Genomic DNA, 72089 nt, shown 5'->3' with positions numbered 1-72089 from the left:
ACTTCTCTTGGTCAAGGAGGCTTAGGATAGATATCACCTAGGCAAGAAAGACATACACAAATCCATGGGCTCTGATGGGATGCATCCACTAGTGATGGCAGAGCTGTCAGACAGAGCTGTCAGACACCACATCTAGGTGGCTCACTATCGTCTTTGAAAGGCTGTGGAGATCAGGAGAGGTGTCTGAGTGCTGGGAGAAAGCAAATGTCACAATGGTCTTCAAAAAGGGCCAGAAGGAGGACCCAGAAAATCTCAACTTCAGCAAGGATTTCTCAACCCCCTACAAGCAAACTCAGGAAGTGTGGACTGGATGAGTGAACAGTGGGGTAGATTTAGAACTGGCTGAATGGCAGATCAAAGAGGGTTGTAACCAGTGACTCAGGGTCTTGTTGGAGGCCTGTCATTTGCCTTGTCACCCATGCTTCCATACTGGGCCCAGTATTGTTGGACTTGTTCATCAGTGACTTGGATAAAGTGACGGATGCCTCCTTAGCAAATTTACTGACAACACTGGCTGATACACCAGAAGTCTGTGCAGCCCTTCATAAGGCTGGGGAGATGGGCAGAGAAGAACTGTCTGAAATTCAGCAAAAGAAAATGCACCTGGGTCCTGCACCTGGGTAGGAATAACACCTGGCACCAGGACAGGCTGGGGGCCAACCTGCTGGAAAACAGCTCTGTGCAGAAAGACCTGGGGGTCCTGGTGGACAGCAAGCTGTCCATGAGCTGGCAGTGAGCTCCTGTGGCAGACAAGGCCAATGGCATCCTCAGCTGCATTGGGAAAAGCACTGACAGCAGGTCGAGGCTGGTGGTCCTGCCCCTCTACTCAGCCCTGGTGAGGCCACATCTGGAATGCAGTGCCCGCTTCTGGGTTCCCCCAGTACATGAAAGAAAGGAGCTCCTGGAGCAGAGGGTAACAAAGATGATATGGGGATGGGGATGGAGCATCTCTTTTATGGGTAAAGGCTGAGGAAGCTGGGGCTGTTCAGCCCAGGTGAAGAAACATCTAAGAGGGGACCTCATCAATATCTTTAAGTACGTGAAAACAGGACATCAGCAGGATGGAACCAGGTTCTGCTCAGTGTGCCAAGCAATGGGATGAGAGGAATGGGCAGAGACTGATGCACAGAAAGTTTCACCTGAATACAAGGAAGAGCTTTACTGCACAGGTGACCATAAAATGGAGCAGATTGCCCATAGAAGTTACGGAATCCCCCTCACTGGAGATGTTCAAGAACCATCTGGATACAATTCTGTGTTAGGTGCTCTAGGATGACCCTGCTTGAGCAGGGAGGTTGGACCAGATGACCCTCTGTGATCCCTTCCAACCTGACATATTCGGTGATTCTGTGATTCTATGGGGATAACTGGTGGATACCTCCCTGTCCTTCTCTTTCAATCCATGAGCCTTTCATTATATTTTCTATTCCCTGTCCAGCTGAGGAGGCGAAATGATGGAACAGTTTGGTGGGCACCTGCCATGTAGCCAGGGTCAATCCATCACGAATTTTTATAGAGGAAGATTGGGTAAAAATCAGGAAAATTTCTCCATAATGTTGAGTCTGTCTCAGTTTAGTAGAAGCCTATAGAAATAGAATGGAATTGTTTCATGGAATAAGAAATAGATTAGGATTTTTATGCTTCCCAGCTGGAAACTAGAGATCAGTTAAGAAGAGCCTGATGGCCTTTCTGTATTTCCTTCGGGGAATGCACACAGTAATTAGTTGTTTGAGTAATTGCATAGCTGTCTGAGAGAAATGGAACATGTGGAATTCAGGCGAAATTTAAAAGCAAATGAAGGCTAAAACTAGATTTACAAAGCCCTTGATGATAAAGGTTGAACAGATTTCTCTTTTTTATATAAAGGATATAAAGGAAGGAGAATGTAGAGGGCCACACTAGGGCCATGCCACCATAGTTGGGGGCAGGCCTATAGAGACCCTGCTGCCACATTGAGGGTAGCTCAGAAAAACTACAAGTAAGCTCTTGCAGGAATAAATCACTTTTCCTGTTACCAGTAGGGATTTTTTTTAAAAAAAGAACCGCAGGTTTTGAAGCTTTGGCAAATGAGAAACATGACTTGCTGGAGAGACCAGAAGAGAAGATGGATGTTTACATAGCTTTTCTATCAGTGAGAAAGGGAACTGCTCCTGGGATCTGTGAAGATTGTTGAAGAATATTATGAGATTCATTTATTCACTTTCTGCAGTGTTTTCAAGGTCTTTCAAAGATATGTTGAGCAAAAGAGCATTAAGATCTTTACCATATAAAGACCTTTGCATTTCTTTCTTTCTTTGGTAAAAATTAAAATTTAGAGCATGCTAGGGACCTGAGTTTTATTGTCTATTTGAAATAGATTATAAAATTTTGATTCCGTTTTTACAAAGAGATTGGGAAATAAAGTAGGAAGCCAATTATTACATCTCAGCTACTCTAATACCTTTAAAATACAATGAAATGTACATTCTGCCTGTCAAACTGCCACTACAAGACTCTTGACTTTCTCAATATTTACTACAGATCTAAGTTGGCATTCAACAGTTGTTCCTGCCTAGAAGGACACAGAGTTTTTCCAAAAATTAACTTCAGTAACAATATCTGACACTGCTGCATTCATTGTCAATATCCTGATGGAATAAGGTCACCTGTGCTGTAAGAAAAACAGGAGAAGGAAAGTGTAGTATCGTGCTGCATTTCTGCAGTTCAAAATTAAGCAGTGTCACGTCCTTGGCTGCTGATCCATAAACCTGTAGGTCTCTAGTGGATGAGGAGTGCAGGTGCACTGTCAATCACAACCTACCAGGCCTACCTTACTATTGTCTGGCTTTACATGCAAACACTATCTTTTAATGAGATCTCAGCTATTAGAAATCCTTCCAAACTGTGCTAGGATTCCGGTTCTTCAGGCATTCAACTTTTTTTGATTACTCTAGCCTCTATCAGCATATTGGATTTGTAGAGAGAGCACATGAGAGAGCAGGGGAAAGGTGTGGCCAGAGCACTGCAGTCAGCCCCATGTCTCATCCACTTCTTCCTCACTATGTGAACTGACAACAGAAAGCTTTCTACTGCTTTCAGGCAGTCTGAATACTACAACATTAAATTTATTGCATGCCAAAATATTACTTGACTTTTGCTATAATATAAAGCTGTAGCACCAGGAAGTCCTCAGTGATGCCCTGGTATTCGAGTACCATACCTGCAGGTAATAGAAGACAGCCTCTTTGTACAGACAGCTTGGTATTAAATAGACAAGACAGTGGCCTCATGCCTCACTTAAGTGATTTTCTTGTTCTTCTTCTCTTGGTTTGTCTAGGGTCAGTCCAGACTTCTGTGAGAAAATCTAAATATTTAACCCAAATTTTTTGAGACCTCATTTGGTCTCATAACCACAGTGACCTTTTTTTCTTTCACAGACAGTATATTTGCTTGCCTTTTTTTACAGACTGCTTTAAAGACAGGTTCAATTATAAAATGGAGCCACTAGAATTTAGAAAGCAAAAAGCTCAAGGACACACATATAGTAGCTCTCAACCTGCAGTGGTGTGGGGGATATTTTTCGACTGATACTCTAAGTGCAGAATTAGCATAATCAGCAATCATTCCTCCAGAGTCTGGACTCTGTGGTGCTCTTGCTGTGAGTAGAATGTGCTCCAGCATGCTGTGCTCCACTCACTGACAAAATGAGAGCTTCATAGAGACCATGGATTAATGATCTCCTGTTGGCCAGCTTCATTTGTGTAGGTAGCAGCAGGTAAGTTGAAGCAGAGGAAAAGTTCCAATTCATGTATTTGAATTTTAAAGGCAATGTCTGTCCTTCGAGTGTATGTTAGCACGATTCCCTCTGCAGTGTGGCTGAGTACTATTAATGAAATCACTGCTGGCTTTTTATGTTTTACTGCTGTTGACATTTTTGCAGCTGTTGGAGAAATGACTAAAGGCCTATAAGTTCTAGGTAATTTTTCATTTATGAGACATTTTCTCCTCTGCATACTCACTTCTGACTTTTATTTTTATTAATTTCTTATTGTACCTGAGGATCACTGTAATATTAAATAGGAATTTTATAACTTGCACAGAGATAGGGTTATTATCTGAAACTGCCTTTACCAACTTGACGCCTATTTAGACACGGCCAAATTCTCCCACTCTGTAGCATGTAAACCCTCTTTTGTGCAAGTTGCTTGTGGCTTTTTTCATGATTTTGCTTCTAAAGATTTAAATTTTTGGTTGCTTGAATTTGTACTATAAATCTAAAGCTTACAGTGTATTGGTTTACTAGCAGTCGTAGAAGTAGGACACACCATCATCTGTAAATAGTGGCATTTTGGATTTGTCTTTTTGGGTTTTGACCTTCAGAGTGTTAACTGATCATTAAATAAACAGTTTGCACTTCAAAATCTTCTTGAGCTATTTGAGAAACATCTGTTCTTGAATCGTGTTGATGAGATTAGGGTGATGCTTAAATATACACAGAAGAATATATTTAATAACCTTTAAATAACCTCAATATCTCTGTGTTTGAAAAATGGAATACCGTGATTTAATCCTAATCAATCAAAAACTCATTTTTGTTGATTCAGCTTCCTCAGTGACTTGGCAAGATTGCTAAAATTGGCAGTGTTAAGGGATTACAGTCCAGTTTGAAATGAACTGCCTGACCATTCCTGCCCTATCCATATGGTATGTTCTACCTTTCAATAGTAATTATGATATAATTCCATACATGTCAGGTTAGAATAGTTAATAGAACTAAATGGCTCATTTCCCTCTTTCCTTCATTTAATCTCCAAGGTTTATTATCCCCAGTAGAGAGATGGAGAGGGATGTCCGTTGCAAGAAATTGTCCATAGTGTTTTCAAATGAGATTGCATGGAGGTGTATAGATTTTTGTGTAATTACTCATCTACATTTTTCCTGCTAAACTTTATTACTCATGCTGCCTTTGATCTCACTAACAGAATTGTTTCAAAAAAATGAGAGACACTTTAAAATGCTTGCTTTCTGAATCAATGCACATAAGTCTGATCAAATAAAAAATGAGCATTCTTGCCATTCGTGCATTCTCTAAATCAATCAGGTTTGGTTCTGGCTCTGCCAATGCTACTAAAGTCCCTGCTCAGAGATTGATTTTGTTGAGTCCCAAGGTGTGTGGTGCAAGGTGTACCTCCCAGTGCAACCTCCTCTTCAAAGTGCTGGACATATTAATGTTATACCTATCTGCTGGTCCCTGTCTCCTCTGTGGCCCTGTGACCCAACAGGCCTTTAATGACTAGATTATTTTGGTTTGAAATGCATAAAGATGGAGATATCACAGTCTGGTTATAAGGTTTTTATGTAGAATAAGGGGAAGCACATCCCTCAGTGTCTCAAAATGTAAGAATGGCACATAACTGTGTTTGAGCCTAGAAAGGTGCTTGGAATAATCCTAGGGGTTGTGGGACAATGCAAATCTTTAATTACTTTATCACAACAACTGCAGTCCTGCAGACTAGAGCAAACTATCCCTCAACCATACCTGGCTTTGTCTCAGAGGATGTATTGTGTGCAAACAGCACAGTGAGTGGTGGTCTATCTGAACTATCAAACTGAGAGCACATTAATTACTATACATGCTAAATGCTAGCATCTTAAAAAAAAGAATGGCACCATAGTGGCTATTCAGATCCTAAGATGCTTCCTATGTGGAGCTGGGAGAGAAGAAATAACACCTATTATTATGAGTAAAGTTTGGTGTATAATATTTTTTATTATAAGCCTATTATAACTTCTCCAAACACTAAGAATTTTGGCATAGGTTTTATCATATTTTATTTTAATGCTTCAGTAAAAATGTGTCTGTCATTTAAAATGAAAATTACTTTAGGAGAAGAAAAACATTTTTCTTTTAAAAATAATATTGCAATTTGCTTCTTTGAAGTGTTCTAGTGCCTTTGGGCTTAGGAGCAGAACTACTTTGTCAGGGTGCTTTTCTTCTATGCTTATGAAAATACAGTTAACTTGGAAAAAATTATTAGACTCTGAAAAGCTACAGGTTCACATACAATGAAGCATGCCATCCAGAAGCCGGCTGTTGAATTTTCTGTGTGCTCAGGTGCAGAGAAAGCTCACAAGTCTCACAGACCTTGATCCTGGATGAAGTATAACAGCTGAAACCACAACTTTGGTACGGGTGCAGCAGGGTTTGGTAGGGAGCATAGGGGTTTCAGATCTTTCTGGTGGTTTGGTAATTCGGGGTTCAACACGTTCAGATGGGGATGGTTGAGCAGTGTGGTATCTTCATAGATACATGGTCTGTCCTTTCCTTCCCCTCCCATTCTCTGGTAGTTTTTCCACACAAATAATCATTTATTTTTATCAGCTATGCTTTATATCAGGAGCTCTTTTTTCAGATTGCCACTTTAAAAGACCTGAAATGACATCTTTTCATCTCCAAAGTCATCCCAAAGTAATGAATTATTTGTTTATTTAGAGATAGATTTTCTTTTTAAAGCATCCTTTTCCTTTTTCTTTTATTTTAAAATATATTTTACGCACACAAATAAGATTAAATATATCCTTTTGTTTCAGCCTTTGTGTCATGCTGAAAATATATTACTTGTTGTCATTATATTTTTAAATCCTTTGTTCATTGCACAGCCTGGATGCCAAATGAAAATCAAAACAGTAGTAAAAACAAATATGGCTTGTCATTGAGATGAAAGCTAACTAGCCTTTCTGGATTTGCCACAACTGTCTACATTGTTTTATTTAAGAACTTATGTAAGTGCAAAGATGTACTGAATCTGCAAACAGCTTGATTCTGTAATTTTCCATTTTCTATGTGTATGCCATTTTGGTACACCATTATTTAATTACTTTTAAAAGAAAGTTAAATTTATGAGGTTGCACACTGCGACACACACATAAATGCATTGAATAGTCAAAATAGCTGAATACCCCAGGAAAGAACTATAATACTGCAGTTTTCACACTTCAACAACAATTATTTAAGAAGCAGACTCTGAACCCAAATGTTACTTCATTTTCAGTGTTTGGATGAGCTTTTAGCTAATAACTTTGTTATCACTGACACTTTCATTTTTCAATGTGATGCCCTACTGCCAGTGTGAGAAAGTGGACTTCTGGATAGGACACTTGACAAATGCAAGGATCTCTCAGTGGAAATCCATTTGTTGATGTGGCCTTCTTATGTGTTCTCAGATACAACATGGTTTTAAAATATTATGATCTTTCTGTATTTGGAAGTGAAGACAATATTTTAAATCGTTAATAATACCTATTATAAGCTGCTAAACAGCATATTCTCATAATGTGACAAGTAAGTATACTGCTAGCTTACATGAGCAGTGTAATCTCATTGTGGGAGATAAATGATTAGGTGAACTGGTCCATGAATTGGAAATGTGGGTTACAGTTCCTTAGGTATAGACTATGCTGTTAATGAAGCAATTTGTTCTGTGTCCACTTGCATTTCATTTGCTGCCATCAACAATTAAGAGATGTTGTAGTAAGGTCATTCCAGATTAAGACCTTGTCTTTGTAGAGATCTCATTAAAATAGATAGAAATTCTAATTTCTAGCCAAGATAATGTTAATTCAGTGGGAGAATAAATATTGTGGAAGCAATTTGTGCAAGAGAAATTAACGTTAAAGGCATTGCTCTCTTTTTACTAGAAGAAGTAATTCTTACACAGAAAGACATTGTATTGGAAATACCAGCAGGGGCTGTTACTGTAGGAATTGGCTGGGTACCTTGGCCTGGTTAAGGAAGCATGTCTTGTCTGAGCATTGCAGAGATGTGGAGACCCTTAAACAAATTGAACAGAAAATAAGATTTCTCTCTTTGCTGGCTGCCAGTATTACAGCTAAACTACAAAGAAAGTAATTTCTCCAACCATCATGCATTTATTTCCCAGTCATCCTCAGAAACTTGTAACACTGAAGAGCGTTGTAATTGACATTTCATTCTAATATATTGGCTGCCTTGCCTGAATTCTGACTGGCTGATAAAGCCCAGGGAAATCCAGAGTCTCATCATGTCCTGAACAATTTCAGTCCAGCCCCATGGCAATCTAAGTGCTTAACCAGCAAAATAGGAAAGATAATATTTGGGGATTCTTTTCAAAATGCACAAGAGCACAGAAACTGAAATAATCAAGTATAAGGCAATTATTTTTCAACTTGCAAAGCAGAATGAAGGAATGACTTAAAAGAACATACAACAATTTAAATAAGTAAGTGCACAGGCATGAGTTTATCCCAGCAATAACTTCATTGATGTTATATTTCAGAAAAATTTCTTCCTAATATCTCATTTTTTTAAAGCAGAAAAAAAAATCAATGATCTTGTCAACAGATTTTACGTTACATCCCAGTTGCTTGAAAGAAAATATGGTGCACATAAACTCATTCTTCAGGTCATATTTTCTGAAGAGATGTGAATAATTTTACACAGACTTAGTTATCGATCTCCCAGGTCCTCCAGAAATGAAGTGTCATGTCATGCAGCTTGTTATTTTTTTTCTATATCATCATGTTTTCATTCATATGGCATTCTTTTATTGAGAACGCATTACTTATGTAATGAGCCTTACTTCTTCCTAGGTCTCTGAAAAATTGTTCTTTTTTTTTTTAGCATGCTTTTTTTCTTTGTATGTGCATGACCTTTGCATCAGAAGTTCAAACAGAAGTTAGGTAATTATGAAATTATGCAGATGTTAATATTTATGATGCATTTGTTTGTATTTTATTTGTATAAATGCTGTGGGGTTTGGATTAATTTCCTTCTTCTTCTTCTTCTTTTTTTTTTTTTTTTTTTGGGTGTTGCAAAATATTAAAATCCATGCCAACCTTGTCAATAACGGCATGAGCACTGGCAATACTGGCATACAGCTGTTTCCCAGTCTAAAAAATGCCTTGTTTATATTGGGTTCCTAACTGCAGAATTTTCACATATTTGGGTTTTTATTGTTGAGCAAATAAAGAGAGATCATAAAGTCATTTTGTTCCTGAAAGACTAAACTCTTTGATCCAGAGTACCTCCCCAGATCTTACATTTGCATGTCAGGCTGCAAAGTATCCTGAATATCTAGCTGTCAGGCAGATTGGGTCCAGGGCTTCTCATGGGCTCTGGGGAGTTTGCTACAGACCCAAGAATCCCAAAATTCCAGTCCCAGGTCTTCCTGTTCACAGGCACAGCTCAAGGAAGTGGGGTGAACAGAGAGGTGGCTTTGCCTTGTCATTCTTCTAATAGGCCTCTGAGAATAAATGCCTGCTAATAAAAATAAAGGTGCTCCATGCTGTTCTCCAGCAGAGAGGGCAAAACAGGCATAAACCTGCCTGTAAATATAACATTCAGCTTCTGCTCTGTCAGCAGGTTTGTTAGAGGTCTCTTACCCACCCTAACCCCTGAACTGCACCCAGGAACTGTATGAAAGCATGCTAATTCATCAAGACCACAGCAAGGGCGAGTTGTTCCAAGAGGCTGATAGCAGAGAAAGCCAAATTATCCAACCTGGGGAAAGTGTCCTTCGGATCTGTATAATCTGAGAGCATATGCTTAGCCCTGAAGCTTTAGGACTTTGATTCCCATATGAAGTCACACTCAGAAATTTGTGCAGCAGAATGATTTTGATTATTCTGAAATGATATTTCTATTATTTTCCCTCTGTGCATAATTTAAAAACTAAAAGGGTATTTCATCCTAAAAAAGCAAGATCTGCCATAGCCACTTTTAATTGCTTGTGAGAGCATCACTCTGTTTCTCAGTCCTGTAATTTATGTGTCACCTTGAGCTCTCATTTCCTTAAGAGACATATTATATCTATATTTTTTTTAAAGCTTAATGCGTGACAAACAATTTCATGGGAGTACGCTGTTGCTCTGCTACATTTGAGCTGCCCAGAAGTAACTGTCCATGCCTCACCTTGTGGAAACCTGCTGGGAATAAGAACACTTCAGCAAGGCCAGCAGCACCAGGGCAGTGATCCTTCTTCAGGAAAGAGTTGCCAATACTGGAAGAATTTGCAAAGGGAAAGCAGCTGAGGTAACATACCTGGAGATATTTAAAAGACATTTAGGTGAAGCATGAGACGTGGTTTAGCAGTTAATTTGGATGCCTTGACTCAATGATCTTAAAGATCTTTCCCAATGTAAGAGATTCCCTGATTCTATGACTCTCATTCTCTATCTGTTATGGTGTGATCTTTCACAACTCTACTACAGGCTGCTGAATTAAAATGTGGAGAATATAACAGTTTTGCAAAAACTATCTGGTCTAGCAAATATTGATCAGTTTCAAATCAACTGTATTCCCTCCCAAGGGAAAAAAGCTAACAAAATTTAGCATAAAAATCAGATGTCTTTCTTTTAAAATTGTCCTATTCTAGATATCACTACTTATGGTCAGATTTAGTTTTTTTCACATTCACAAAGTTTGATTCTAGAAGTTTCTTTCCATATAATGCAATAATAAGGGTTACTAATGAATAATAATATTAGTAATATTGCATCAGATTGAAAGATATGTAAGCCTTTATATATAGTCCTGAAATTGAAGCAGGATCAAAGAAAATAATTTACTGCTACAGTAGGAAACTGTCAACTTTCACGCAAAAAGTCATTAACTTTTTTTCTTTTGAATTATAATTTTGTCACTTTCGTATAACACTAAAGGAATAGATTTTCATTATATCCAGAGTGCAAAAAATGTTGGCTGTGGAAAAAGCAACAGGGCTCAGATTAATAGGAGCTGACAAGCTGACCAAAGAGGAAGTGGCAGCATGGCTGGCACCATGGCTCAGTGGTTGTGACAGGCAATTAGTGAACAGAACAGAACAGATGTAACAGGAGGCAGCAACAATTTACTGAAATATTAGCTTTCTCACTCTGTAGTGCAGAGAACTGATACTGTTTGCTGATACAAATAAATACTAATATGGTCTTGGGCGGGGAGGAGAGACTGTGAACAGTCATCTTACGAGACTGGAAAAAACCACTACAAAACAAGAACAACAACAACTCAACAACACAAGCTCTGCTAGACTTAAGGGAAAACAAAACCAAAATGTCTTTTGGGATTTTGAAGATGAGATTAAGAATCTTGACTCGTTACTGGACTGCAACGAGCTTTGAAAAAATAGCATACTAAAGAGAACTTGTAGTAGCGTGTTCATATTTCACAGCTCTCAGAGAGGATGTACAATGTTCTTTTTATTTCTCCCCTGTTTCTCTGAAACAGACTTGCATTTCTACAACTCCTGGTAGTTGCTGCTGGTCTCTGTGCGGATATGGAGAGAGGAGATTGCTATGCCCTTACCTAGATGGTCAGAGGACAGAATAACAATCATGTGCAAGGTTTTTGTAGTTACAGGTGTTGCACTGAATTTTTAAAACCCAAGCACAAAATCTGTACCTTGCTTTTAAGATTGCTTCTAAAAAGCCCAGATCTCACAGTGTGCTAAATTTAATTATTTTACCTCAGGAAACTTAGGAGTTCTGGTTCTGGAAGGATCTGGATGGATGTCTTCAGTCTCAGAGGACAAAGTTATCAATATACACAGGGATATGGAAACAGGAGCAGTTACCATTTTCTAGTAGTTTAAGAATGGTTATAATTTTTCAAAAAGTAGAAATGAAATGAATGTTGTTGTTGACAGTAGAGAGTACAATATCTTCATTCTGAAAATTGAGATAAATTCTGTGTGCAATGGGATCATACATTTTATTTAGTACTGGAAAAGAAAATGGTCAGTCTTTTCTGTACAATCCACAGAATCACTATTTACATTTTCTATTGACAACATCAACAACACAGTAATTTTCTCCATTCCCAAAAAATTAGAGCATTTACCTGCAAAGTATAAAAAATTAGGCCATTTAAAACTAGAAGTTTTACCTTCTGTGCTGACTAAGGATTGGACCTTAAGGGAGTTTCCTACCAGCAGGTGGACCTTGAAGATAATTTCATGGTACCAGATCAAAAGTGTTTTGGCTGTCCTTCTTCCCTCACTGAGGAAGTGTATTTTAAAACAATGGAGATGTGATATGGTGCCATTCACCATGGTTATGACACTTTTGTACTGAGAGGACTCGTGGAGGGGAAAGCTGCCACCACAGCCAAGACATCTCCTCTGTCTGCCTGTGGCTCCAGCTGGCTACAGTGTAGGTAAGGATGATTTCTGGAGACTACTCACTGTTTCTGGATTGATGTTCATGGAGGACAGCCTTTTTTAGCCTCTTTTTAGCTCTTGCTTTTAAATACTGGAGCTTGGGTGTAAATAATGCAAAATATGCTTCTCAGGTATCCTGCCTATTACACTTGTTTCTCTTAAATGTGCTGTATCTTATAAGGGAAAAAGGTTAGGTTAAAACCAGATAACACTGTTTAACTCGGTTGGAAATACCCACATGTGAATACTTGAGAAATATATGATTTTAATGTTGTTTTGCTAAAGTAAAGAAGATAAAATTCATTCATATAAACAAACCAGAAAATATTCAGCTAGACTGGAGTAAGATTAAACCCCAGAGGATTCCCTAAAAATTGGAAGAATCACAGGGTTTACTTTTTTGTTTTGATTTCCTTACAAAAATGTGTATATATATATATATATATATATATACATACCTACATGTGTACACACACACACATATATATATATATATAAAAATATATAAAGAACACAAAAAGAAAGATGGGATTTGAGAGAATGACATCTTCTCTACTTAGTGAATAGCTAATTCATTTCATATTTGCAAGCTGAGAAAAGAATACAGAAGCGTGGGATATTCTAGCAAATGGTTTAATGAAAAACCGACAATGTCACCATCAAAACAATTCAAGGAAATGGGGGAAAGAATATAATACAGAGACAGTTTTTTAAAAGGAGGCAAGATGTCTAGCTAGTTGTAGGCCTTAGATTTAAGTTGCACAAAAGTCTGCATTGCAAAGGATTTGCATACCTAATATTTTGAGAAGCTGAGGTTTCTTCAATGTATGCAGTGGGCCTTTTGATTTTTATCAAAGAGAACTTCAGCTAAGTGGCATTTCTTTGTCCCTCAAAATTTGGTTAAGCCTTTGCCTCAGGACTAATCTAAAGGATGGTCATTTTTGGTGCAGAAGATAACTGGAAAAGAAAGCAGAATTATGGCTGGAAAAACAAGTGTAAGGGAAGGCTTGAGCTTTTCAGACATTGTAAATTTTTAGCTGTAGGTAGAAGCTACTCAAATCTGTTACTCTACCAAACTGTATGGTTTTGCATAGTTGATTTAATTCTTTTAGCTGTTACTGAGTGGTGGTTACCTGTTAGGTCAGGCAGCATAAGTAGCAATGTTCTCTCTTCAATTCAAAGTTCAAGTTGTTATTGAAAGTTGAAGTGGCTTAGAAGCCAGAGACAGATCAGGATATTGTTTTTCTCTTTCGTGTAAGATTCTTTGCAAGGAGTGGTCATAGCCCTATTTTCCCTGACTAATTGCAGTTCTCATGTTCACTGGTTTCAAATCTGTTCCTCCAATCTGTTTTGTTCTCTAAGCTTTGTTTCATTTCATTGCTAGGGCCACATTTCTCTGTCTTCTGAATTTTCTGCCTTGCTACATGCCCAGTGCTTTGAGGCCTACCATCATGAGTGTTTCCTTCTTTCTATTTTCAGCTATTGTCTTAAAGAGCCCCATTTGCCTCCTAATAAAAAGTCTTGCTCTTGTGACAGCTTTCTGCCCGTGGCTGACTACAGAAGTCACAAATGACTTATGGCATAACAGCACTTGATGACTTGAATTGCACTGTAAAAGTGAGAGCAGCAGCAAGGAACAGCAGCCTGGCACTTGAAATAGTGAGAATGGCAAATAAGGGACATGGGGAGGATTCACAGAAGTGAATGATGGAACAAGGGGACTGGGTAGAAAAATTAGTTTGTGGTGGATTATCATTACCTAAAATGAAGACAGAATAGGATGCTTGACTTCTTGAGTCTGTAGGACAGAATGGTAAGCAGCATGATCAATTCTGGAATTTATGTTGCTGTACAAAGTAGCTGACTAACTTACCTTGACAAAATTCTTATGCCAAAAAACTCAAGAGAATTTGGTTCAGAAGACTGGACCTTTACTCCCCTCTTTTCTCTTCATCCTCTCTTTTTCACCTTAAAGCATTAGATAATTTTTTGCCTCACTCTTCTATTTAATCAATGCAGGGGCTAGCCAATAATCCAATCTCCCTTGGATACACACCCTTCATGAACTGGTACCCAGCTGTGGTACATGTGTTGCTACAAGCAAGTCTCATGACAATTGGTAGATAGATTAAACTGTTTTTCGTGCTCTACTTTCTTCTTAGCTACATGTTCAGGACCAGTTTCAGTTTTTGGAGTTTCTAATTCATTCTGGTCCCCTGAGTTACAGTTTATTTTTCTAGAGACCAAACATATCTATGAAAATGGCATCTGTATTTTTGGAAATAACCTGGTTTTATTTTAATGTATCAGAAGTATTACAAAAATCAGTGCTTGTGACCTATGGTATTTCTCCAAGGTTAGACCAGAAGTCCTTTTTCCTTTTTTTTTTTTGCTGTGCTAGAAACAAGTATTTTCAGAGGTCACAGGCATCATAGACTCATGTAGAATTGCTGAGCTGGAAGACTTTTTGTTGTCTGTGAAAGACATTGAATTTATCATCTAGGATGCAGCTTGTTAACACAGGGGGAATATGATTTGTATTTATGAAAGGACTCTCAGAGTTGCCACCTGGTAAATTTTTCTTTTCCCTGAATGATTTTATAGCTTGTGATCATGGAAAGATCACTTGACACTAATTAAAAATCCCATTGAATAAATTAAAGTACTGTGAGACAAAACAGAAAAAGGAATATGCTAAGATTTTCTAAAATTATTTATATATATTTCAAGTCAAACCAGTCATAGACTGCACTATGAGGTGTGTCTACAGCATTTATAATACAACCAAGAGGTACTAAAGAATTGCAGTGCAGTAGCCCAGAAAAGAAGTGCTGATTTTCTTGGCTTAATTAAGAAAAAAGTAGTTTGGAAAGAAAATCTTACATTAAAAAGAGATAATTAAGTTTTGAAAGTCAGTCTTTATGAGATTCAAGTTTAGTTTCATTTGCTTACTCTGTATATAGTTTTTAATATTAGCCTTGTGATAGCTACTAGCTAATATCAACTAGTAGCTGATTGCCTATACTTCCCTTATGATAAGAGGATAATATATAATTTCATTCTAAAGGACTGCAGTTCCATATTTTGAGTGGAGATGGCTCCTAATAATTTAGTTTTGCATTGCTTTATTTGTGGCTGTAGATGTTATTTTCAAGAAAATGTTAATTTTGTCAAATGCTCTTCTATAACACTAAATCTTTCAGTTTCTGAAGGTCAAAATGTATGTAAAGAATTTGCAGGTATTATAGACAGGGCAAAAAGGCATTGAAAAAGCAAAATCAAAACACTCATTAATTTTCTTCATTTAGATAAAGATGCTGCAGGGTTATTCCTTTAAAATGTTACACATTTTTGGTACCCTAACTCCTCTTCTTTTTTTGAACAATTAGCATAGAGGTTTCTCAGCTGCCCAGCAGTGTGTGTTGCCAAAAGAGCGAATAGTTGTGGTCTAATTTTGGTCAAGACTTCTAAGACCAGCAGTGAGAATTACAAGTGGAGCTGGGATGGAGAATTTGGGGTATATCCTCCCCCAGCTTCCTGTATACAAACACCTCCACAAAGTTTGAACCTTCATGCAAGGAAAATTAGCACAGCCCAGCCTTAGCTTCTCAGTTTTTCAGCTGTTAGACTCAAAGTCTTATTACTTGCAAAAAGGACCTCTCAATGCCTATATACATTCAATCACAGAAAATTTTATGTTGGAAAAGACTGTCATGACCATGAAGTCCAACTATTAACCCAGCACTGCCAAATCCACCATTAAAACTTGTACCCATACCTAGGTAGGAGTTGTCAGCAAACTCAGCCTTTCTCTGGGATGAGTTTTATAGGACTAATCTGTTTGGTTTGCACTGAGGCATGAACCATCATCAAAGCTGGTCTTGGGCAGCGTGTCCACTCTGTGAAGTCCTGCAACTGAATCAGGAGTGACAGCTGGGCTGTTTGTCTGCCATAGGTTAACTGTGCTCCCAGAAATGTCCTACAAATTACAGCACCACTGCCTGTTGTGCACAGGAGCTTCTTACTCATACACAAGGATATTGGTTTTATCCATTCACCCTGTTTTCCAGGTGCTGTTTTGCATGTTACTCTCCCATGCAATGTCTCCTGATGTACTCCATCAAAGTTTGCTTAGGTGGGAGGCACAGCCCGTTTTCTTTCACGGCAAAGCTGTAGTCTGCCCAGATTGCTGGGAGTTGTGTGGGGAAATTAGGCATGCCCACAGAAAAATATTATGTGTTCCTGAAATCTAAAAGTTCTTTCTTAGAGTATGTCCTTGAAAAAATGAAGCTCTGCTTTGGGGGAGGAGAGAGTACATCAGGGAAAGTCACTTCTTAGAGACCTTCACCTGTTTAAGAGCTCACTGGAGAGGTGGTGTTGGAAAGCTGCTGCCTTCCTGCAGTTTCACCTGCAGTATGCAGTTTAAATTAAGTTATATATAATTAGATCAGATATGAAATGGTCTCTAGCACAAGCCCCAGCAATTTTAAAAGTGTAGGTAGATTTCTGCCAGTATATATTGCATTTTATTGTAATAGTTTTCCTTCTCATAAATTTAAAACAAAGAATATATCATAGTGATCTTCTAAAAATACCTCCACTCATAGAATGAGACATCAAAGTTTATCTAGTAATTATAATGACATATAATTTACAGAACATATCTTAGATGTAATTTAAATGTTCCAGATGCTGAGGAAGACCCAGGGGTAGTGGCAATGGCTTAATAAAAAAAAATTGAAATACAAAATTAAAAATTTTTAAAGGTTCAGGGTGTTTCTGTGTGGATCCTGTAAAAACAAGGTGAATCCTGTAAAAAAAAACCTCAATAACTACTGTGTTGTTAAAATTGAAGGATATCTCATTTCCTTGAGCAGGCTCCAAGACAGGTAGCTGAAGGTAAGACACAGCAGTTGGAAGGGAAGGCAAGCTTAGAGCAAAGCTCTGCTTGAAACAGGACATCTGAAGACGCTTGTTCCTTCAAAGTATTGTACAAGCATGGGTGTTCAGGTTCTGTGACAAAAGAGAAAGTCACAGTTTCCTGTTATCTCTCAAGACATTAGGGTAAGTGCTTTAGTGAAATCCAGAAGCAGACATTTTTCCTGTATTTCTTGCTTGGTGGGAAGCTGCTCAGTCCAGCCCTTGAATAACTCAAGCCTTATTCTTAGATTGCTATTCCCTGTAGATCTGACATTAAGATGCAATTCACTTGCTGCAGATACAGCACACACATCCCAGTTTTTGCTTCACCTGCCACATCTACCTATCCCATTTTTCTTCTAGGGCCCTCAAGAGTATCAGGGGTCCACTGTCAGAGAGAGGGGATCACTGGAGGTCCTTTCTTAAAAGCCTGGAAGATGATATGTGCTGTCTGAAAACAGCCTGAATTCAGGTTAAAATAATTTTGCCCAGAAAACGTGGATGAGTAGAGGGAGATTTGAGAAATACTTCACACTTCAGCCAACACTTTGTGTTGGGGAGTCCATATGTTTGAGTTTGAGCTATATAAACCTATTGAATAACTTCAGCCCACTGGGTACTTGCTATTCCTGAAGTCTTCACAAGATAAAAATTCCTTCATTTGGACTCATCTTCCTCTTAGCTCAGCTCCATCTACTTACTGCTTTAAGAAACCTCTTAAAGTGTTTAATAGCTGCCAATTGTTTTGAAATTCTGCTTATATGACAAAGCCTATGTTTAATTCACAGCAATCAGTAGAGGCCTCTAAAAACTCTTTCTTAGGATCTCTTCTGCATTCTGATGGAAAGGTGTTTTATCTGATATACAGATTTTGTGGGTGTGTGTGTTTTAGGCACTTTCTGAGGGAAAGCTTATCTGACAGGCTGCAGGCACAGACTCTCATGAGCGTCTCCCAAATGGAAAAATAGTTACAAATTAAATTGTATTTTATTTGTTCTTAATTTAGCTGTCAGAAAAATTATTTTAATTTGACAATCATGTTAAATAGACATGCAGCTCTTGGACTGGTAAGAGTATTAGACCCTATTGAGTCTGAAATTTTGAAACAAAATTGTTGCACTCGAATATTCTATGTTACTTTTCAAGGGACACTATCCAGCCAGCTAGTGCTTTCACTTTGCTTTGTCAAAAATAAAAGATAGCCCACCAAACAAAAAAGCATTATCATAGAAAAACTCACAAACATGATTTTAATGCTTGCATAGGGCCTTTTACATTGAAAAAAGCATCCCAGAACAGGAATGAACATGGAGACACATGCACATGTTTTTTGGGGTTTTTTTTGTGAATTAGGTCTAATGTAGATTTGACTGAAACCAGATCATAATTCAGATAAAAAATAAGTTTGTCTAGATGGAGGACAGAGATGGAGAAAGGAACAATCCTGCAAAATTCTGGGCTGGTCTATCCTAAATATCTGTATATATATTCTTCTGAATTAATTCCCTTTTTCACTTGATTATAGAAGTCTAGGCAACCAGCTTTAAGCCAAATGCCTAATTTACAAATGACTGAACTTAGATAAGAGGAACTCCACACCCAGCATTTTTTATTTTCTTCCTAAAAGTGTACACCTCAGAAATCAGAATAGTTGTACTGGTGCCCCAACACCGGCCAGTGGGTTTGGAAGGGTTTGGAAGGGAGCATCTTAGATAACCCCACTGCAATGACCAGGGTCATCTTCAAGTACATCAGGTTTCTCAGAACCACATCCAGTCTGAATATTTCCAAGGATGAGGCATCCATCACCTCTCTGGGCAGCCTGTTCCAGGATTTTACCATCTTCATTGTAATATGCTTTCTTCTATCTAATAAAAATCTACCCTCATTCAGTTTAAAGCCATTCCCCCTTTCCTATCACTACATGCCCATGGAAAACGTCCCTCTCCAGGTTTGTTGCAGCCACCTTCAAGTACAGTGAGGCTGCTCTAAGGCATCCCCAGTGCCTTCTCTTCTTGAGTCTGAGCAACCCCAGCTCTCTCACCCTGTCTTCATAGGAGGGGTGCTTCAGCCCTCTGATCATCTTTGTTGGCCTCCTCTGGATTCACTCCGAAAAAGGATCTATGGTCAGGGAAATAACCTTGGTATTCCCTCTATATTCACACTCTTCAGTCGTCTGGCACTGAGTATAATTCCTGGCTTGGGGTCCGTGGGGTCCTGCCGCATTCTGATTTCAGATATAAAAATGTGCATGATGTAATGGCATTGTTGTTCACCAGATAAAGATCAAACATTCAGGAAACCAGTTTTCTCTATGGCTGTTGAAGATGCAAGGGCAGCTCAGATAAATGAAAAAACACTGCTTAAGACAGTGTTTACAACAAAAATAAGGGTGTTTTTAGCTCAGGGAAGCTAAATAAAGATTGCGATCTCCATGTAAAATCTGAATAGACACAAGCTAGCGTTAACCTCAGACCACAATCTGAGATAAACCTCGAGAAGGACACACAAAGCTGACCTTCATTGGTCACATCAAGGCATGGATAGAGATAGCTATCTTGTTGTTTGAGATAGTCTCTTGTTTGTTTTAGTCAAAACAATATATTTCTGTCCTTGATTTACCCTTATTTCAGTGATACAATATGGCTACTTTTCAAGTTCAGAGGTGACATATTTTCTGTGCAAAACAGGATTAGGCTATAGTTTTCTGCTGTAATCTTGATAGGAAAACAGTGTCATCTTGGAAGGTCTGCTGTTATGGAGCTGACGTGCTGTGTTTATATTAAAAATTACTGTACCTTTCCAGTTAGTCGCATCTTTTCCGCAAGCTTCATTTCATGCTAATTTGTTCACACGTTAACCAGCACATTTTAGAGCTCTCTGTTTCCTGCTGGAAAGCGATGCTGTTGTTGCCAGGTACAAAGGTGCTTTGAAAGTTATATTGCCTCATTTCAGTGATTGAATAACAGGGTCGGAGTTACCTGAGGGAATGTGTTTTGCCTTTTTTTCTAGAGGTTACATTCCCCAATTATAAGAGCTCTGTCCTTCATTTAGAGAGACAACGGTGGAATGAGATACTCTGCAGGATATTTATAACTGTCTATTCTCAGTCTGCTTCATTGTGGCTAGTTAGAAGGGTAACATATGGCACTGTAGAGAAACAAATTATTATTCTTTGATAACTTACTTAGAAGCAGTTATTCTAGATAACTTGCATGACAGACTTTTAAAAACTGTAAAAAATTATTGACATAAAAATGCAATAAAGGCATATATTTTTTTCACAGTTTTTTAATACCCTTTATTGTGTTTTTAAACTTCCAGACATTTATTTATCTTTGCAAAAATCTCAAAGATAGTCACTTTGATCGATATTCAGAGTAGTTGTTATTGATGACTAATTTACTGTGGACTAAAGTCCAAGAGAAGGCTGACTGTTTCAGATTACCATCTACCTAGGGCAATGAATTTGGAGCTCCAATACAGTGATTTAAGAGAAGTCGGCATAGAAACTAAGTTAGAGAGCATTTTTCCCCTCTGTGAAGTATCTTTATTAGAAAAAATACCCCAATCTTAGCTCAAAACAAACTCTCTTTCCAGTTTTCTTAAGAAATCTTAGAACATTTAAAATTTTTTTTTTAATTGCAATAATATACCCACTCTTAAAAGATTATGCATTTATTTTTAAAAATCGCCTTTGAACTATAGTACATATTTTACCAATCTACTTCACAGTAGCATCACTAGTAAGGAGTAAGGGAGAAGTTGACTGCCAATTTTGTAGGCTTGCAGACAAGAAAATAAAAGTGAAAACTTCTAAAGTGTCATGGAAGAGGCAGTAATAGCTCCTTGGCTTATAGATTTAAGTTGTGATAGCACAGGGGCTGTAGTGTTGCTCTGGGACTTGCTGTTGAAATAGGGGCTGAAATTCATGCTATGCTTTTTTAAGCATAATTACCTGGTCTTTAAATAACTGCAGTGAATTTTGCCCCTGAGAAGGATCATTATCCTGAATGACTCCATTTGACTTTTGATCCGTGCTCAAACTAAGAAAAAGCAAACAAGAAAAAGAAGTTAATTTCCTTGTCATCATAAATTATGTTTCTTATATTTGTGGGCAGTTTATTAGAAATACAGTGAGACAGACTGGCATACAATATTTTCCTTTCCACAAACATGAAAGACAAGAATCCACACATCACACTTCAGGAGGAAAGAACTACACATCTGCTAGTTAGCCAAAGGCAGAGATAATTCAGATTTTAAAAAGCCCCTGATTCCCTGAGTACAGGGAATCAGGTTACTTTTTATGTACCTCTCACCACAATCAATGGATCTGCAGAGCTATGCTCAAAATATTGACAGAAAGACACAGCATATTTTATTGTATGACCAGGATAGAGTTGATATTGCAGTAGCCAGGAGGGGACATGACTGGGACCTGGAGGCTACTCTGTACCACCTTATGTCATTGCTGGAGGTGGGGGGACTGGGAGTTTTTTCCAGGGAGAAGAGGTCACTTCTGGACTGGCCCAGTATGGTGGAGGGACTGATCCAGGTATTGCTTCTGTGTGAACCATTTGCCTCTTTCTTGTACCTTCAGTCATTAGTATAGTTACCTTTACTGTCCATTTTCTTATCTCAATGATGTTTCCAGTAAATTGCTTTTTATCTCAGCCTGTTATCTTTACTTTTTATGCCTCCAATTCTTTCCAGACCACTGCAGGGAAGGGAGAGGGAGAGGAACATAGTTTCAGCGGGAGCTGTAAACCATTCCTAAACCATGACACTTATATAAAAGTAACCTAATAACATAAATGAAATACTTTGTTACAGAAAGAGAAAAAGTAGTAATGGACTTAAATCTGTTGTGCACACTCTTTCCTTTTTCAGCTTTTCCTGGTGTAATGCTCATATTTCTCATGGTCCTATAGGTCTTTAAGGGAAGTGGTTTCACTGTGGTGGTGGCAATGGGAGGTGTTAGAGCAATTTGTGATCATCTAGTTCTTTGATGGGTGAAATATGATCTTCATCTTGACAATTTTCTTTGTTATCAGCTTTTGTTCCATGCAGGGGTGGATTTTTTTTATTGTTGTTGCTTTAAAATTTCCCTAACATACTTTTATATGTTTTTCTTATTCAGAGAAATACATTACACATTCTCTTATTTTCATTAGTCTTATTCATTGTTTTGGATACTTACATTTGAAAACTACATCTGAATTTGTTCTATATGGTATCTCATGCACAATAGAGAGCAGTGCCTTGATTTCTTTGTTACCTCTAAAACTAGTTTCATTTACAACCAGGTCTGCATTTCTTTAGCTGATTATCAGTGAGTGGTTTATACATGTGAGATTTCCCATGGCAAGCATCTTCCTTGTCTTTGATCAGACCATGTCTGTTCCTCCCTATACCACATTTCCTGTTTCCCCTTCCCAAGACTTCTGCTGTTGTGCCAGGCCTGCCTTTCTCCACATTAAATTGTCAGAGAATTGTAAATACCTCATTCTGCATATAATAATTCCCCACTATTTCTACATGTATAAAATTATGAGTTTTAAACCACACAGAGTCAGAGAAAAGCAAAACAAATTAGCTGTGGACACCTGATCAATTAAAGAAATTGCTGGCTACTAAAATCACAGAGAGAGTAGGCAGCTGAAGAAAGTTTCATGTATATAATACCTGGCAAGCATCAGTCCTGAGGTCTTCCAAACTCAGTAGAAAGCTTATAGTCCGTGACTGGCAGCAGCAGTTCCATAGTAGAAGGCTCATCAGTTTTGCCATTGTCAGTAAAACAGCTGTAGTGGTGTTCATGCCTATCCAAGACCTAAACATGAACCCCACCACCTCGCTGGCTTTAGTTCCTCTGCTGCCCTCCTGCAGGAGCACCACTGAGCAGACGCCAGGCTGTGCCTCAGCTGTTTCTCAGTAATTCTCTGGATAACCTCCTACGGCCTGGTTTCCCTGGGAAAAAGCTGTCCAAAGTGGTGGTCCCACAGGTCTATACTACCTCATTCACAGTGGTGTGAAGATGGGTGCTCTGCAGTATGAACAAATAAAGTGCATTTCAACGAATCCAGGTCACAAGCCACTGGAGAGAGTTAATAGCCCACCCATGAGATAGGGAGGCAAAACCTACATATGAGGTAAAAATATTAGAAGACTATTCACTCTTTTTTAACTCTAAACTATTTTACATAATTACATGCAAAACGGTGTATTTAACGAGTATTAAGTTTTCATATTTCAGCATTAAAATTCCAGGAAAGGTCACAATGAAGATTGTTCCAAAATTTTGCAAGTGTGCAAACCAAATTTCTTTATGCCACCACTTGATACGTGCTATATTCAGCACAGAGAAAGCAACTTGTATTAAATCAAAATTAGGGATATTTTTCTAGAAATGAAATAAGATGTACTTCTTTCCTCTACAAAGTGCAGATAAAGAAAAATCTTTGCAATACCTGCACAATCTTATTCAGAAAAATAGCAGAACTCTTGGTTTGAAATCCCCTTTCTCATAATATTGATAATAATAATGGCAGGGATTCTAATGATAATGATGCTTTCAACTCAAGGTTATATTTTGGCAAAGATATATGAAATGGAATGGAAAATTGGGTTTTAAAGTAGAAGTCACTAGGCAGTATTAATGCTAAAAATGCTGCAATCTCTCAATAAGTGTTGAAATGTTTTGCATTCTAACATTTAATTAAAATCTTTTCTATGTCCTTTTCACAAGGAAAGACTAACAGTATAGAAGTATAATAATTAAAAAGACATAACACACATTGAAAATAAAATGTAATCTGTACTTTAGTTCCAGAGAAAACTCCATCTGCCATAGAATATTTTAGAACTTGCTCCACTGGAGCACATTATTCTTCCCCCCCTTAGGCTGTCCAGTTGCACTTTAGAAAACTCAGCAGTTGGCATTATGATTTCTTTCAGACTTTAGGCTATGAAAAATCATTTCTGATTAAACGGACTTGAGAAAAGAATTGCAGCTGATTATATTCTGAAGGTACATCAAAAAGACATATTTTCAACTCTTGTGTGTCCATGTGCTTTCTGGATTGTTAAGGTATCCCCATATTACCAGCTCTTAAATAATTTTACATTAGTCCTGTTTTGTTTAATGTATAAGTATTTTGAGGCATTATGATATTTATCACTATTCTATTTCTTTGTCCTTTGACTCATGTCTAATTTGCATTCATAAACATAATTATTTTTAATGTGATTGGAAATATATGCCGGCAAGCATTTTTTTTTTTTAATTAATCAAAAAAGAAACAGCTGTACTTAACAATTCTCCATTTTGTATAGCATGAAGCTGTAGATGCTTGACAAAATATCACTCAATCAATGAGAAGAGAGGAAGTGGAACCTAAAGATTAATCAGTTAGCAAGGACAGAATTTCCTTGCAATGTATTAGTTTTCTCTTTTGAACAGCAGCACTGCTGACTGGCATATTATTGATATATGTATTAATACACTGTATTTCATTGCCATACATATAAGCATTCAGTTGGTCAAGTTTCTACCACAAATGCTACAACTGGTGACAGCTTTAGTACAGGTGCAATCTTGGTTATTTTTGCTCCATTATACAAGAAAGCTGCCTATCTAAATTTCCCTGAAATTTAGAACCAAGCTAGATATGTAACAAAAGAAGTATCTAAGCAATGGGTCTAAACAGTCCTAATAATAAGGCTGTCATACCTTACAACAATATTAAAAGTAATTTTTGTGTTTTTTCTCCATCATTACACTATTTCATGTCACAGCATTATGTTGTACCAGGTTTGTATATTTTTACAATTGCTTGATACTATCGGATTAAAAAAATATGGCTTTTTAAATATAATTTTTTATGTTTTGTTGAGTGCCTACAAATATTATTGTTACTCATACAGAAAACTTCTGGCAATTATGAAAGGATATGAGAGACCTGGGGTACCACAAAGACTGACTTTCAGTTATTGTAGTCTGGTACAACTTGTTTAATTTATCCGTATATAATACTTCAGAGCCCTATTTTTATTTGCTATTTTCCTACTTATTTCTAAGGTTTGGAAATTATTTCTGAAGTTTGCAAATGTCAACATCTAGTCTTTCCAGGAAAACCATACAAAAGTCAAAACACATAAAATGTGTGGGAAATTAATATTGCTCACTTCAAGATCTGAAGAAATAGAAAGAAACCAGAAAACAAAGAGGGTTGTGTTTTTAAAAGTACATAGTTTTGAATTTAACTTTTTCTCTTCATACACACCCTGCCTATGAATTCAAAATTCTTAGAAACAGTGAAGTTAATTATCAGACACAGTATTTCAAAGGCACCCATACTATCTGTGAAATTCTTAGAGTAAAACTGTTACCAAGGGATGCATACCTTACCTGAGATATTTATCAATTTACATGGTTGACAGATATATGTGTCCTTTTGGCATGGATAAAGCTACTTTTTGTGCTCATCTTTGCTCAAAAAAGAGACAAAGATGGAGTTATGAGTGTCCATTTCTTAGGTGAATGACAGGTGATGTAATAGTTCAGTTTCCCTCTCAGAGTTGTCAAACATAATTAATAGTATGTCATCCACAAGTACTAGGGATAAGGAGGGTAAAATGATCCTTTTGGCAGATCTGCATATGTTTTTCTAGGGACTATCATTGCTGGAATTGCATCAAATACTTTCAGTGTTTAACCACTTGTCAGTGTCTATGGTATGCTCTTTCACCATACGGCTGAACTGGGTGTTTCTGCCTTTGTGTCACCACATTGTGGGACTCTGGTTTCCTTCAGACCTCCTTCTGTGGGCTCGTGTAGCTTTTTCACTACACATCGTGCATGCCAGTGGCAACATGAGCATTTCAACAGCTGTGCCCCCAAAACAACTTGTGGCTGTGTTCATTATTACTGGTGTTGACAGACCAAGCTCTGTCTGTAGGCAAGCACAGGCCAGCTGTAAATATATTTTTAAATAATACAAGCATGTGTCATGATACTGGAGCAGCAGGTATTCCACTAAATTCCCATCTGTTTAGTCAGTATTAAAACATAATCTTTAACTTATCTATTTATTTTCATGGGACACAGAGATACAACCTTGTCTAATAATTTGTTTGCATCATATTCTTGTTGCTTTCCACTAAAGAAGAAAAGATGGAATAGCGGAGCTCTCAACAGGTAGAAACTGGAAAATAATTATATGTAAGATAATCAGTCCTCCCTGGTGGAAAGAATAGCAGGCTTTTGCTACTAAAGATTTCCAGGTCTCTGTTAGCAAGATAAAGAGGCCCTTTAGAAGTCTTTTGACTGTTTAGCAAATGGGTTAGCTTTAAACAAATTTTTAACTTCATTATTACACCTCCTGCTACAGTGCCTGTTTGTGAAAAAACCTAAACTATTAACCAAACCAGATCTTTCTGACATTCTGGTTCTAGTCCTAAAGAGACAAACTTGACGGGGATTCTCATACAACCATATTCTCTGCATCCAAAACCAGGCAATGATTATAAATTATCTGCCTCTCTCTGCCCTTTCCAGCAGAGGAAGAGAGACATTTTCTCTCTCGTAAATTGACTACAAGGCAAACTTAGTACGTTCAATAATACTCTTTATGGAGAGAACCCATTGACAAAACATACTCAAGGGCAAGGGCTGATTAAAACCAAACAATTAGGAGCAAGACATTCAAACTGAGCAGGGCTGCTTGTCTGTCCACTGTGTGACAAGAATTGCTCCATGCTCAGAAGCTGCTCTGAACGCACATCTTGGGCTACTGTGCTGAAATATGGATTTTCTGAAAACCCTGCTTGTCTGGCGATGGCTCCTTCACCTGCACAGTAAGATTAGCAGAGACACTTGAAGGACAGAGAAGCTTTGCCAGCCAAGTGAAGATTAGCATCTTTTACACTGGCAAACACCTGAATTAGACAAATCTTTTCTGAAAAAGAAGACACACAATATTAGAACCAAGACAAATTCTTTAGTATCTATAAGTTCTTGATTTTCACTGGGGTTGTTCAGTTAAGAATAAATGTTATTCACAAACCTGGTTGAACCATAGCAACTAGGAATAATTAATATTTAAATGCAGTTGAACTTGAACATTTATGTCTAGAGAAACTACTCCAAAATGTCTCAGTTTTCAAGAAAGGTAAATGGAAAACTCTGCTCTACCAAACTATTTCTGTTATAAGTCTGCAAGAGAAAACTCACAAACCCACAAAACACACTTTCCCTGAACTGGAAAATGAAATAGCCCTTGAAAGTTTACAGATAAAATAAAGATACAATATGCACAATCATAAATAAAAATAACAAAGCAATTTCACTATGGCACTAGGTGACATGAGCTACACTTCTTTTATGACTAGCAGATACTTGGATACTTTATGCCAGCATCAAAAGTAACAAAACCTAAAAGAGAGCAGAGGCATATGAATGTGTCTTGAAGCAATTTGCTCTTATTATGTCAGCATGAGTTACTGAAATTAACTGGAATGTCAAGAGACTTTAGGGAAAATACAGTGAGCTATTGTCAGAAGTTCTGTGGTGAATGCAAGGGTTTCTGGTCAGCCACTCCTTTTTCCACTTAGACTCTTGCTAGGCATAGGCAAACTGAGCTTTTCTCTGCTAGTTTAGGTCAGTAGTGACCTGCAATGCACTTTCCCTGACCAAAGTTTCTCCTGAGCAAAGCTTGCCAGTCAAACAAAATTACTTGGTGGTTTTGGGATCCGTACATATATATAGACAAGGGGATTAATGGAGACTACTACCAAGCTAATTTAATGTGTACCATAAATCAGAAGTGAAAGTTACTCTCCCGAGGGGTGAAAAAGGACCTAGTGCATTAAAATACTTTGATACCTTTGATCCTTGTTGTTCATAAAATGAAGCCTTTTCTAAACACCTTTAAACTGAAACTGAAAGATACACCACTGAAATTAACCCTGGTCTTTCTAAGCTTTCTTTCTTAGCAAATGCATAACTTCAATGATGTCCTAGATATGGATATGTAATTGTTTCACAATGTTTAAAAATCCTTATCTGAAATCTGGTTTTATGCCTAATGAGTGCAGAATCATTATTTTCTTTAAATAGTTCTCTACTTCTGTGTACAAGGAGACTGTTGTATTCCCAGTTAGGCTGCTAATAGTTTCCAGTTTTCCTTCAATTGATACTATGTGAGATAAGAAAAGACTGTATATACACCCTTGCCCTTGAGCAGACCATGCATCCATGTAAGTGGGAGACCTGCTGAGGTTAATGGAACTGTCAATTTAATATTGCCATTCCCTGGTCTATGATTTCTGCTTGCAATTAACTACATGTGGCATTTATTATAAAATATCTAACTTATTAATAACAATTACGTTTAATACAGCCATGCAATCACACATATACATATTTAGCCTTCAAATTGAATTGATCTCTTATTTTAATTGACTCACTGTTACAGGGTATTTTTTTTAAATTAATATCTGGTTATATTTCAAACATCTTCTGTGTTTATGGATTTTGTCCTGTCTAAGTACTCTTTGTTTCCATAGTCATTCATTTGAATTTTATTCTTTTTTTCCCTAGTTTTCCCAATTTGGGAGCCCTCACTACGTAAGTATTTCAGCTGTTGATAGAATTTTTGATTCTTTCTTTGCTGCATATGTAAATAATGCCCTTTATATATAGCTTTCATAATATGCTTTATGAAATGACAAAATGAAGCCAACAACACTAATATATATATATATGTGTGTATATATAAAGTCTACCCCTACTGAGCTTACAAAAGCATGAATATCAGTGCCTGCATGGCCTGACTGAGCAGTCACCATGAATCCATACAGCTACTCATGCCTGCTTCTGTGGATTGTACTGCAGCCCTGACATCACAGGGACCATTGTCAGGCTCAACCCTCCTTTCAGATGTCTCTTGTTTGGAAGGTGAAAATCTACTGGGGACTCTAATAAATACGATGAAGCGTCTCATTTCCTCTGCTCCCACTTCCTTGGTGATACCATCAAAGCCATGGCCTCTATGGGAAAGTGAATAAATGCCACCTACACAAGATTACTCAGATGTTGATATATTTGTGATGACTTTAAGTGTTTAAAAGCTGAACACTTAATTTTTAAGTTTTTTTTTAATCTCTATAGACTGCGATGTACAGGGTGATTCAGAGTATGACTCAGAATGCCTGAACTGAAGCAGTTAAGCACCTAATTTTAGGTACAATCCAGCTGGCCTCAGTCTAGGATAATGTTAAGATAAATGTTTCAGATGGCTTAAGATGCATCACTTAAGAATTTCCTCCCCACCAGCTGATACAATGGCTGATTTATATTGGTAGCTTTTAAATGACTCTAAATGAAACAGATGAGCTGCTGTCCTTACACACCTAAGTTAGGTGCCCAAAGTTAGGATATATGACTGTCAGTTTAACTGTTTCCCTTTAGATACACAAAAAGGCCTCTCTGAGGATCACTTAAGAAAAAGAGACTTTCTTTAGGAAAACTCTGAAAAGGCCAAACTTCTGCCAAGGCAAAACACCACAGCAACAACCAGCTTCAATTAGAATGAAGATACCAACAAGATATCCTTCTACTTCTCCCGAAGTACCTAACATTAAAAAATGCTGAGGCCTAGGACTGTGCAAACTGGAAATTGAGTCAGGGAATTCTGACAACAGTTTTGGTTGTAGACTTTTTGGTAGCCCTTTTATTGACTTAGACTCAAAAGTGACAAAGGAAATGAGGACAAGGTTATAAAAAATATAATTTCAGAAACAGGTTTTTTCAGTCTAAACTGGAGGAAGAACAGAATTCTTAATTTCAGGCTGCGCCTTGGGGAGCAATATTAACTGGTAGACCTCACACTTTTTTGGGGGAGATGAAGAGGCTGTTTGTGGTTGCCTCTGCTAATGAACATGAGACATTTCACTGTGGATATATCTGAGAAAGTTTAGGTTGATTTGTTGGGATGAATTATGAGCAAATTGCCCATGGAAATGTAATTCTGGCAAAGAAAATTTTCCTGAGAAGGGCATCATTAAATGCAGTCATAGAATCATAGAATCATAGAATCCAGAATGTAGTCCTGGGTTGGAAGGGACATTAAAAATTATCCAGTTCCAAAGGCAGTTCCATGGAGGGTAATAGTCAAGATAGCTGAATAACAATTCCTGGCAGGTATGATAGCAGTTCTGGAGGAGAAAATGTCTTGCCAAATTGGAACAAAACATTTTGAAATTTCCAAATTAAGACTTCTGGAAAATAATTTCAGCAGTGAAAAAAATTTGTCTCATTTTGAGTTTTTACATCCATATATGTGGAAGACAGCTATTGCCTTTTTTTTGCTAATAATTTATTGCTGTTGGTTATTGTTTCTTGACTGATTTTTAACATTTTATGAGAGGAAAGGAGGCATTGTTATTGCCATTGCACTGGCAGAAAAATTGAAACCTGATTTGAAGGGCACTCCCTAAAGTCAAGCAAGGTTATTGTAACGACCACTGGGGAAATTAAAAAACCTTGCAAAAGTTTAGAGATTTTTTTTTTTGTTAGGGCATCTGTGTCTTGAAACGCTCTACAACTCTTAGTTAAACTAAAATTGTATTACATAACCTGATTGATTTCAGGGGTTAGTAAGTGACTGATTTTCTGTTCCCTTGGTAAGCAAAAATTCATGCAAACAGATTGACTGAGATTTTACAGTGCTACTGAAAGGAGGAACCAGTGCTTGAGACTTTTTGCAAATTAAATGACAGCATATAAGGGAAAATGTTATAAAAGGTGGATAGTACTCAAAATATAATAGTATTGAGAAATCTGGGCTTATTCTTTTGAAGCAAATTATATTAAATTAACTGATAATAAAAAAGGCCACTTTCCATTATATGTGGAAAGAAAATAGACATTAATATCCCAAATGAGCCCAAATCAGTAAATTTATGAAGTAATGTACAAACAGAAAATACCTGACATCAAAGCCATTTGTAATTAAGGGATTGTTTATAAGGAGCTGGAATAAAAATGAAGAGAGATTAAAAGTTTTAGAAATGCAACTGAAATTTTGTCAGTTTGTGCTGGTTTTAAAGGCTGTTTTTCTGGAACAGATTTGTGTTTAGCTTGAGTTCTTATGAAATGCAGGTATCATGATTTCCTTAACCAAACTGTACATTGTAAACTACTATTGACATGGCTGTCAGCAAAAAACAGCTTAAATGAAAGAAAAAAAGGAAGGCCATAATTAAGCACATTAAATGACAGTATCTTGGATGCTTTAATTTCACTGTGGAAAACCAACATATGGTGTTATGCACATTATTACATATATGTATATATATATTTACTCTGTTATATCAACTCTATTGTATCACTGTGGTCAGAAGAATGAATTCTGTAATTCTTTATGCAGTGGCATAACAGGAAAAATTTCTTCCTCTTGATAGGATATGAGAATCTAGTAAGCCTGTTTCGGAAGTGTATTTGTCTCTCCTAACTTTGGATACCAACAAGAAATCCACATCTGAGCTAATCATTTTAGGCACATTTAGCATTCTCCTGACCCACATTGGATGTCTACTTTAGGATGAGGCGAAGTCTGAATATTAACCCAAAAGGGTATTTGACGATGGAAGTAAAAGCACATACTGTGATTATAGAACTGTAGCCCTGGGAGAGAGAAAATTTCCCCCTTTTCTTATAAAATTTTTAAGAAAGGTGTAGGAAATTAACATTGAAAATCTAGATGCCATTATGAAAGTTTTTCAGATATGCTGCTGTCTAAAAATAGTTAATTTTTATATTAACTATAAAAAGCTTTCCCATTCATATTCATATGAAGATTAAGGTTTGGCACAACAATTATTTCCTAGTTTTCAGCAGCTGAGATTCTGCAAAGCTTTCCATGAGGAGGTTTCACAGATGATTTAATAGCACCTTGAAAGTATAATACACTACTTCATAATGTAAAGGGTGCTATGAAATATTTAAGTATCAATGGATTAAGATGGAAAATGCCTAACGACTTTTCTTGTGGAATCGTATCTCAACTATTTTGGATCCATTTTAAATCTTAAGGGATCCACCTAACACCATTATCACTGAAAAAATGATGCAATAGTTACATCTGTACCAAAATTGCTTTAACCAGGTCTTGAATTAAAACCCACTTGTATTATAACTGCAGAATATGAATTTCAATATATCTGTAATGGCAAAATCTCCTGAAAAGCTATTAACCAGAAAAATTACTTGGCTGAGCAAACCAACCTACTAAGCAATTTTGTGAAAATTAAAATTCATTTCCCACATAGTGTAGTAGCTAGTTCACTATAGCTCCAGTAAACAGCTTTTTCTGTTGATGTTTCCCCTTTTTAAATTGGGAGAAGCAGTCATCCTATTTCTTTCAGTTCAAGAGCCTTAATACCAGCTGAGTAAAAGTGCTGAGGATTTGTGAGAGACATTTAGGTTTTTATTTCATAATTGTCTACCTGGTAGAACCACTTTAAGCCAAAACAACAAAATGCACTTTTCAAAGACTCTTTTCATATTCCAGTGGGGGGGAAAAAAAAAAAAAGAAAAAAAAAAAAAAGGAGTTATATTTGCTCAGACACCACACAAATTGGAGAGTCAGTCAGTATTTGAGTACTTTTATTCTACTTAGGATGATAGTGTTGCTGTGGCCATTTAATCTGTCTTGAAGATTCCTTCAATATTTTGTGAAAAGATTATTCTGCATAATACAAGTAACCAGCTTCTGCTAAAGTGCTGTATATCACAAATTGGCAGATTATCTGCGGCACAGACATTCCCAGCCTACAAGAACTGGATATTAAAATAGGCATTAGCTGTTCAGTAGCTTCATATTTTTCTAATAAGTATGAGGTTAATGTGGGTAGAAGGCGTCATGTGTTGGTTAATCATTTCAGAAAAGATCTAGAAGTATCCAAAGCACAGCTATATTTGTGATTAATGTGGCAGGAAGGGACACATCAGAATTGAGGAATGCTGCAAATCTTTTCAGTTTATAACTGGTTATTTTCATTATGCTTTTGAAAATAGGCATAAAACTAATGAAGTGAATGTTACTCCTTGCCAGCTGTAGTTACCCATTGCCAACTGAAGTGTTCATAGAAACTGACCTAACTGTCCAGAAGGTACCTCTGTGTGTCCCAATAAAGAGATTTTGGAAAGACCCCAATGAAAAGGATTCAGACTGCCTTGAAAATGATGTGCATTAATGATTCAAAAGCACTAATCCTAGTTTTTTTCAATTACTAAAACCTCAATTGAAAATAGGCCCAAAATATTCAGGTCTTAAAGTTTGAAATACCTTTGACTCCTAAGATAAATGGAAAATTATTTTCTTTTCATAGTACCCAGGAGATTTTATGTAGTGTATTACAAAAGGGCGGAAAAAAAAATGCTTAGAGAAGGCATTAGGGAAATAAAAGTGTTTGTCAACTAAGATGTGTACAATTTAAACAATAGTACTGCATTTGGCAGATAATTAGTCAGTGATGCCTTTTGAACTCTGAAAATAAATTTAGAAGAAGCAGATATGCCATGCTCTAAAAAATGACAACTTTAACTGTGCTTTTTTGTTTTGCTTTTCAGCCTTTGCTTAAAGAGATTTTTCCAAAGGCAGTTTCCTAACCATGTACTCATAATTATGTGCACGTGGATAGGCCTTGAGAAAACCATACAGGTCTGTTCACCTATGCATTACATGGATTTTTTTACTGATTCATATATTTTGCTTCCAATAAATGCTTTTAGCTAAGGGTGATTACAATTTTTGTCTTTAAGACCCTGCTTTGAATTGCCTGTAATTGCCATATTTAAACAGTTCAGACTGATATGTCCCATGGCAGATATCTACTCTAAGATGAACAATTTTTGGAAAATTCCTCCAAAAATAGCTCACCAGTTTTCCATTTTAAAGAAAGACATTTTTTCCTTTTCTTTTTTCTCCATTAATGTGGTATTTTAAAGCAGTTAACTTGAATATTCTTGGTATTTTTGGATAAATCTCTTTACAATGCTGTCTTTGTATGGGTCTAAATGAAGCTCGAGATAAGATCTTAGCAACAATAAACTCTAGCAACAAAACAATCCCACACACACAGAGAAACACTCCCTTCCCATTGATTTCATTGGGGATGAAATGATGCCATTTGGAGTTAACAATTTTATACTAACTACCAATACAAGTTTAGTATTGTTCAAATATTTTATATTTGTACCTGCTCTCTGTTTCTGTATCTGTTTCTCCTCTTTTGTTGCCTTCCTCCAGGCCCTAGCACGTGATGTTTAAGGCAGCAGGTGCAGGGATCTGTGGACCTACAGGAGTAACTGTATAGATGGTTCAGTTAGCCTGGTGGTAAGTGCAATGTCAGAAAGGGACAGCACAGGGTCACAGTGACAGGAAATCCTACCTGAATGAGCTATTTTCTTTTACAGGGGTTACTTGACGGAAAGAAAGAAAAAGAAAGAAAGAAAGAAAGAAAGAAAGAAAGAAAGAAAGAAAGAAAGAAAGAAAGAAAGAAAGAAAGAAAGAAAGAAAGAAAGAAAGAAAGAAAGAAAGAAAGAAAGAAAGAAAGAAAGAAAGAAAGAAAGAATTTAGCAAATAATACTCAAACCAATATTTTGACTCTAAAGATTAATCTTCTTAAGAAAAATTAATTTTCAAAAAATATTAGCTGAATGAAATAGAGAACCATCCTTAAGATCTACATGCAGATGCAATTATTTTTTTTTAGGCAGCAATATCTTTAAAATGTATCATATTTTATGATAACTCTTCTGTCTAATTTCTTCAATTTTCTTATTAACTAAAGTACTTTTTCAAAGCCCTATTCCAAGCCTCTGGGGAGACCTTCTTGGAAAAAGTAAAAGTGAACTTTTTAAAGAATGCTTTTTGGCATCTATGGTTGAAAGTTATGCTATTATTAATTTACAGTAGCTCATAGTACATTAGGCTTTAACTCTACCAATAGAAATAAAATTGTGATCCCCGCAATAAATTTGCAGTAGGGTAAAAATGGGAAAAGATTTTAATGTCCCTACAGATTATGACAGCCTAGTGTTCACAAACTAAACCTCCAGTTCAGTTCACACTGAAAATGTATGTGCTTAACTCTGGTCACACAAACATTTGTAGGCTGAGTCTACCATCATCTGCTGGGTGGCCTCATGTCCTCAGAATACAGGAGAGTGCTCAGTGATTACACAAACTTTCTTCCTTTGGCACCCACTCCACATGTACAAGGGCAAGTCTGTGCATGGAGAAGACAGTGCTTCATTATGGAGCTTGAGTAGGGCTAAATTGTTCCCTTGCTCAGGAGACCTTCAGTTTAGTGAAATAAGCATAGTTTTGGAGCTTAGAAAGTGTCTTTAAGTGGTTAAGGACACAAGCAAGTATTTGTAAGATCAAAAGATAGGTAGAATAGAGAAAATTAGATGGAAAGTAAAAATAACTGTAAATAACTGTTTGCCAGGTTAGGCTATATAATGTACTAGTAACACATTCTTGTCATGTTAGAGGTACATAATTTGTTCTCCTGTACCAACACTTCAGATATATTCTTTCAGAAGGGTTCTCACTTACCTCCAATTTTAAATCATAAAGTGATAAAAGACTTTCATTTTCCACATTAGATGTTCTTGATAAGTTTTTCGGGTTTTTTAAAAGAGAACCAATCAGTGTGTTGAAATGAATGGAAATCTACTACATCTCATAATATTCAATCACCATCTAGCAGATAAATAATGAAGATGTAAGTTTCTTCATTTTTACTATACATCACTCCTTGGTCAAGTTTGCCGCTCCAGCAACTCTCTGAAAAAGATACATTTTGCAGCATGCTCTCAAGGGCATTAGTTTTGGACTATTTCAGATTAAAGAGACTTTACTGAGAACACTGCAGAGAATTCTTTCTCTTTTACATCTAGAAGGATCCAGCTTGAGTGACATCTGACATGTGTTGTGCTTGAAAAGGTCCCGTAAGGGATATAGGGCTGAGAAGACAGTAATGGCTTTACAGATCAGTTCAGAAAGGGCATGCCCTTTCAGCCTTCATGGTCTCATCTGGATGTCCATCAGCTAAGACAAGTGATTAAAATAGTCTTTACTGCTGTTTGACTTCATGCCCAGATAAGGTGCATATCTCTCCAGTCTCTCTAAGCTTATTCCATCACCCTGCTTCTGCTCTACATTGAATCCTAGCCAATTCTCTTTCTCAGAAAAGACACTTGGCACCCACAGTAACTAAGAATCCTCTTTATTGCCTTATTAAAAGAAAGTTGCAGCACATCCTTTGCAATTACACAGTGCACCAGAAGGCACCATACCTAAAGGTCAAACATTAATTGCTTTCACAGGAGGGATTAGCCTGATCAAATATAGATACCTAACCAACAGGTATCTAGAACTGCTGTAGTCACCCGCCTGAGAGAAGAAACAGATATTTTTAGGCTGTGGTTTTTCTGACCTATTTCAACCAGTTACTTTAGTTGGTTACTCATGTCCTGAAGAACCTTTGATTCTTTCTATTGACACTTAAGAGAGACTTCAGTATGTAGCTCACATGAAGTCATCAGCCTATCTAAATATAGATGAGGTAAATCCCATGTTGATAAATGTGTGGATCAGAGCAGGCTGTAAAGTCAGGTGGAAGTTCTGTCTCTGTGTGTGCTTAGGCTGAATGCTTTCATCTGGAAATGGTAGAAAGAAGTACGTTTCTAGCTTTCTGGAAACAACTGAGTTAGTGGATACTCTGCCTTTGAAACTTGAAATTGACTTTTACAAAACATTCTTTCAAATTACGTGAACTTTAAATTAAATGAACTTTCAATTTTAAATTACATTAACTGGGTTGGTATTTCTACAGATGCAGTAGCTCTAAAATATTAATGTATGTAATCTTTTTAAAACTTCAGAGCTTCAGAGTTGCTTCATTAGCACTTATACATAAGGGTCATCTTCATAGTCAGAAAAGGAAAAATAAAAGCCAAAACATTCACATTAGAATGTTTTAGAGCATTAAAACAAAATGAAAAAAAAAAAAATCAGCCATGAATGCTTATCAAGTTTTTCATTGTTTTAAGCACCCAAGTCTGAAAATAAAGCCTAGTTTGCTTGTTGGTTTATGTAAGGACATTTCATTGGGATAATTTCTGTGTCAGTTGAATAGTCATGCAGATCTTGGTTCTATAAAAATCTTTCTGAAACTTAAACTCAGTAAGAAATACCTTATATTTACTCACAAAATCTTCAGCAGAACTTTGAATCTGCAAATTCTGATTATGCATATATGGTAATTCTGCATATATGGATACATACAGTATGATTTATATGTGTATTTTCTGGTTTGTGGTATTCTAGAAAAATGGAACAATAAATTAAACTTCCATAAATGCCAGGAGTCACTTAAAACATGAGAATTTCATAAGGTTTGTACTGGTTCTTTAAAGGAATGTTAATCTTACTTAACTAGTCTTTACAGGAAGAAAATGGACTTCCTTGTGCATTTGCAGAACTAGGTATTATAGTCAGTGATTTCAGGAGTAAACATATTCAAACACTTGACAGCATAAAAGATCAAGTAAATGTGATTAGTATTTTATCTTGCTTTGCTGTTTGGGGGAATACCTGTAAATAATGCTATCTTCTAACATAACAACTCTCTTGTGGCATTATGTGACATTATATGTATGTATATGTATGTATATATGTATGACAACAACTTACCAGGCTGGATTGATTTTATAATTCCAAAACTATTTTAGATTCCAGTGTGAAATGCGGTAAAGATTTATTTGAATGTGGACTTGTAAGTAGATCTAAAGTGCATTCAATGGTAATGATTCTTCAACTATATATTCTGAGATCAGTAGGATTTCACATTGGCACACCCGTGAGAACTGTGACTGTTTGTAGAATTTCACTCTTTGCTATGTACTAGCACCAAGCAAAGAACCAAATACTGATATGTTCTTTTCCTTTCCTTTTTTCTTTCTTTTTTCATGTTTGTTTTCACTTATGAAGACATGTCTAATTTCATTTCATAGAATAAAAATAATGAAACAATGAAGTAAACCAAAAAATTTGATGTCTGAAAGAGGAAAAAGGAGAGAAATTATGTAAAAAAATATAAGTCATTATATTCTAAGGAGAGCATTGTTGGCAAGGTAGAAAACTACACAGAATAATTTAAAATATTGTTTTCCCAAAATCCCATTACTCTGAGCCTAAACATACTAATACTAAGACAACCCAAATTTTGTGGGTTTGATTTCTGTCATATTAGACCCTAGGACCAATTATTTTTAAATTTATGAAATTTTGTTAATCCTATTACAAAATAAACGAATTATGAAACTTGTTAGTCAAATTAATTTAGTTTTTAATATTACACTTTTAAAAATATTACAGAAAATTTTGAAAATAAAATAATTTTCTTGTATTGCAACAAGTTTGGGAAAGGATGTATCACAAAACACATGTTATTAACTTTTCATTCCTTTAGGAGGAATATATGTTGTTTTACAGAATTGGTTATAAATCTTCAGATGAGGAAAGATAATTTAGGTTAGGAAGAGGGGTTTTAAACCATCTTTTGAAGTCTTGATCTGGTTGATTCTCTGTCCCCTTGTATAAATTAGAAAAGCCTAGAGTAAACAGTAAGAATAAAGACATCTTCCTTCTCACTTGTTGCCTTTGACTGGTAGAAGTTACAGTACTGACATTAAAGCTGTCACTTCAATTTTTTTATCTGCAGTGGATGCTGAAATTAATTTTAAGTCAGCTGTGAGTTACAGGAGAAACATAAAATATTCTTTTGTCTCAGAAAGTGAGGCCTTGATAATTTTTCTGGCTCTCTAGATAAAATTTACATTTAAGAAAGAAGTAGAAGAAGTAGCATCATGGCATGAATGCCTCAATATCATTAATGGCAGTGGTTAGTTTTGCACACGTTCATATCCAGGAAAACAAAACAATATCAGAGGAAACAATCCTTACAAGTTTGTATTTGCACAGAAATAAATTTATTGTGAGAGTTTGAGTGGGCTGTAGCTCTCAGCATCCTTGAAAACTGTAGCATAGGTAGACCAAGTTGTTCATCACCACGCAGCACAACATGTGTGTGTCTTACAAATCTGACTTGTGTGCCTACTTGCAGAAGAAGCGAGTTCAACAGTAATGGAGTTCTGTCTTGGAATAGTTTCCTAGAGAGAGTTCATTAAAAGAATGGACCAGGTTTGTAGTTTTGTGATGTGGACACTTCTACAACATTATGAGAAGGCATCAGTGCCCTCTGTGTAAGCCACCGTGTACCTTCTGTAAAGCAGCAGATCCTAGGTCACGATGATGAGGTGATGTGGTCAGAACAGCATCTGTCTCCGTAAACTCACCGTGTATGCAGTAATTTTAAATTATAGCACTTAAAGGTGTCTCCAAAATAAGTGAACACAGAAATAAATGTAAGTTTCCATCTTACTTCAAGATGAGCATGATGGAATACCAGTTATAGTAGGATATATTTCTGAATATTATTTCTAAAGAGCAAAAAGGGAGGTTTATTCTTTGAACAGTGTTCAGTAAATGCAGTAAATAATTTTGCAGTCTCTATCTTGTTATCAGCAGAGAACTAGGGATTGTTTAATTCTGTAATAAAGGAACTACTTCAGACTGCTTACAGTCATTCTAATGTCTCTGTGTCTAATGACATGCTTTAAATCTGTAGTTGATTGTATTGTAAGATCTTGACTAATAGGGCAGCAGTTTTATTTTGGCTTATGGATCAGGATGAGAAAAATCAATTTTCTGTCAAGAAGACAGAATTAGTAGCGTAGAAGAAAAATCTCTAAATACATATATTGGTTTTGTGACAGCAGAAAGTTAAAGAGGAATCAAAACATAGGGGCATGCATATTGTATGTCACACTACATAGATGACACATCAGAAAGAGTTTAGTTTCACTGCCTGCTGAAGCAAACAAAGTAGAATAACAAAGACAATTGTACTTCAATGTGATGGAGAGCAGGGCCATGTCTAATATCTCAATGAAAATTTAATTTTAAAAAACCCCTTTAACTCAATTTAAAAAAATTCCTCCACAATAATGACATCTGCAAGCGATGATTTCCTTTGTGATTTAATTATTGTTAACTATTGAGCAATTCATCCTCTTTGCATTTCAGCTTCTGGAGTTTTCCCTGACTTGTGTACTGGAGGGAATATTACTGGTACCACAGCAGGTGGCACTATTTCCTTCATATTAGGTCTGAATCTGTCTCTTCAGTCACAGAGCACATGAAATAATTGAAAGTATTGTATTTCATGAGATATGTGAAATTGTGTTCATAATAAGGTCTGTTGGCTGAAGACCAACTTGAGGGTGTCTGAGTCTTATTACTATTCCAGTACCTTCCCGGATACTGCTGAACTGGTTTTCAGATGCATAGCTAAGTAATTTAAGAACAAGAGAAAGGACACCTAGGAAGTGGATTGTAGACACAAATTGCCTCCTTTCTCTTTAAGAAAGTATCATGTCCTTGGGTTGCTATTTCTTGGAGCATAAGTGAGAGAAGACAAATTAGAAAGTACCTGAGGTCCTGCCTTGTAGGGAGATAAAAAAATTGACTTCTCTGTGTGTCTTTGATGCAAACAGGACTAGGAAGCATTTTAAAGGTGCCTTGGCAAAAAAGGAGTCTTTTCACTGGGGGTTTAAAGAGCTGTAATCTCATAATTTGCTGCCTAAAGCCAGAGTTTATGGCAAAGCCATTTTTTCCCACAGTGTGCCTGTCCTGGCTTTACTTTGTCTTCCGCTCGGATTAAAAACTCATAAGGCGATAAATGCTTGTGCTGCACATTTAAAAAGAGTAACACCCAACTATCCTACCCCTTAAAATACTGGAGCCTTGATGCTAAAATGCAGGTATGGAGTTTGTTGTGTGATTGACACAAACGTTGTGTCTTGTCATGGCAAATTCAGCCCACCTCGGGGGGGTGGAGGGGATGGGGGGGTAGGAATAATTCATGTCATACCATGACAAGAGAAGCAGGGCTCATGGTAAGTAGGATAAATATCTTTTTTTGACTAGGAGCTTCTATTTTGTCTGATATGTGCAAGGTAATTGGTTACATGGAAACTTGATTGAACTCTTGTTTTTTGTCCTAAAGTTGTGTCTATGAGCACAGGAGATTAAATGTGTGGTGGTTATTTAGGAAGAGATTGCTACACAAGGGTGAGGCATCTGGTATCATTAGGAAAAATTGCATTTGCATAATTTAATTATTTCATTAAACAGTTTCCCATTTTGTATTTTCCATACTTATCTTTATTGAAAATGAGAAGTACAGAATGGATTACATAAAATTATTGAAATTAAGTATATCAAAATTTGAGATTATTTATGTCCAGAATAAAGCAGCAGATTAAACAACTGGGCCAAGATGTGTCCTGAGGTTTTACCTTTCCTCCCAAGGCCTTCTGCTTCCCTTCCCTTTCCCTTTTTTTCTTCTACATGAGTTAGTTTAGCTGTATATTCTTCCTCCAACTTGATAAATATATTGCTCTAGAAATAAGAGAAAATTAATTAAATTGACAGTTATGAACCCATTGTAAGGTAATGGTGTTGAGTTTTTATTAAGCGAGGTGAGGCATTGAGCTAGTCTATTCTGGAGTTCTTTTTGTGTAGACATTTTTTCGGTTGTCAAAATGCAATTGATGATTTTGTTTGTTTTAAAAAATCAAATTCATTAGAATCAAATTGTCTATTGTATCACAGGTTTCTACTGTCTATCAAAATCTCCACTCTTTTGGCACAAATATTTTGCAGTGGATAAAGGCAACCTGAAAGCGTCTAAAAAGTTATGTAAAATTATTCTACTAATCAACAGGTTGACTTTGCAAGCACCCACTGAATTAATTTTCTTAAGAATACATGTGAACTGAAAGCTGTTTGTTATGGAGACTTGAATTGAATTTTGTCTGTGGGTCTACTTGCATACAGAGTCATCAGTCTTACTAAAAAGGAAAATTTTTAAATCAGAGGAATTTAGCTTCTGTGTACGATGTACTGTGGATGTACTGTGTCGTAGTATGAAACAAAACCAATGTAATTCAGCCAAATGCTGTACAAATTATGCTTCTTGTTCCACGAGTAATGCAATGATTGAGAGGTACTAACTCTCATGAAGATGAAAGCTTGTATATTGGCTCCCAAAATTCAAGTCAGTCAGCTTTAGCAGCCATGAGGATGAGATTTTTGGGAGTTGCCCCCTGGACATGGGGCTGAAGTAGCACCAGTGCTTCAATGTGTTTGCCACACCCCGATTACTGAAGTGGATTGACTCTTCTGCCTGTCCTTTAAGTGGGAATTAACTCTGTGGCCTCAGTTTAGAGGGATACTTAGTTCACAATATGTCATATTGGGATCTTCCTTGTCACAGTGGGTACAGGAGCTGTGACAGCTGACCCAGACTTACCATCCTCTGCTCCTTGAGGCAGCTGGAGCTAACAGAGCACAGTGATAAGGGTCAAAATCTGCTCAGGACAAGTTCTTCCATTCATGCCGCACTGCTGTACTCCCTAGGGCTGGGCTAACAAAAACGGTAATGACTCAGGGACAGAGAGATTACGGCTGTTAAATGAGGCAGTGTGCATCTCCTCCAACAATTTATAGCAATGCCTTCAGTCCAAAATGGAGTACTTAAGCCGAGTGGTTTTGGATAGGTGAGAACAAAACCCTCCTAATTAAATACCCTGACCAGTGCACTGCTGGAGTTACTGCTGAACAGTTGAGACTTTACTCCTTTCCTTAGCATTCCCTTTATGTCTTTTAAAATGCTGCCTTTGCCTAGATCTCTTTGTTCTGTATAAAAAGTGGAGGGGGGTGGATGGCCCTGAAATGTGATTTATGTCAACTTTCAACTTACCTCCTTCTACTGGTGACAGGGGGAGTTGGATGACTTAATTAGACTGGACATCTAAACTGCAGTTGGCTAAGTTTGTAGAGATGGTGCTCTCTCTAAATGACAGCAATCTAGAGAAAATATCAATTTTATCTTAAAAGTAGATGGGATAATTCAATATTTCTGAATTAATCTTCTTAAGGTTAAAAATGACAGGAATGAAAATGAGGCAGAGGCTCCTCAAAAATATGGAGACCACTGCACTGTGATATGGAGAATTTTAAAGAAAATTGGTCAAGAAAATAACTAAAATGTAGAATGAGATTAATCAAGTCATGTGCAATCCTTCAGGAGAAGAAACTTAAAATGAAATAATATTAGAAGAGATGAAATGTTTGTGCATTTTATGTGGATGATTGTATTTAAAAAAATAGCAGAGGCTGTAATGAGCAGTAATTTCAATCAGAGCTTCAAAAGCAGTACTTGAGTTGCTGAATAGCAGTTCTAAATATGGTAAACAGCAAAAGAGCCATCTCCTCTATGGTAAAATCAAAAAGGTTCATTGAAGCTAAAGATGCTATAATGACTTACATCAGCTGAAGAGCTGCCCCGTGAAGTTTATCAGTTCCATATTGAAATATAAATTGAAAGACATGTATAATAATTACTTCAGTTGCTTCCTGTCAGACAATATTTAAACCTGCATGCTGCATCAAAAGGCTGCCTCATCCAAATGGGTCTGAGAAGGAAGCCAGTGTGTGGAGGGGAGGAACATCAGAAGAAAAAAAAAAAAAATTTGTCTATCTTACAGGTGGAAAGAAAGGCAAACTACTCCCTATTCTTCACAGCAGATTTTTAACAGAGTGCTTCAGCAAGGACTTTGGTTATACACTAACACATCTAGGCTAATCTTCAAACAAATAGTAATAAAAGAAAAGGATGCAAGCATTAGCATCAGATTTGCCTAAACCACTTAATAATCATGCTGCAGTGCTCCGAACAAGCTGCAAGCTTGAGAGTAGGGAGTGACAATAATCAGGCATCATTGTCACAGAGGCAGATGCCAGTCTGGAAAGTTACCATAGAATGAATCAAATTAAGCCTTTGCAGCTTGGCCAGTGGAAAAGGAAATTAGAGGATATATTGGTGCCTTTTGGCTACAGCAAATTACAAAATTAGTTACTTTTTGCATTACTTCATGAGGATTTTCTTCCCCCAGACATAAACGATTTCGTTTATGAATACCTCCTCCCTTATAATGAGGAGACATTGGCTTCCTCAGTTCTTGACATCAACATCTCATCTTTTCTGTCCTCAGTCACAATTTGTAACTTTACACTCACAATTTGTGGCTTCATATATATATATATATATCTACACACATATACATACACACACATATATATATCTGTATTCAGACATATATACATATATATGGATATAAGATATGTATATCACTTTCTCTACATATCTTGCAGGGATCCAAGTTTCACAGAAAACAATTTTTAAGTGGATCTCTCAAATTCCTTAAAGACATAACCTCAGGGAAATAAATTTTAAAAAAATCAGAACCCCCTTCCCTTAGGATAGTGAAAACAGTTGGTGGCATGTATCCTTTATGTAATAAGTTCCTCAATAATTGTGGAAAATATTCTTTTTGACTTAAATTTTTTATACAATATATGCAAAAAACCCAAAACCCCAGCACTGCAAGGAAAAGAATGCCAGTTCAGATCCTGTACCAATTAAAAAAATAAAGGCTTTTAAAAACTATTTCAGGTAGAGACTTAAACAAAGTACATATGGATTGTTACTTTTTATTGTTATGGTGCTTTTACATTTATTGTTCTCAAATCCACCTGTGTTTTCAGGGTGCAGGAAGACACTTGGCAATGTGAACAGATTACTTCAGAACATTCCTTGGACATTCCTTTTACACTGGTGAGAATGAAGAAGAGGTAATGCTGCGAATCTCTAGCACCATGGGTGCTTAACCATCTCTGCACTGTTGAAATAGATCTGTCCAATTCTGATTGCAAGATCTGGAATGGGACTGCTGTCTTATCTGAATGGTAAGACTTTAATATTGTCATCTTATGAAAAACATGGAAGGGATTAGAAACATCTTATCAACTCCTGCCTATTCAAATAAGAAAAAGGTTTTTAGGAGCTGGGAGAAAATGCTGGAGGTGAGCAGTTTAAAGAAAAGTGGTCATGTAATTTAGACATGTTCCTTTTGTTTGTTTATTTCTTTCCCCACTAAGTATTAGATATCCCAGCTGAAGGTGCTGCCCTCTTCCCTACCAGCATGCTCACATGTACAAAAACTTTTGCATCAGTTTAGGACAGAAATATTTACAGTGCAGTAATAAAGGGATATGTTGGAAAATGCAGGTGTTCCAGAACATGGAATATGCCACAAAAATGACATCTGAGTTTTTAAAGGTGAACAACTAAGTAATTCTAGGTATGGTAAAGGATGTTACTGTTATCAAATACAGGAGTCTGGCTTTATTTCAGTACATCTTTAAATTGAGCTAATGGAAAACAGATGGCCTGTTTATGGAAGTTGAGTATTAAAGGACATTTCACCCTTATGATGTTCCCACTAATGGGTAAAATGAACCACTTGTATTATCTTAGAAAGCTGTCAGCTTTAGATACTAGGTATGCTTGATTAACTCTCACTGGATTTGTACCTTATAATGTAATATGGCTTCCAATGAAACACAACAAGATGGTGTTTTAAATTTAAGTGCTCCTGCTGGAAGTAACATTATCTTTTTTCCTCTTTTGCTACAGAGTAAATCTGACTGCTTTTTAAAATCTTTAAAACCCCTATTGTTTTAGTTGTATATTTGCATTTAAACACATATTTTTAAGGCAAGGTACCTGACACCATTATTCCTGCTGATAATATGACTAATGAAACAGTAGTTTGAGTGTAGTAAGTGCTTCATTGTCAATAAAGCAATGCAAAATGCTCTGTGAAAGAGCTGAGATCTCATTTCCAAGTTAAGATATTCTGAACAACTGGACCGTTGTTTAAAAGAAAAAAGAATGCATTTTTCATTTATTTCTTTTGCATTGTACAAGAGATAGAAAGTGTACTGTAGAATTTTTTTGCCAACTATGGTGATCTAGCATTTTTTTTCTTTTCTTAAAGAATTACTTAAACTAAAATTCCAAATAAAAATATTTCTCTACATTTCAAAAGCAGCGGTCTCTGTTAGCCTTTTAGAAAACAAAACTATTTTGCTTCCTTATATCTCTTCCTTCTACCTCTCTCATTTGTGGTCTAAAAATCTTAACTTTACACAGTGTAAGTAGTTCAACTAGTCACCTGAGCTAATAGTTATAAAGGTAAACACTAATGTGATATTTTGAAAGATTTAGAGTACAGTAGTCTTCCAGAGAAAAGCAAAATAAACCCCCCTGTCATTCAGAACCATGTGTCTATAAGTGTTTTTTAATCCATTAACTTTTAAAATTTATTTTCTGTCAAATATATTCAGCTTTAGTCAAAAGATTAACACCTTTATGAACTACCTCTGTACAGCTTTCTACATCTTTTTCACAAATTTTAATTCTAGCTAGGAGATTTTCCTGCCCCCTCCATCCCCCCCCTTTTTTTCTGTTTTGCAGTCTATCTAGGAAAAGAATTGTCTTTGAATCACAAAGAATGGAAGCTTAACTGGGGCTGATATTCAAAGGATGAAAATATTCCTCTCTATGAGGCCTGGACATTGATTATAACAGGCCTGAACATTCATTTCCTTGATTATACATTCTGGTATTTTCTGTTAATTTTACTTTGTTATCTTCTATGAGATAGAGGGTGGATGAAAACGCTTAGGAATTTATCTAATCTGCAATTGTACTTGAAGTCTTTTGATTGTCTTAAAAGCTCTTAGTGACCTCTTGCACTTAGTGCATATACCCAATTTTAGTTCTCTGGTTTCCATGGCTTCCAAACGTTATTCATTTTGTTTAATAAATATCATTACTGACACTCATCTTTCCAGCAGCTAGAGCAATTTTATCCAAGTGAATCCCACAATAGTTCTGCAGTCTGACTTAATGTGATCCTGAAAATTAATTTCCCATGCAACTTCTGCCATTAGGAGTGAAGTGGTTACATGCTGAACTGATTTTCCTCTGAGTTCTGAACCCCAGAGCTGGCCTCACTTCTGGTCAACATAATTGTAGCCAGGCAGCAATAAAATACGCTTGAAGTGAAGAGCCTTTAAATGTTACAAGATCAATTATATCGGTTGGTCTTTTCTAGGAGCCAGTACTGGCATAATCACAATTGTGAACTACCATTATTAGCTGCTGAGAAATGCTTCCTTCTCTGTTCAAAATGAATGCTCCCTCTCTCAAACTGCAGAACTTTAATGAAAACAAAGCTTATTGCTGCCTTTTACCTCTTCTGTATTGCGGCTGCAGAAATATCTACTGAAATGTATCTTGAGATTAAGACAAAAAGACAGTGTCAGGTGGGAAATACATGCCTATAGGATAGAATTCAAATTTTGCTTAATAGATTTGTGTCTTTGTTGAAGACTGCTTTTTTTTCCCAAATAGGGAAAGCCCAACAATTAATAACAAAAAAGCAACAACAACAAAAAAAATCTGATTGATAAGTAGGAGATTCAGTCCATCCCTTGCATGAAAGACAAATTACATAAATAAGGACAACTCCATGTAGGTAAATTTCCATAGTCATGTGATCAGGTCATGTTTGAATTAAATGAATGCTGAGTATCAGTCTCATATTCACCAAGGGAATAGGGATTTCTGTACTTCCAAAAACAAATAGTGATGATGAAGGGAGTATTTATGTCATTTAGGTGTTTGTGTTTGTAGAATGTTTCTCTGTTTTCATGCATAAAAAGCATAGAAAAGATACTAAAATTTAAGCTCTGTTGGTGTTTTATACACTACAAGTAAAGCGCAAAAAATCAGAGCATTCCTTACTTTTGATTTAGTTGGTTCAACTTGTTTTTATTTTTCAGAAGGATAGTTCTTTTCAAGACTGATATTTCAAAAGGAAATAAGATTGTTTGATTTGACAGCCTGATGTCACATTTCAGGGCAAATAAACCTAATGAAATGTTGTTTCAAGAAAATTAAAAATCCAGAGACAAATGAACCATGTACAATATATAATTGTTCTAGGAAAGTCAAGGAGGTATCTAAAAATTTAGTTTTACTAGTTAAACCAAATATTGGCAGTTTTCTTTGTAAAAGACCAAGTGTCTAAAATTAAGAGCTTCACGGTACTACTCTGGTTTTCGGTATCCGTGGCAATGACCAGCAATATACATGTGTATAAAACAGTAAATGGTTTGCTCTATGTAGTCTTTTAAATTAGTGCTTCAGAACTCCTACAGTTATTGTAAAATATTGACTTTCTTGTAGCAATAAATTCACTTTTGGGGTTGCTTGCCACTGTCTGAATACCAATGTGATGTAAATGAAGAAGTGACACTCAGTGACTGGCAACCTTATGGCTGCCAGCCTTTCAGTTGGTACCAGCACACAGAATCCCAGTGATTTGTATGCAGTGCTAAATCACTCTATCTACTGCCTAACTGTGCAGCAGATGTATTTGACCATAACATCTGATAGCATTCAGTAGGCAATTTCACATTTAACTGTTTACCCAAATGCTTGACTTCTTGGCTCTGCTCACTAAGAAATTCCATAGAAATGAACTGTGGGGCAGCCCTGGACTCTCTTGTCTCTTTGCTTCTAGTTTTAATCTCCTTCACACTAGCAGTGGACCATTAATCCTGAAAGAAAATTTATTTGGTGTCTTGAGAGATGTTGGTTTAGTGCTCTATGCCGTTACTTCAGCTATGGACAGGCAAACAAAGATATGTTCCGCTCTTTTCAAATCTGCTGTCATTCACCCTGATAAAAGACTGCAGCTTACAAAAGAATATCTTTGTTTTATTTAAGTTCTGGAAATAAATAATGGTTTATAAATTAAGATTTCTTTTCTAAATGAAGATTTCTCTTTACACATCACCAGGAGGTTGTTAAGACATCCATGAAAGGGAGTGCAGTAGAAAGAAGTTAATGAAACTGTATTAATTTAAAAGTAGGGACTGAGATGCTGCACTGAATGCATAAGAAAAACTTTGTGTAACCCAAGGAATAATTCACCTGATTGCTTTTTGATTGTTCATGCTATTTTAATATTATATTCCAGGACATGAACATCCAAAGTAGAGGTCATTACATAACTTCTTACAAATAAAAACAATTCATAATTTCTTATTCTGTTAGCATGTTGGAGAATTAAGACTGTAAGTCTGAACAAAAATATGAAGTTAGTATTCAAAAGGTTGGACAAAATGGAACAAGCTAGAAAAGATGCAGATCTAAAAGCTTCAATGGGAATTTTGCCACTGTAGAAGAAGGTGTGCTATTAATAATGTCATTATATTTTTGCACAGTCTTATCCTTCATCTCTTTTTTTCAGCTTCACTATCTTGGTTCTCCCATATAGCTGTCAGGTCTCCTAGGTTGTCTCAGGGAAAGATACTGGGAGTTTCTGCAAGGAGGGTGGATATGTAGAGCAAAGCCCTCACAACTACAGGGGTACAGGGAAAAATGAAAACAGGCATGAGTGTTAGAATTTTGCAGCACATCTCATTCCTCTTCTTAGCATGACTCTAGGCAGAAAGATCATACTGCAAACATAAAATGGCCTTTTAAAGCACAGGCACTAGCCTCTGAAGTGCTTACAAAAGGGCTATATGCCAAGAAACTGGAATGGAACAAATACTACAAGAATGCTGAACAGTTTTCCTTGTAACAACAAAGACAATGTTAGATTCCAAATAAAAGACTTTAACAACCTGCCAAAGTAATAACTATGCTTTCTATCTTGTGCCTTTGGCCACGCTCATCTCTGAGGATTAATCCTGTGTGAGATATAAAGGAGAGCTAAAGCTAAAAAACTCCTTTTTCTCTTTCAAGAGGGTGTTAGAGGTCTTTCCAGAATGGGGAAAAATGTACAGCCTTTTTATCTAGGATAACTAAGAAGATTTAGGCAATGGATTTCAAGTGCAGGAAAGGGACTCTTCTAGACCATGGTAGCAAAATTTTGAAATTATTAATTTTCAAATGTAATTCCCTCCTTACCTCTTCTGATGGATTAACAACATTCTTGCACATTTGTTGGAAATGCAATTATTTGTAAACCCTGCAACATTTCTCTGCTTTAGTTCCTTTAATAGTGTTGAAAATAGTTAAGATATCTTGCTTTAAGAAGATTGTTTTTATTTTCAAATCTTGTGTTAAAGTCATAATGTCTTAGAAGACCTCTTTTTCACATTTACACCCCATTAGCTGTGAAATCTGCATCACATGAGTCCTGAAGCAGCCCAAGCATCTGAGTGAGTTTTGTTTTCTGCAATTGTCCGCCTTAATATATTTTAATGTGAATGCATGAATATGCAAATAATTATATTTAAGTAAGCTACCAGCTTTAATTCTATAAAGGAAAAAGGAAAAAGATAATCAGGCAAACCACCTACCCCACTAATAACTATATATAAATTGATCAAAACTTTTTGTGCACATGGATTTTTTGAAAAAGCATCATCTTTCAGGCTTTTGAAAAATTATTAGTAAAGAAGAGAATGCTATTCATAAACACTGAATTTTCTGGGGTGGGAAAATTGAGGTTTTGAGGTTGTTCTGATTGAGAACAGGCATCTTTACATCCATAAAAATAGCCATTATTACTGATTATTTTAAATGGCAGATAACTTTACTAGTTTGATATAATGGAATGCCAGTTCAATTGTGAAGTTTTCTGATGTGAAGCAGCATGTTTAGGAGAATATTTTACTCTTGACAGTAATAATCCTAAATTAATACATCTCAGCAAGATTCAGAAAATGTGGTTCAAATTTAGTGCCTCTTATACAAATTCTGTAGAACAGTAAGAATTAGAAAATCATATCAAGATTGCAAATTAGTAAAACATATACTTAGGATCTGTTAAAAGAATGAGTTAAAATGTGAAAATATTATGAAAAGATTACTTTGTGTGTTCAAGGTCACTAAATATTTTACAGAGATGGAAGTCTGAATGCATATTTGCTATTTTTTTCCTGAAATATATTCTAACTTAATCTGTATTGTAATTCCAATGTTAAATGATTTTTTGACAGACACAGAACAGAACAGTTTCCTATGCTAAGTTCCATTTCCTGCTGTCCCACCACTGACCCTACGATCCTCACTGAAACATGCTGAAAGAAATCTCTTCACATGTGTGAAAGTGGGAGGTGGCTGTATGGTGCCTTATACATAGTTTTCTCTCCTGTTAGCTATTTATATCTTCTTTTCTCAGCAAACAGAAGGTGAAAAACACCTAGATTTTAAGCTAGAAGAAGGTATGCTGCAGATTGACACAGCTTCAGATGAATGCAGAGGGTTGTGAGAGAAAATCAGCTTCTTTAGGCTAGCTGGGCAATCTTACTACAGATTTAAAGAATTGGCAATACAAAGTCTTAATGTTGATACAAAAAAAAAAAAAAATCTGTTACTTTACCCATCTACTGGGGAGATCTGATAAGTGTGTTTTGTGTGGGTTCTCATCCAGGCTTCCTTTTAAGTAATAACTATTCTTCCATGTAAATGTAATGTTAGTATAATATTTCTCTAATTAGCTTATACTTGAATGTTTTTTCTTTGGAGAGATGCATAATGTATACTTAAACCCATCTGCATCTAAGTTTGTCCTTATTAGCTTTTTCTTGAGAGGTTTTATTACTAGTTTTTGACCACTTTTTCCTTTTGCAAAGGCAGAAATCCCCTAACTCACATCTCAATAGCAGTTAGGAAAGATTAGATACTAATCTGTGAAGGTACTCATGGAATAGCCAAGCTATAAGGATATTAGAGTGCACATGTGTGTGGAGGAAGCCAGCAATAACCAACTTGATTTTTAATTCTGTAGACAATGTTAATTGCAATGGATAACACCTCTCAGAGACGGAAGATCCTATAAGATTGCTTGAGCTCTTTTCCTGTAAAAGCATTTTTTTTCCGGATATTTTTTAAGTCCTTTCAGAGAGTTACATAGAAAATGGTTTCTGTTTTATGATTTCAGCTTTCTTAGTAAAATATGATTGCTTCTGACTATAATATTAAATTTCTCAGTGGAATTATCAAGATGCACAGTGATTAAATACATCCAAAAAAATGGACAAAATGAATGACCTGTACATTTATATGAAATATGTATTAAGTTTCCCTTTAAATGGGGGTAATTTTTGAGATATGCTGCATTGACTTTCTTGTATATCACATTACACTGTATTGTATGTCTCATTACACTGTGTTATCACTTCATGGTATTGTAGTTTGTATGGTGACAGGGAGAGTGCAATGTAATGTGATGATATACTGTAGCTGTGAAATACTATTTAATTATGACACTCTAGGGATTCAGTAAAATACACCATTTCACTAATCTCAGTTTCAGAATCTGTAGGAGAGTGCTGAGGGAAATACTTGGCTTGAAAGGATTTTCTGAGTTTACCTACCTCATTTGTGACCCATATGGCTTATTGCTGAAACTTCCATTTCCATAGGATTCTGCTATGGAGTTGATACCTAGGCTTCCCTTGTCTACTGCAGTAATGCTCCAGTAATCCTTTAACTGCATGCTGCTAAAGGAGTGGGATCTCTTGCCGAGACAGTCATTTAATTTAGAAGATTATGAATGCCTCCACTTGGTGCTTGACCTCATCCATGGCACAAGCTGAGAATTTAAGAGACAAATTGACTTGGGAAGGCTCTGAACACTGGCAATTTAAAAGCAACAACAACAAAACCCCCAAACTTCATGCACTTTCCTACGTCTCTGTTTTTGTCAAAAACTGTCAAAGCAAGTCTGTGTTCAACTTTTTCTTTGTTAAGACCACGGGAGCAGTACTCTACCAACATGAAATACAGAGATATCTGTAGCCTTGTATTACAAAGTGTATTTAACCTTGAGCCAGTGTGACTCAAAGACTGAATATTTAGTCTGATTATAGAGGAAATTATTACCTTCAATCTTCATTTATGACAAAAATATATAAGGTATGTTCTTAAGATGTATGTATTGATGACAGACACACAGCTTAGTCAGTGGCACCTGACTAGGAGAATTTTTAATTTTAAATGGTATAACATTGATTCTCAAATTGGCTGTCATCATGTCACTTATTTTTTCAATTTTCCTGTCATGGGACAGAATAGTAGTAGAGGTATTAGAATAGAGGTCTTGGGGTCACTATTTTTTTCTCTTTCATGTAAAAATGACTAGCCATGTGTAGCCTCTATGTAGATTTCATTTGTTTAGGTAGAAAGAACCTCTTAAAACATTTTTGGGAATCTTAAGGTCCTTATCATATTTGATATTTGTTATCCACAGTGCTGTTGTCCAAGTTCTGTGGGAAAAAAATAACAATTACACTTTTCCCCTCTTCTCTTCCAAGAGCCAATGTGTGGAGAAAACAAAGACTGGTACCTTCCCTGTCTTCTGTGAAGTAAATGCCTTCTGTCTTGTTGGAATGACTCTCCATGACAATGAACATACCTGAGTGATCAGAATGCTCATGTGTGATGTGTCTCAAAAATCTGTTCCTGGCTTTTCCAAAAGTTATCACACTATTTCAGGAGAATCACACAGGGATATGCCCCAATGTAGTGCGCTCTGGGTGGCAAGGTATGTGGAAAAAGGTAGACAGGAATGGACAATCCAATTGGATAGTGTGAAATTTGCATATTAATTAAATGGTATGGCCCAAGGCTTTGCTGGTTTTGTCTGGGATAGAGCGAATTGTCTTCATAGTAGCTGGTATGGAGCTGTGTTTTGGCTTTTTGGGAGAAACGGTGTTGATGACACAAGGAAGTTTTAGCTGCTGCTGAGCAGAAGTCACACAGAGTCAAGGCCTTTTCTGTCTCTCTCCCACTCTGCCAGGGAGTAGGCTGAGGGTGCACAATGAGTCAGGAGGGGGCAGAGCTGGGACAGCTGATCCCAACTGACCAAAGGATTTCCCAGACTGTGTGATCTCAGAAACAAAAGCTGGTCTATGTAGAAAGAAGAGGAAGGTCATTCAGAGTGATGCTGTTTGTCTTCCCAGGTTGCACAGGATGGACTCCAGCTTTCCTGGGAATGGATGAACACCTGTGAGCCCATGAGAAGTGGATGAATCCCTTGTTTTGCTTTACCTGTTACTGCACTTTTTGCTTTACCTGTTAGGCTGTCTTTATCTCAATGCACTGTGTTTTTCCACTTTCACTCTTCTGATTCTCTCCTTGTTCCACTGAAGAAGAGTGAGCAGTGGCTGAGCTGCTGGCTGGGATGAAAACATGACAATAAGGCAGACTAGAATGAAGGGAAAAGGCCTTTACATCACCCTTTCCTGTGTCTGAATAGTTTCAATGTGGAGAAGCATTTATATAACAAATGTACTATACTGATTTTGGTTGTGAGTTACACTTCCTTTCATGAGGTAATTAAAGTAAAACGGCAAAAAAAAAAAAATCATGGTTTCATTGGAAAGCCTTAATAATCCTTTGCTTTCAGAAGCAATGTTAATTTACTTCTGAAAGCTAATGAGAATGATCAGTTCTTTGTAGTTCTGTGTTATAACCATGCCTTTGATTATCTCCTTCATTACCTCCCCATACTGCATTATGTCTTGATCTATACATACCAGCCACTTTTTAGATCTTGAATTTGCAACAACATTTTTTGTCAAAATTCAGTACAGTAGTAACAACTCATGAATGACATCTGATCTGACCATAGAACAAGATCATTGGAATTCAGAAATCTTTTTCAGTTCTGATATAACTTATCAATTGTTGCTGTATTTGGAAATGTTTCACTTATCTGCTTGACTTCACATGTGTTCTTTTTAATAAAAATTCTGAAAACCATGTGCAGCTGTTCACCTACAGCTTCTCTTCAGTGAAACTGCACTGCTTGTAATTTTTGTCAGCTTTGATGCTTTTTGTTGTTAAGGAGTACATTCAGGGGAGGTGCCTTGGTTTGCAAGATGCAGTGACAGCTGCAGATTGAGCTCTGGGTGGAGAAAGCCCTGGACAAGAGGCTGTGAACAGCTGACCCTTTGCCCAACAAAGGGCACGGGGACTTGTGGCTCAGCCAGGTGAATGCACATCTGGGCTGATGACCCCAGACTTGGACTGTGTGAGTATAAAAGCCCTTTGCTTGGGGTCCCTCCTCAGAGGCACCCAGCTTGAGCTGTTCTTTTGTTATTGTTACTGCAGCAAGATTAAATTATTTGAAGCATCTGGACACATAAGATTCTGCTCTGGGGAACTTGGGGTTGAGCTGGTGAGATAACCTGGTATGACTGTGTGAGAGCGGGTTCACACTAATTTATATTTTAATTTCCAGCTGAATTTTGGTTTTAGCCCTCTCAGAGCTTTTCTAAAAGTCATGATGTTGTGCAAATATCAAGGTTTGTTTTAAATGCATGCAGAATTCCAGTTTTTCATACATAAATAATTGAATATGTTTTAATTTTGTATGTGTTCTCTCCATTTTTGGTGTTGCATTTATAAATTGGAGATACTTGGGACTTGCAATATACCCTGAGTTATTTCTCTCTTGCTACATTTACCATTACCATTAAAGAAAACTCAGTTAAGCTACCTTGCTGGTTAAAAGTTGGACAAACAGACAAACACTAATTATTTGGTAATAGAAACCCAGCACAAACACTGCAGTTGAGATGCCATATTTTGTGCAAATTTTTCGGCTTTCCTGCCTTTGTCCCACTCAGTTGTTCCTGAAAAGGGGCAAACAATAGAAAGTCAACATGAGTAACTTAAATCTGTTTTGGACATAATGCATCTGTTCATGGTTAATTAAATTACTTACCTCCTAAGAAACTGTAGTTATCCACTTCCAAGGAGATCCTCAGCTGATTTAAACAAAATGGCCAAGGTTCATTAGAAAGCAATGAGAAGCTGTCCACTGAGTACCAAACGCCAGAGAAAAGTTTTCTTAATCACACTAAAACGTTGCAATTTGTTTCTGCATTGCTGAAAAGACTATTCATTATGAGTGCATTTTTATGAACATATCCCTTTTTATTAATGATGGATGATCTTCAAAAGGTTAAGCTATGAATAACCACGTTAGGGCTAGCACTAGGTTGATTAGAACAGTGAAATAGATGTGCTTGTGTGCTGCCTGGCTCTTTGTGCAGAGCAGCCTGCCGTGACCAGGCAGTACAAACAGGGCCTTGCAGCAGCCCGTGATGGGGTCCAGCTCCCAGCCTGCCATGCTGGGCTGGCAAGGATGCGGCCCCTGAGGGCTTTCCTGGCGGGCAAACGCTGGCAACCTCCAGCCTGGCGCCACCGCTCTGACAATGGGGAGGGAGGTGTCCCACGGCACACTGAATAGCTTTCTAAAATATATCTTGCACAGCTAATCGGTTTCTAGGGGGAATGGCAGTACACTGGCTCAGCTACATTTTAAGGGATCTCAGCTGAGCCTCTGGTATCTCTTGAAAGAAGCAGTAATAGATGGAAAAGCTATTCTTGCTACAACAATATCTGTTCAGTAATATCCCTTCAATAGATTTCAGTAGGCTACCGTGGTTTCTTGACAAGAAGGTTTAATCCTGTGTATCTTTTCTGCCTTCCTCTTTTTTTTTTAATTCAGGCAATCGATTAACATGTCTTTATTTTACGTGTTCAAAAATGTTGGTGATTATTACTTTTCCAGAAAAATATGCACATTGCCAGAAAAGTAGCATTTTGTGGTTACTTATAGTAAAATATTTTATGAATATATTGCACCTGCTGCTGTACTCCAGTAGAGCCCAGTGCTGGCTGAAAAACTGAAAGAACAATTCTTAGGTTTAATACAAAACAAACCATAAATTATTCAGCTTTATACAAAAAAAACCAATTTAATTTTGAAACTAAAATTATTTGATGCTGAAGCTGCTGGTTGACAAATGATTACTTCTTTCTCTAGTTAGTGTGATCATTAGTAGTCTTGAAATCTACAGATCATTTCTTCCTACTTTATAATACGCTCCCATTACACTTGAAAGGACCGGTGATTCTCACTTCTCTGCTTTGCAGCTTCTGCTAGGTGAACAGGCAAGAAGGCAGAGGAGGTAAAGTATTTTGATTGGGCATTTTTACTGTTACCATAGAGACTCATTGAAAAACTCAACTAAATGTACTCCTTAAAATGTCAAACACAGGAAGCAGGAGGGAAATTTCAGTGAAAAAATATCTGAAGAGCATAAAGCTGTTATATTAGCTAAACTCGCTGCACTACTCCTTCATTCATTGTAGGTTAAGTAAATCCTGCTTCTGAACCTAAGGGAATTATTTCCTTTCAGATATGGGCTTTCAATTACCTTTGAGATATGAACTCTAATCTCTTTGGTAGAAGATGAAAATTAACTGTATCTACCAGTGCCAGTCTTACATGAAGCTTAATTAATTTGGATTTGATTCTTCCTCTCACTTTAACAAAAAAAAGTAAACATGTGAGTAATAATCTTACAACATGCAGAACACTAGGTGCGCCTCTGATTTTATTATGGAGTGTTAAGGATGAGCCAAATTCATTTTAGCATCATAATTTTTTATTACTCATTTTCCATTGGGGGGTGTGCTTTCAGCAAGGGGTCAGTAGGCAGTGAAGCCAACACGGCTGTGGGAGGGGGTTCTCTTTGCTGCCCTGTGGGGAGATACTGAGAGCCCGGCTCTGAGAGCCTCTGCCCACCTGCTGTGCTCACAGCCTGGCTCACACTTGCCATCACCACCACCTTCTCTTTCCTTCCTCTCATTTAAAGAGATTAAGGTTGATTATTTAGAGAGGGGTCCTCGCTATCAGCAGCAGTGCTGAACTATGGAAACCTCCCAAAACTCATATCAGATAGCACCATAACTGTTTTAATAGGAAAAATGTGCACATGGTGAAAAGTAAATGTAAGATGAAAATTGTGCATTGCGTGGCTTGCAGGAGGATTAATAAAAAGTTGCCTAAAAAACCAATGGGGATCAATTTTAGAATTAATATCCTGTCAGCTCTGGGTAGCCCTGTCATGTAGACTAAAACACTTTGGCTAGATTGGATATATTAGAGTGCAGTATTTATTTTGTGGTCATAAGTATTGGGCTGCGGGCCAGGATTCCCGAGTCCTTTAGTCATTTCCCAGGTTTTGACAAATACATTGCAGAATTTTCTTTGACCTTCCTTCCTCTTTGCTTGTTTGTCTGTGAAACTACCACCATGGTAATAAGTATGTAAAAATATTCCATAAAACTTAGGTCTAATATTTTAGTAGTTAATCTAGATAACACTTGATTTCTTGGAATTTCTTATATCTGAAGGAATAGAATGCTGTAATGAATTCATAAACATTGGAAAAACCATATTTTTTCATTCATGAGTCTCATCTTCATTATTTCTTTAGTTGGAGGGTAGACTTTTTTTAATGCAAAAAGCCTATGTTAAAAAATCAAGATTCCTGTGAGCGTCAAAATATTTGATAATATGAAATATTTTAATTAGGTAAAAGATCTAATAATAATTATCAATAAAAACATGAAGCTTTGTTTAGGTGTGTGCCAATTTTTCCTCTTCTATTTTTTAATGCCCAAATGAGGGATGGAACAAAAAAAGGCAGCAAAAGGAGTAACTAAACTTAAAATTTTTCTTGTAAAGAAAATTTTTCCAATATAGCTAAAAATACATTTTGAATTTTACCTTTTTTGCAAGTCCTTGCTTTTCAAGTGTCTCTTGTTAAAAAGTACTGCTTAGTGGCAGTAAATTAAGAGTATTTTATAAAATACTCTTCACAGTTATCTTGCCAGATTGTCTCAACACATCCATTATGTTGCAATTCTTGATGCATGCTGAATATGATAAATGTAGAAGTTTCTATTTTGACATGGTATCATGTTAAAATAAGTAAACCGTAAGAAAGGCAACTTTTCAAATATTAAATGCTTGTGATTTTTTGAACATATATCACATTAGTGCCTAGACTGACAACTCTTAATCCTTCTTCAACAAGGAAAATCTGTCCCAGAAGTAAAAAAAAACAAAGGCTTTTATTGAATTAACAAGAAAATAATAGCAATAATCTAATAATAGAAAATGCCTTGGGAAGTCTTACTTGTAGACTTTAAGACCCCAATTCTATCTAATGAAAAAAATCTTTCCACATACATTTAAAGAAGCTTGTAAAATGAACCACTTTTATATCTCATCTGTTCTCTATTCTCAAATGAGTGTTGTGCATCCTGTCTTCATAAGAAAGGAGGTCAAGAGATGTCACTTGTGCTGTGACATTGTGCTCAGTCCCTGCCTAAAAGAAGAGATGATAACACAAGATGCTCTATAGGTGTGAGGGACAACGAACTCATGCCTTTTTCACCTTACTAAGAGTAATTTTTGAAAATATTTATTTACTTCCCCAGATATTAACATATGTCTGCAAAAACAATGACATTTTGTGGATAAATGGCAGCCTCAGAATGAATGTATTTGAGAACAAGTTCTTTTTATCAGGTAATTTCCTTAGAAAATTCTGCCATTGGCTATCTAACTTAATAAACTTGTATGATATCTGGACAATGTTTTAAAATGTAATCAGGAACACAACTTTGGTGCTTAGTCTTGCAAAATAGTTGTAAATATTGTGTTTATAGAAATTCAGAAAAAGAAGGAAAGATTCTATATATCACAATGTTATTAAATGCTAAACTAGGATTTATGCTAAAGGACTAGTTTTAACCCTTTCAGACTTTCAGGAAATGCTGAAAGCCACTTGGAAGGAGCATGGTATATTTTTTATTTAATAAAATTACAAGGTATTAGTCCTCATTCTTTACATTCCTGCCGTGACTCTGGAAAATCATAGGTAAAAGAATATTTAAAAAAACAAAAGAAGTTTAGATTTTAAACACATCTTAGGCTGTGTTACTTTTCTTGCTACTGTAATGTGAATTTTGTCTTTCATGGCTACTGATCTGTTCTATGTTGCAGTAAAATGCTAATCTAAAAATCAATGGAAACATTTTTCCCATAAAACACAACACCCTCCAGAGGTTTTCTTGGCTCTGTATAGGTCAAAATCTGTGACCTCACAGTATTTGTAAAATATCAGTGGTAACTTCTCAGAGTGTCACAGCAAAATTGTTTTCAGGTCTCGAAGGAGGGTTCAGACTCTAGTGTCAGTGGCAACAAAGGTAAGGGCAACAATTATATGTCAGCTCTATTCTATCTTCAAAGAGGGCATTTTGCCAGTCCGACACATTGGCTGAAAAAGCCTCACATGTACAAATCTTTATTTTCTTTCTAATTTATTTTTGGAGATGTGGTAGAACCTGAGACGAATCTGTAAAAAAAAAAAATAGGATCAGAACAGCCTTGTAAGACCACCATAAATGTAGTCACAGATAAACTGAGAGGAAGTTCACTTTCTTTCAATTTTTGGAGCAAAATATATATTACAGTCTCTTCCCCTGTTTTGCAGTTTCCCATAGTAATAAGGTTTTATTTTAGACTGAGCAAACCAGGAACTAAGAAAAATTAAATTGCCTAAATAAAAATTGTAAAGCAGTCAAAGGCTTCAGACTACATGGGGTTTTTTTTACTATTTTTTAAATTAAAACCTTTACAGATTTTCTCATTTTTCTCCTTCAAAATATTATAAAGGACTGTGGAAAAATATAGAAAGTCTTCTCAGGAAAACAACGTTTGATTGACTGCTGGTTTTATTCTATTTTTTTTTAAAGAGTCTTGTCTTTATGCAATGCTGTTGGTAAAAGATTGCTTGTCATCTTTGCAGGTATGGAATAATTAGAAAAGAGGACATAAGTGAGATTAACATCTTAACAATACTAGGGAATATTCTAATATATTGAAGGAAGGAGAAAACTACTCAAGGGAGCAGAAAGGTTTCAGATAAGGGAAACACAATTAAATTCCATTATGAGCTTGCTAGGGAAGAATTAAATGAAATGCACTGTCTGTGAGACTTCCTGGATAGTATTTGTGAAGAAAAAAAATAGAGTAATGGGACACACATGGACATATCAATGAGTGGGGTTTTTTGGGAAAAAATATGAGAGTCAGAGAGAGAGCTTTCAAGAAGAAATAAAGTGCTGAAAGGCAGCAATCCTAAAGAAACACTGTGAAAGAAATGACAAGTTTCTCATTGATCTAAATAGAATTTAAGTGCTCATCTGACAACTTCTGACCAAAATCGGCTTTGATCACCTCCACATAGGAAAGAGCCATTACTCTGACAATGGTTTAAGACAAAACAAGGGTTACGCAACAGCAAAAACTGAATCGACTGAACTGAAAGGTTGTTAGAGCAGAGCACAGATCACTGATGTTCTGTATTACCTCAGGGAGACAATTGCTCTTTGAAAAAGGATAAGTATGCATACGTAGAAATGACTCATGATACTTTGAACTAATTATTATTTAATCAGTGCCTGATAAAAAAAGTAAAACCTCAGAAGAAGTAATTTCCTTTTGTTTTATTGCGTAAACAAGGTCATGTAAAGCCAGCTGTGTAAATGTGTATTCTTCTTTCAGGCATGTTATTCTAGGCAGAACTAGTAGCAGTCTCTATTTTTAGAGCTGCCTGATACTCCCTGCTGTGAGAAGCTGTCTCCATTATATGAGCTTTGCCAAACTTTCCTGTTTTACTTGAAAATTATTACAGTAAACATCTTCATGAATGTTTCCAAAAATTTTCATCAATAAAAGTGTAGTGATGACCAAGAAACCAGAGAAGAAAGCAAATTTCTTCATCTTAAATACTGCTTGAGACTCAGAGAAGTGCTACAGTACATTGAAATACCCTATGCATTTCACTTTTTGAAACTTTGCATTTTGCAGGTATTATTTCCTGTGTTAAATATGACCCTTATGCTATCTTTAATCTTGAAATTTAACATAGTCGCATTCTTTAAACAGTTTATACTCATACTCTCATCAGAACTCATCATCACTGTGGGTGCTGAATTCCCTTAGCATACTCGATAGTGCTGTACTCAAGGCTGTTCTTACTCTTAATGGAGGAAAATTGGATATTTTAGGCAAAGCCTATGCCAGTTAAGAGTAATTTGAAAAGCAGCGTGTAACACATGAAAAGGACACTGCTACTGTACAAGCAGAGTACCACACATATGTATGCTGATTTTTTTAATATAATTTTAATTTCTTCTGACCCAGAGCAGTATATGCATGTAATCCCAGCCCATCTTTAGACTTCTCAGCAATGCTGAAAACAGAATGGCTTAGCTTAGACAGGGTGTACCCATAGTTATGGATTTTGGCCCCTGCACAGAGTTTTTAAAAGTCTGGTTTCCTTTTTTTCTGTGGATATATATTAAAGAAAGAAGCATACAATGATGCATTCTCTGCCACTGACAATTCTTTTAAAAAGAAACACTATTCTACTGTCTAATTAAAAAAACCAGGAATGGGCACTGACCATTCATGCCAGTCATGCCCCTGAGCCTCCATTCAGTGAAGAACTAGAAAATTTACTTGCGCCAGCAGAGACATGCCCTGGGATATTGTCATGCTGCTCAAGTTATGATATGTAGTAAAACCAGAGAAAGTCTGAAAACATGCAGAAAAGGATGTGACTTACTAGCCATTTGTTCAAGTTCTAGAAGCCTATTATAAAGGTGGGATGATCCACTAGAAAGGGAACACCCAATATTTGTTTCTTTTTTTCTCCTACTTATTACAATGCTTTCCAACTTTTGGTAACATGTTCAGTGTAAAATCTATGTTCATAATAAACTCTCTGAAAAGATACCTGGAGTTTGTTTTATCAAATAACTTGATACTGGCTGCACAAATTTCAAACCCATATAGAGTGAAGGAGAACACTTAAGACAATTGAATATTTTGGGACCTTATGTGAATGGACATGGAATATTTAAAAGGTATTAATTAAAATTAGTATTAAAATTAACTTAAAATTTAGTTTCTTATTCAAAGCCAATTCTTTCACACTACACAGCAAGAATAATTTTGTTAAAATAGATATTAACATAAAACTTACAAGGCAAGTTTGACCTGCTAGAAATGCACCTAGTTGCCAGTTCCCAGTTAAGCGCACAAGTATCCTTGTTGATGCAAACAGAAAGTGAAATGTTCAAGACCATACAAAAATGCTATAAAAACTTGAAAGTATAACCAAAGTGTAACTCAAACGAGTTGGGATGGATGAGAAGGTTCTGATCTGGCTAATAAAAGAAAACTATTCTTTTATGACTTTGAAGCCCCTAAAAGCAATAAGGTATCTTGAAGTTGATCTCAGAGCACAAGTCTGTGAGGTGTTATCTCTGCAAAAGAAAAAGCACTTATTGAAAATTCCTTTAAAGGTTAGAGCTTTTTGCAGCTGTAAGTCACAAAGAGCTGAGGTATTAAAGTGCCACTCTGTTATCAGAAGAAGTCCCTCCATCAACTTCATTCAGTATAAATTCTTACCTAAAAAACCAAGTAGTTTTATTGAACAATACAAAAAGAGGATGGGTACAAGTGGTATAATTGCACCTTGGTTTCTCTTGGTTATTATCAGGAGCAAAAGACTATTAAAGGTGAGTATTATCTATTTACTGTAAATTTCAATAATCTAAAAATCTGACTGAGAATCTTGTACTTAGTAATCTAAACTGAAGACTAATTATGTTCAGATACCAAAAGGTAGAAATAAATGTGCTTCTTAATACTTAATAGTGACAAGAAATCATTATCCAATATTTGAAAAATACATGTAAACTGTTACTACTCTGTATGTCATCTATGTGTAACACTAGGTTGTAGAGGGACAGAACAGTTATTTTGAACCTCTGGTGGATTAGGTTGCTTTATCCACATGGTGTATGTGAGGAGAATATGGCAGCCAGTAAAATGACCTTCCTATGAGAAAGCAAAGAGAAGAGAGCCTAGACACAATGGAATTGAGATTTCATCTCCATGAAGGCTTGGAAAAAACCTGATCTGTCATATGGCTCTGAGACAAATGAAAGAGCTATGCCCCAAGGAGATAAGCACGTGGCAGTTTTTACTCCAGAAATATGTGCAGCTAAACCTACCAGCTCCCAGCCATCAATGAAATGGTAGGAGTCCCTGATAAACCTTGACTCCACACTGAATCAGTTCCACTCACAAAATACACAGGTCTGGGGTGTGGGTGTAGAGAAAGGTGTTACATGAATCAGTAAATTGTAGGCATTTAGGACTGAAATGAAACCTGAGAGCTTTTTGGTCCCCTGTGGAGACAACACCACAGAGCACCTCTGAAGTAGAATGCTTCTGTTAGGGAGTTCCTTGTTCCTTTCTCTGGCAGATATATACAAGACATTTAGTAACACATGTTCATGGTTGTGACTGTTGACAAAATAAGGTCCTGATACTTTAAAACAGACACAGACACAGATCAAAAACCTTCTCCGTGATGAAGCAAATCCCGCAGCAGATATGTGGAAACTTGCAGACGTAACTCCGAAATCACAACCAAGTCAAATTTTTCATCCAGAAATTAATATTTGGCAGCTCTAAAACCAAAGAGGAAGAATATTTACCTTTTAAATGGAAGATATAAAAAATATGAGCCACATCTAAACTGTAGAACTGCTACATGTATGCTGAATGTATGCTGACAGCATATCAGGATGAGACCTGAATGCACATCGTGTCATACAGCATCCTTCCCTCTCCTCCACTGGGTGAAAACGTGGGCATGTGACTAGAAAAGGATTTACTGAGAACTCAGGCTGTTCATGAGAGCAGATTTATGGGAACATAACATAAAGCCTACACAGCCAACATATTGCCACTACTCATGCTCAACTGCTTAATATTTCAGAGGTACTTCCAGTAAGAACAATGCATAATAGCATATTATAGTAAAGGTGGAAATAGCTGTTCCAAAGTAGATTACTGTTTCTACCTGATTAACATAAATTCCTACAGCCCAACCAGGATCAAAGTTTAATCTTTTCGAAGCTCGTCTTGTATACACACATCTGCTACACTTGACATTTTAACAACATCTGTTTTCACTTATCTGATGTCTCTATTTCATTCTGCTAATGCTGAGAATATGTTCTTGTGTGCACATGGAATTTTATCTTTCTGACTTACTAAGTCAGTGTGGACATCTGGTGTTCATGAGTATTTACTCTGCCTACTGATTCTGAGGAAGGAAGGTGTTACTATTCAGAAAAGGAAGTTAGTGTATATTAAAGTTTTTACCCCTTTGTTACAGGAGGCAGGTAGTTTTCCAGAGTAATGTTTTTGTAGACCTAACCTTGAATATTGATTCTAAGCAAGGATTGCTTGTAGTGAGTTAGACAGGAAAGCATGTGTCCCTAGTATTCCAGTAGGAAAACAGAGTGCTCAGATAGGCAGGCAGGATTTGAGACTTACATGTTTCATTAACTTTCTTCAGTGAGGCCAGATTCACCTTTGTTTCTCTGAGATAAAGGCAGGCAATAAATTCTTAGGGATAGTTTGTCTAGCCTAGATGTAAAATAAAGCATTTATTTTAAGTTCTGATTTTAAGTTCTGATGTTAAGTTCTGATTTAAAATGTTAACAATCTCTGTTAGTAATGTAGAACAACTTGTATCTGTGTTGTTGATGCAATGCATGATAGAAACAGAAACGGGTCAGAAGGGAAGTTTTTCTTGGCACTAGGAAAACAGGGAAATGTTTATCATATGAGTGGAAAGGACTTGTGTTTCTCCTATATTTATTGCAAACAATTCTACTACTAAGAGTACTGTTATTTAAATGATTGTGTCAGGATAAAGCTGTCTCCATACAAGAGGAAACAGAGAATCTTGGCAGCCCTTAGGATAAATTTATCCTCTCTCCAAACAGCATTAACTGGTACAACCATTTTCCCACAAACTGCAAAATACTACCTTGTAAGAAATGACAGTGAAGATCTACAACACACACACATATACAGATACTCAAAAAACTCACTTGTGCAGTGGAAAATGGTACTAATCTCATTCAAACTGCATAGCAAATGCAGGAGTCAGCAAGCACCATTTAATCACAGTACTTTAATGGAAGAGAAGAATATTAGTTTTTGCACTGGGGAAAAGAAATTATCTTGTTACTTGAATAATCAGCTGATTGAACATATTCTGGTAACTGGAAAAAGTCAAAGCTCATCTTGCTAACCAAGAGCAAGTTTGACAATACAATTTGAATCTATACAGCCAAATTCTCTCTCCCTCCCAAAGAGAACTGTCTCATCTTCATAAACTATTGGGTTACTTCAAGCCCTTTGTAATCTTCTGATCAGATCGTTAATGCACTGCAGTTATTGTCTTACATTGTAGTTTTTGTTAATAAGGGTGTGAGCCAAAAATTGTGTCAGGCAATGGGATAACTGTGAAGTGTAGTGGATTATTGTAGACCAGTGCTACACGCTATGTGTGAAGCCATTTGCTGATCATACTTGCAAATACAGATGTAGCCACAGGGATTATGATTCTGGATTTGTATGAGGTTAGCAAACAAACAGTACCTAGACCATTTGACAGCCATCATTTGCTCTATTTGAGTGATAGCCCTACTCTGACTGGGCAGGTTGGTCTAGCTGTCCTCTAGAAGTGTTTTCTATCAAACGCAGTTCTGTGATTCCTCTGAAAATAGTAGCTATTTTCTCTCCCTCTCAGGGTTGACAGGTTATATTCACTTAGAAATACTGGCATTTAACAATGAAGAACTTCACTGATCTACAGTATCATTCATGGCATGAAAATATGCCATGACATACATTATTCAAAATCTTCTCGGCAAGATACAGACGTATGTAAAGATGAAGGGCTGTCAAACCTGCAGCACTTACAGTAGTGTCCTGTGGTTTTTAGATTTTTTGTTCCCAAGAGTGAATTTTATGATAGGTTGTGAAGAACACATTTCATAACATTACACTTTCATGATGATTCCTGTCTTGATTCAATCCAAACTGGTTTTATTAGTTCTCCAGTGTGTAACAGGGAAAAAATTAGAAGCAAGGTTAAGTAATAGTTCATGTGACTACAGTGTGGTAAGTACAGATCATTTAGATTTTGAATCATTGCTTTTGAATATTTACAATTTTATTGGGGTTTTTTTTTTTGCCATTTAGACAATCTGGTGATTGCAGCAAGAGCAAGTGATATCTTTAGTTCTTCATTTTGTACTAAATAGGTAACAACCTTAAGTTCAAGACACAACATTTCTTGAGTGGGCTTAATTTTATATAATATAAATATTCAAAAGTTAGCTGCCTAAATCTAGGATAATTTCCTTAAATTTCTTTTGCTGTAAACAACAACATCTTCAGAATCGCATATTTCACCCTAAAATAGATATCTCTTTCATCACTTTGTGAAAGGGAGAAATTGTGGCACAAGTCCAAGGTAATAAATTCTTTAATAGTTTTAGGACTTAAGGTTTGCATAGGCAGAACAGTTAAAATAGAAATTTTAAGTGGTTGAAAGGACATAGTCAAATATTTTAAAATACCTTGCTGTCCATGTTTAGGTCCTTTACTTCATGCTTTGTTTATATTAAATTAGACAAGGAATGCAGCAACTTCTCTATGGAATCCAACCAAAGCTAAACACTTTTTGGCATCCTGTCCCTAGAAACAATATCCATGCTTAGGAAATGTAGGAAAGACTGGGTGATCCATCTTTTAGTCAACTCTTGATTTCTGGTAATTAGCCATTTAAAATCTGCCTGTAAAAATTACACCTGAAGTATAGTATTTAATATTCGCTACTGGCCTAAATGCCTGAGACATGTTTTAAACCCGTTTTCTGAATGCATTTGCACATTTGACCTCCAAAATTATTGTAAAGAAGAACTCAACACTGCATTCAACATGGTGCCGTGTGAGAAAAACAGTGTTTACTGTATATCTGATGTACTTTTGATGAAAATCCATAATTATAATGTTAAAATAAGGATAATATGATTCATAACTACACTTACCATTTCTTTTTCAAAATTGTACAGGTCTTGATGCTATTTTCCCCTGTCATGCCTTTTCAGACTCAGTTGCACTTTATGTGGGTGAGAAAACATATGTCAAATTGTTCTTCGTTATAACATTTTTTTCTGGTTCTGCCATAGTCTGGTTTTAAATCACAGATAATATTTTTAATGTAACATTCCAGATGGCAGTTATTTATTCAAGTCATCTGTGGGTAATATACTTTCCCAGGGCCCTGTACATATTGACTGGAGGCTTCTTTCTGTATACCCAAATTAGAGATTTTCAATATAACTAAGTTTTGTAGATGCTTTTGTTTTCCTTTTGTGTGCATTATTCTATGCTTACTGATTTTACATTTCATATGCTATTTCATCCTTGAGTCACTGACTGTGGAGAAATCCTCATGAGCTCCTTACAAACACTTTTGACTTTGACTATGTAGAGTAATTTTGAATTATTTGAAAACATCACGGCCTTGTTATTTATCATGTTGCCAAACATTTAGGCATATATTGAGCAACCAATATCCAAATTTAAGAAATTCATGTGAGAGCTTGTTGAAAGCTTTTTGAAAATAAAAATATAATTAGATTGTTCTTATCCACTTACTCAGAGGTACTTTGAAACAGCAGAAAAATTTGTAAGGCATGTTTTTTCCTTTGCAAAGCCCATATTAACTCCTTATCAATATTCTTTATATATCCTGTGTTTACTAGCATAGGCTTTACAAGCTAGATTGATAAATATCAGTCAAATCCTTAGTTTTCACGGCTTTAAATATTTCTTCATATTTTTCTTCTTCCATTCCTCTGCCTATTGATTAAAGAAATAGGTTACACGTGGTAGTGAAATCCTCATAGCTTCATATCAGAGTTCTCTAAAAGTTTGTTAAAAATTGTTTTGTTTTATTCAGTTCACTGTTCTTGCTTATTTACACTTTTTTTTTTTTAAACTCACTTAGGAAAGATTAATTTGGAAGTACTTCCTCAAATTCATGCTACAAAATTAAAATCTGATATGAGAATCTTCTAAATTACCTTTCAATTGAGCAAAATTTTAGAAATTCACTTCTTTATTCTGCAATTTGAAAGTTGTGCAGCCAGTCACATTTGTTTCAATATATTCACTGGTAAGGTCACTTCTGATACCACCTGGCTCTATATTAGGTATATGTATATATCCATGATACCTGAAAAGTCATGGCTCTCAGAGGAAGTCCTGGCTGACTGGTAAAAGGGAAACATGGTAACCATCTTTAAAAACTGATGATCCTATGAGGAAAGGCTGAGAAAATTGGGATTGTTCAACCTGGAGAAGAGAAGTCTTTGGGATGGCTGAATTATGTATTTCCAGCGCCTAAGGGGAGCCTACAGGAAAGGTGGGGCAGGACTATTTAACAGAGCATGTAAGGTCAAATGTGTTCAAAGGGGTAATTAACTCAAATTGAATGAGGGTAGATTTAGATTAGATATGAGGAAAAAATTCTTAACTGTGAGGGTGGTGAGGCACTAGAATGGTGGCCCAGAGAAATTTTGGCTGTCCCACCCCTGGAATTTTTCAAGGCTTGGCTGGATGGGACTGAGAAACCTGGTCTAGTGGAAGGTGTTCCTGTCCATGTCAGGGGGGTTGGAAATAGATGATCTTCAAGGTCCTGTTCCAACTCAAACCATACCATGATTCTATGAGATAAAAAGTGCAAGGCTGCTACAGCACAGCAAAAATTAAAACATGCCAATTCTTAAATTCTTGAGAGTATTGAAGAATGAACTACTGTTCTTGGGAAGACTTTTTTGTTTAGCATTTAAACAGGGATATCTGTTATTTCTTGTACAGAGGTGTTGATAAAGTAGGGAATGTATTAGTTTATTGGTTAAGAATTTATTGGTTTATTTCCACATTATGTTTATTTTTATTTTAAATATGTTTCTCTGATTGGGTAGAAATGACAATTCTGATACTATGGCTTTGTAGTTAAAGCCATAGTTTGTTACTATTTTGTCAAATTCCTCTTTTGTTTCCCACGTGCTCATTCACTTGAAAAAGTTTGGGAAGCAAATTTTTGAAAATATTTTTCATCTAATATTTCAACATCACATTGCTGTGCAATTTACCTATTAAAATAATTTAGATGCCAAGAGAGTATTGTCATTTTAACAAGTGATTGATAATAGCTTGTAGACAGCTTTAAGATTAGTGAAGATGAAGACAGTTTAAATTGTCAATGGCCATGACACAAATATCAAATCAAACAACTACTATGGAAATATTAAAGTATTTTGGCTAAATTAGTGATGGGAGTAATAAAATACAATGTGAGTTTAATCTCTTGGGGCACAAAGACAGCATCACAGCCGTGAAGGCAGAGAAAACACTTCAGAAGATAGGTGAGTCACCTTGTGACTCATGGTTTTGCGACCTTTTAAGAGATGTCTGCTTGAATGGTACTTTATCGATATGATGTACATCTTGCATGTGAAAAATGGACCTTTGAATCTTGATTACATCAACTAACAGAAAAGCAAAAGCTTTGATATCCCAGATCTCTTTAACAAAAGGTTGCATAGAAAACCCCTATAAAATAATCAAAACCAACCCCCAAAACAACCAAAAAACCCCCCAAAACAAACTAAAAGCCTTACTAATAATAGCTTAAAATTTCTGTAGTCTGGAGTTTGGACTATATATTTCCTACTCTAAAAAGTCTGCATTATTGTCATTTAAGTTCTCTGAGCTAGGAACTTGACACTGCTTTTCATAAACAGTGTATTAAAAGGATACAGAAACTAATTTATATCCTCAAGTTTCTCCTATCTTTTCCTAAGAACTCTTAGTTTGTCATACTCTCCTATGTTGAAATTTATATGATTGAAACATTTTGACCCACAGATGAGACAGAATAAGAAACATACATATGCAATCAATTGGCTATTTTAACCACAGTTAAGCTGCCCTGACTCAATCACTAGATCCTATCCCTATGTACTGAGGCCAGTAACTGAAAATTTTGAAATCTCATGCTTGTCTTTAACACATTTAATCCTTAAACACTTTCAATCTCTACCTTAAATGTAAAAGACAAGACTCAAACAAAGGTGTGGCTCTACAAATACAGCCAACTATGACTTTACTGAAAATATAAGAAAGTGCAAATTCATTGAGGTTCAGTAAGGACATAGTATTACTTTGTTGTTTTTCTTTTCAGAAATTGAGTGACAAATCCCCTGAGGAAAACAAGGTAGTTCAAAATAGCATTTAACAAGCTAGTAAATAAACAGAACTACTGCCTTGCTTCATGTGGAAATTAGTCTATTAGATATGCAGGCAACATGATTTCCATGGTTACAAATGACCTGCAAATCTCTTAAATTATCCAGTCATCACGAACAACAAGCCTACTAAATAATTATGCTAAAATGCAAGAACTGATTCCAACAGTATTTTTGAAGTGAAATTCTCCCAGAGAGAGGAGTTTTTTACCTGGTAAAAAGTTGCCCCACTATTTCAATGTAAGCTCAACAATGGCTTTCTTTGAAACAGTTTACCATGAACAATTTCATTTTAAATAGCATTATTTGATCCATCATTTTAATATTACAGAAGAACAGTAACATACTGAGCAGGATGGGAGGTCTGTTTTTTTGAGTACAAAGTGAAAAGTCATTTAATATAGATTTTAATGTTTCTTGTTCCAAGAACACAATGTATATTAGTCTAATGCACTTCTGCTTCTGGTGTTTTCTACAGCTAATAGTCACAATTTTCCATGAAGTAAAATAATTCTGTTTGCTTATATTGAGTTCATTTTATCTAACTGAAGGGAACAAAGCAAGCAAAAAAATATTTGGCATTTGAATGATCACTCTTCATCACATATGAACTACAAATATGTCTTCAGAAATTTGTTCAGAATTTTCTGTCTTATATAAATCTAAAACTGTTCTGAAGTGGCAACAGGAAAAACTCTTCATGGTCTCTTACATTAG

The sequence above is a fragment of the Fringilla coelebs genome (genome assembly GCF_963513975.1).
Source record: "Fringilla coelebs genome assembly, chromosome: 2".
NCBI classification, from domain to species: domain Eukaryota; kingdom Metazoa; phylum Chordata; class Aves; order Passeriformes; family Fringillidae; genus Fringilla; species Fringilla coelebs.
This window is presented reverse-complemented; position numbering follows the sequence as displayed.